At 38.1% G+C, this 72,089-nt stretch overlaps 1 pseudogene; it reads left to right on the forward strand.

The window, feature by feature from the left end:
- The first annotated feature begins 32,688 nt into the window (after nucleotides 1–32,688).
- On the forward strand, nucleotides 32,689–33,471 carry LOC141511143 (RRP15-like protein pseudogene; annotated as a pseudogene).
- Nucleotides 33,472–72,089: the final 38,618 nt, after the last annotated feature.

Here is a 72,089-nt window from a genome sequence, read left to right on the forward strand (position 1 = left end):
AAAGGGAAAGGAAGGAAATAAGCAGCTCTTAACGTGGCTCCCTTGTGCTACATTTTATCTTATTTGAACCATTGGCAATATTAACAGTGAATAGAGGCCTTGGGGCAGAGGAAAGGGAAACGTGGGGGCTGCCTCCAGGGATGTGAGGTTCCAGAGGGCTGAACCAGTAGTGATGGGTGGATGGTGTAAAGAGTCAGGTTTGGGCTTCTTGTCAAGGAAATCCTCCTAAGAAGTTCCTAGAAAAGGTGGCCTCAGGAAGAGGAGTCTCCTTTCCTGGAGATCTTCTAGTTAAGTTAGGGGGACTACTTATTGGGGGTGTTTTAGAGGCTGTTTAGGTCTAGGTTGGGGGAAAGGACAACCTTGGAAGTTCCTCCAGCTCTGAGCTGCTGGGATTCTGGGCCACCATTAGCAAAGCATTGTCCACGCTAACAATGGACTCCTTTGCCCTGGTCTAGACAAGTGGTTTACATTTTTTTGAAAGTAAGGATCCATTTCTAATATTAAAAAAAGTTGAGGATTCCATACATCCAAACAGTTGCACTAATTATGCCAAAAAAAAGATATAATGTCAATGTATACCATGGAAACAACATAAAGACTAACAGACTGCCTTCTATGAGGGGGAAGGGAAGGAAGATTGGGGGGAAAATTGTAAAACTCAAAATAAATAAAATCTTAAAGAAAAATATATGATGAACAAAAAACTTTTCCACTGGAAATTCAATAAAAATTGATGATAATTTGTATTTCCTTATAATAAATCATAGAAAAATCATTTGAAAAATAGTAAACTCTAAGAGGCAACTAGGTGGCAGAATGAAAAGTATGTTGAATCTGAAATCAAGGAAGATAGAAATTTAAATTTTGCTTCAGACACTAGCTATTTTTATGAACCCTAATAAGTCACTTAATATCTCTCAGCCCCAGTTACTTCATTTTTAAAATGAGAGTAACTATTGTACCTAGATCCTGTCATTGTTGTGAGGATAATATTAGCCATTTATAAAGTGATTTTCAAAACTTTTAACATTAAAGTGGCATCAGATGATCTGGGTTCATCTAGCTCTTATACTTACTGTGCTATCCTGGAAATTTGATTTCCCTTTTCTGGACCTTGTCATTCATAAAATAAGGTGGTTGGACCAGCTGATCTGTAAGATCCCTTTTATTTCTCCATTTCTTAGTACCTCATCCTTTTCCTCACCCCTGATCCCCCACCATGTCCACAGACTAAGCACCCGGAACCAGAGGTCTCTGGTCTAGATGCAAATATCATTGGTCAAAGAGGACACCAATTGAACTCATAGTGGTTCATCATTTTCCAGTCAGGATTCTATCTTTTCTCTCTATGTTGCTAGAGAGACTCTAACCATCCCAAACAAATCCCAATGACTAAACACAATGAGAGAAGGGGAGGATTTCTCAGATGTTGCTGTTTATACAGCATTGTACATTTTTTCTGATCACACTAAGAAACACCATATGACCACCCAGCTAGAAATGATGACTTGTATAAATCAGGGAGCTTTGATTCAAGGCACTGAACCACCAGCTTTGACAAAAAGGGCTGTTGAAAAAAACATTCTCTGCATTCTCTGCTACACTAAGGAGGGGCTCCCCACAGATCCAGAATTTTAGTAGGCAACAATCAAATATTGAAGGGAGAACAAGTTGTCTAGACCTGACTTCTTTGGAAAAGAACTCTATAGATAGAATTTTTTTTTTAAATAATTGATGATCCAGGACTGAAGTAAAGACAAAGCACTTCTCTTTCCTCAGTGTCCCACACTCATTCCTCAGGCTTAAAATAACCAAGAGGCAAAAGAACTAAAATTGAAATAACAATGATAATTCAGATAAGTCATCTTTTTTTAGTTATATCTGATTCTTTGTTATCCCATTTGGAGTTCTCTTGGCAAAGTTACTGGAGTAGTTTACCATTTCTTTCTCTAGCTTGTTTTATAAATGAGAAAGTAGAGATACATAGGGTTCAGTGACTTTCCCAGTGTCACATAGTTATAAGTGTCTGAAGTAAGATTTGAACTTAGGTCCTCCTGATTCTAGGCCCTGTAGTCTATTCACTATGCCACCTAGATGTCCAATAATGATAATGGGTTTTATATAATGCTTTAAGGTTGGCAAAAGTGCCTTACAAATATTATCTCATTTTATCTACAGAGCAATACTGTGAGAGAGGGGCTATTATTATTCCCATGTTACAATTGAGGAAACTGAGCTAGACTGAGGTTAAGTAACTTGGCCAACATTGCAGAACTAGTCAGTGTGTGAGTCTTCCTTACTCTACAATATTCTATCTGCTTTGCCACAAGCATTAATAAATATCTCAAAGTTCTCAAGATGCAGAGAGAAATGAAATAGGCCCTAATATTGAGGAACTGGTCTTCATGGTTAGCTAAATCACAGTTGCCCTCATCACCACCGAGACTCTTGGGACAGAAAGCCAAGTCCATTATGGAGTGTGCCATATTCCTCCCTTTCTCCTCTTGATCCTGAAAAGGGGTTGGCTTTAAGGAATTCGGAAATGGGTTGACTTGTGAGTGAAATAATCCAGCAGGACCAAAAGTAAATCACAGAGCACATGGTGGGATTGAGGTCAAAGAAGACTGGAAAGGTAGGAGAAGGTTGTAGGCAAGGTTTTGAATACCAGGGCACTTTAGAGTTAATCTGAAGGTAATAGAGAGCTAGTGGAGCTTATCAAATAAAGGAATACAGCATTAGACCGGTGATTTATAAAATTCATTGAGAACTGAGTGGAAAATGGATTGGAATTGAGGGAGACTTGTGGCAGAGAGACTACCCAGTGGGCTACTTCAGTAATCTGAGTATGAGCTGTTGAGAGCCTGTGCATGGTAGTGGTAGTGCTAGAGGGGAGCAGGGGTGTATCAAAAAAAGATTAGAAAGATAGAATTATCAGGACTTGATTGAGAGAGAGAGAGAGAGAGAGAGAGAAGTTAGGAAGACTTAGGTTTTGAACCTGGGCAAGTGGGAATATGTTGATGACCTTGTCATTAATAGGGAAGTTAGGAAAGGAGAAATGGCTGTGGGGGGAGAAGATAAAGAATTTGCTGGCTGAAATTTATCAGTTGCCTATGTTGTCTATAGAGCAGGAGTTACTCAAAAGGAAGTTGGAGATGTGAGTCTGAATGTTGGAAAAGAAAGAGGTTAGGGCTGGATAAGCAGATCTAAGAATCATTAGCATAGAGATGATAATTGACCCCATGAGAGCGGATGGGATCACTAAGAAAAATAGCATTGTGGAAGAAGAGAATAAATCCTAGGACACAGCCTTGGGGGTTACCCCTCAGTTAGTGGGCATGATCTGGAAAAAGATTTAGAAAGGAAATAGGAGTGCTTGAGATAGGGAGAGAGAGAATGAGGAGAGAGGAGTGTTCAAAAATCTAGAGAGAAGAAAATATTAAGGAAAGGGGGATGACTGCCAGTGTCTAAGACTGCAGGGAGGTCAAGAACAATGAGCATTGAGAAAAGTCTGTTGGAAACTCTTCAGTTGAGTTCATCAGAAGCAAAACTACAAGAGACTTGAGAGGAGAGTGGAAGTTTATTGAATGGGCAGTAGATGCTTTCTATTTGTATCTCCATTTTCCATATGAGGAAAATGAGGCAGATAGAAGTTAAATGATTTGCCCAGGGTCACTCAAACAGTTGCTTCGATGTGGCCTAATTGAGGTTAGAGAACATCAGCAGAGTTTCATGGTTGCCTCCAACACTGTTCAGCAGAAGCTGTTTTCTCCTCAGGGATGTACATACTAGCTTTTTTTTTTTTGCTATTTGTCCTATCTCTGCCTCAATCCTCAGTCTGCTACCTGTAGCCCTCAAGGACCAGATCCGCTCCATCCAGACATCCCAACTATTCATCTTGCCATCTAATTTGCTGTGCTGAGAAGGACCTTTAACCCCACCACCTCACATTTTCAACCTCTTGCTCTGGGTTCACTAATCAAATCATTATTGCCAGGTTCCCATTGTTCATGGAAAGGGCATATCCATAAACTACTAATTGAGCAACTATCTCTATGGCTCTCTAAACTCCTTCCCTGCTCAGCCACGATTCCTCCTTATGAAGGAGATACCAGTTCTGTTAGAGTAGGGCCTGTGCTTAACACAGCACCAACCCCCCCACCCCACCTCTCCATGCCCCCCAGTGCTGCTCCTGTTACTTTGATTTTCAGGAAGGACCTTAGTTCTGTCCTTGAGCATAAAGGATGATTCAGGTCTTTTCTCCTTCAGCTACAGGAGTCTCAGAGACATCTAGAGCCCTTCCAAGTTATATCCTGCTTGGACACCCACAGACATTAGGCTTTGGTTTAATAGCCTGGGGGCTATTTACTGTCACTTCCTAGGTTAGGATACAGAAACTCAGTTTTGAAGACTGATTTCCTCTGTGCTACAAAATTAGTTTATTTATCCCTGAAGGGAGAACCGTGGCTGGAGAATTAGGTTAGCAATTCTGAAGATTTCATAATAAAAATCTCCAAGCCTACCTATTCTTCTTTTTGAAAGTGAAATGTCATCTTTTTCTGATGAATCTTTTCATAAAGGGGAGAGAGAGAGAGAGAGAGAGAGAGAGAGAGATAATCAGATGCAGAGGAAGGGGGAAAAGGAAGGCTGATACTGAGAACTAGGCAGAGAAAATAATGTCTGAAGGAAAGAAGGAAATGTGATCTAAATACATGAAGAAGCAAGGAGAAGACTTTCCTGAAAGAAGATAAAACTTAAATTAAGGGAAGAATCTGAGGGAGATGGGAATAATTATGGAGGCCCCAGGAAACTGAGCAGAGAATATGAAGAAACTAGAGAAGGGACATCATATGCCAAAAGATTCAATTTAGTCAGTATTTATGGAATGTCCACAGGGGTCCTGGCAGTGTGGTAAGCTCTTAACAAGAAATAAATTCAATTTTCTTTTTTTGAAAAGTGGTTAAGTTCAGTTCCCACGATAGCATTTCCTGGGGCAAAAGTGTGATAATTATAATTGGTTGGGAGGGAAGAGATGGAGAGAGAAAGGTGAATTTTGAATAAGGAGAGTCCTGGATTTGAACCCCACTTTCTACAAATATTTTTTCACAAGATGAGAAAAAAAAGTCATGAATGGAGTTTATTTAGATTTTTTGCAAATTCTTTGATAAAGTATCCAATCTTATTCTTGTGCAGATGATGGAGAGATATAGATGAGATGATCATGCAAGTGTATTGATTTAGTGTTGGCCAAATGATGGAACTCAAAGAGGATCTTAATGATTCAGTTTCAGTTTGATCAGAGGTCTACAGTAGTGTACCCCAGAGATCTGTTTATGCTATTTAACATTTTTTATCATTAACTTGGTTAAAAACATACTTGGCATATTTGTATTTATATCTCTATTATTTAGCATCTGTATATTGTAGGTGCTTAATAAGGGCATCCTTCATTCATTTACTGGCACACTCATCATATCAACAGATGACAAAAAACTGGAATCTGGACAGTCAACACACTGAATTCCAAAAAGAGTTTTACAAGTCAGAGTAGTGTTTATCCAAGACTAGTCTAGGAACACCTTGGGGTTCTCTGAAGGACCCCTGTTAAAGGGGTCCATGATATCTAAAATATTTTTATTATAATACTATAATTTTAATTTCACATCTTGTCTTTCTAGATAGATAGAAGTCACATGAACAAAAGCTCTTAGGTAACATAAAGGACTGTGGCTAATATGGAACTATGTTTTGCATATATATGTGATATCAAATTGTTTATCAACTTAGGAAAGAGAGAGGCAAGAGAAGGGGTTAGGAACTTGGGGATTCAAATTCTTAAAAAGGAATGCTAAAATTTGTTTTCATGAGTAATTGAAAAAAATAGAATACTATTTAAAAAGAAAAAAGAATGGAAGGACTCCTGAGACCATGAGACTGAGAATTTCTAGGCAAGATCAGAATCTAATAAGATAAAATTCAATAGGGATAAATGGAAAGTCTTACACTAGGCAAGAAAAAAAATAAATTTTATAAGGTATTGTTAGATGACAGTTTCCTGAAAAAAGAACTGAGAGTCTAATATGTTGCAGTGTGATGTGATTATCAAAAGATGATAACTCAATGTGTGCTAAACATTTTTCTGAATTCAACTTCAGAAAATCTATAAATCTCCATTTTCATATCTTCAAATTTGGATTGGGACTCCTCAATGCTAATCACTTGACTAATTTCACTTCCCTAAGGCTCCATTTTCTCATATATGAAATGGAAATAACAAAACCTCTAATAACTATCTTCCGATGTTGTTATGAGAACCATATGACTAATGCCTAGAGAGGGTCTTGCAAACTCTAAAGCCCTACCTAAATTCTAGCTGTTATCACCAGGGAGAGCAGTCTGGAGAGAGGACATCTCTTCAGAAGTGATGGACGACTGGCAAAAGGTACCTGTGACACAATCCACGGGCACAAAGGATTAGACAATGGACAGAGCAGAAAGAATCATGGCTCCCCGGGAGCCCAGATCCTCTCTCTGGGGTTCAGTAATGCTGTCCTGCTTTGTCAGTCACACCTAGATCCTGCTAATTTTCCAGAAGGGAAGCTGCTAATTGTGTTGAATTGGCCAGATCACATCCTGCAGCAGATGTCCCCAGGAAACTACTTTTGCATCTAGTCGTTTTCACGGTGGCTGATAGAGAAGAAAGACCAAACAAGCATCTGCTATGAAGCAAAATGAGGCCAACCAAATGGGACTACAACAGGCTTGCTCCTGGGGAAGGTGGAAATTAATTTTTTAAAAGATCTAATTACATAGTAGAATATTTGTGCTCCATAAACTAACGCATGTTATAAAGATCAATCTATGTTTGTATATTAATTCATCATATATATTAGCTACATTGTAAGTTATATATTATATATAACTATATTAATTTATGTTACGTAGAGCAATCCAGGCAGCTATGACAACTGTGCATACGCTGGATGTGGTCCCAGGAGCTCTCTTGTGATAAAAATCATCACGTAACTCTGGCAGCCATTATTCACTACACTGTGCATAAGATGCTATATACTGTACTATGGCACTCGAGGGTTCACATAAATGAAGCTCAAACAGTCCTGGCCTCAAGGAGCCGACTTCCTCCATGGAGATATAACGCTGCAGAGATCAATAAAAGGAGATCATTTGAAAAGGGAAAGAGCATTTACAACTGAGGGGATTGGGAAAGGTTTTATGATCATAGCTTTAGACCTCTAATCAATCTTAAGGGTCATTGATTTGAATCCCTTCATTTTGCACAATTAGAAACTGAGGCCCAATATTTAACCAATGATAACTATCACTAGTATTTAGGTTGCTAAAACACTTTCCATCTGTTGTCTTTTTGATCTTCAAAACAATCTTGTAAGGTTATTTTCATCCTTATTTTACAAATGAGGACACTGAACTGGAGGAAGGCTAAGTGTCTTACCCAAGATCACAAAGCTAACAAATGTTGGGAGCAGGATTCAAATGCAGGCCTCCTCCCTACCCATTATACCATACTGCCTCAGGGTGGCACTGAAGTTGGGGGCTGTCAGCATCAGAAGTGAAGAGGGAGGGCATTTCAGGCATAAGGGATGTCTTGATTGAGAGAGACAGGAGATGTAATCAAAATGGGAGCACTGGCTTTCAAGCCAACCTATTGAGCCAGTGTGACCGAAGCAAAGTGATTATGGAGGGAAGGAAGAAGAAACACCCTTCCAAAGGGAAGCTGAAGACAGATTCTAGAGACCCAAATGTTGGGCTGTATCCTTTTGGAGGAATAAGCAGATCATCACCCTTGGTCCAACATCACCCTCCCCCCACCCCCCAGGCTGCTTGTCTTTGTCCACTTGGTTTGGAAAAACCCTTCCCAGCTCTTAGGTCAGACACAAACAGGCAGTGGGCAGAGCTGAAACCATGGAATGAGAGTTTGCCAACCCATTACAAGGTTTTGATCAGATGAGTAAGCTAGGGATGAGGAGCTCATGCTTGTTGCCAGGTCCACTTTATGAAGGGCTTCACTGCACATTTTCTTTCAATGACCCAATTGGCACCACCATTTCCTGCTCAACAGTTCCTGGAGCTACCCTCTTCCTTCCATTCCCTCAATTAAAACCTTATTTCTGCCTGGACCACTATAACCTCTAACTGAAGGCTTGCCGGGTTCATTTCTGCTCCCTGAGGTGAATCCTGAATGTTTTGGCTGAAGGGAAGCTCTGCTCAGAGCTTTCCCAGACTTGACCCCTTTCACATAAGGCTCCAGTACTTTTCCATCACATAATGTAAAGTCTCCTCATCTTTACCTTCAAAATCCTTCAGATGGCTATCCCTAGGTTGTTTCTCCTGGTGAAATGAAGGAGCCACAGAGACTTAATCTCTCTCTGATGCGATAACTCTTCAGATTCCTGAAGATCATTGTGATCCCCTTTGTGGATAGAAGTCCTCATCCATCCATGGTTTGGACTATTGCAATAACCATTCCAGTCTGCCTTCTGGTCAATTTATCTTTGCAAATCATAGATCTCAGCACTCCCTCTCCCCCTCAATTTAAGAGTCTCCAGTGACTTCCTATCACTTCCAAGATTAAATGTAAATCCTCTGTATTCAAAACATTTCATAGGCTCGCTCATGTCTGACTCTCCAGTCTTCCTTTATCTCACAGCAGATGATATAGCCTGTGATCTAGGACCACTGGGCCTCTGACTGCTCCATCTCCTGACTCAGCATCATCACTGGCTACCTGCCATGTCCGGAACATTGTCCCTCCATATCTCTGGATCCTAGCTTTCCTGGCTTCCTTTGAGACACTGCTAAAGTCCCACCTTCTCCAAGAAGCCTTTCCCTATTCCCCTTAATGTGAATTCCTGCTTTCTTGTTATTTCTCCAATGAATATACGGATATGTATATGTAAATTTATATCTGAAATCTGTTCATAATTATTTGCACCCTGTTCCCTCCCCTCTCACTAGATTGGGAGGTCCTTGACTTCAGGGACTAATTTTGCCTTTCTTGGTTACTCCCGCACTTAGCTTAATAAATGTTTATCAACTTAGCTTGCTCACTTATTCTTTACTCCAAGCTAAAGATTACTAATTCTTTCAGTTAATCTTCATGTGAGCCCAGTGCCTTTCTTTATCCTGGATGGCTTTCTCTAGATGCTCCATATGTTAGCAATGGCATTCCCTACCTGACCCCCCCCCCAGTGGCTCTTTTACCTAAACATATTGTTCATCCTTAGCTGGGTGTGGGGGGGGGGGGGGATGTGGGCTGTATCTGGAGAAGAAGACCTTGGTCTAAATTCATGCTCTGCCACTTACTAACCTGTGTGAGCTTAGGAGAGCTGCTTCAAGTCTCCAGAACATTTGGAAATCACTGGCGTATAAGCAGCATGTTCCAAAAGTCTCAGGTAGCTTTAAGCTTTTGATGTTGATGACACAAAGACTTCTGGGATATTTTTATATCCAGCTCCCCCAGATAAAGTGCTTTATGGTTTGAAAAGTGTTTTACAAATAGCTCAAATTATCCAAAGAACTCTGGGAGATGGATATTATGCTTTGTTTGGTGTTATGATTTTTATCATCCCCATTCACAGATGAGAATCTGAAGCTCAGTGATTTCCCCAGGGTCACATGTCTGAATCTGAGCCTGGATCAGAACCCAGGCCTTCCTGTCTCCAGGTCCAGCACACCAGGCCCATTGCTACCTAGGACTGAAATCAGAAGGAGGACAATCAACTAATAGAATATGGAAGAGGTTTCTTGGCATTTTAAAAAATCATGATCTACTCTCAATAATAGTAATAGAATCGCTGCTCTAACACTCAGTTGGGTACAGTATGGAGACAGCAGTCATGGAATATAAGAAAATATTATCAGAAGAAGCAACTGGATTTGTCATCTCTCCAGTCCAGGATTTTCTTTGAATAATGCAAATCATCTATGAAATAGATGCAATACAATTTAAAGGCCCTTCTAATTTGAAATCTATTCTTTTGTGATCTTCCTTCCATGGAAGCCTCTTCCCGCTATCCAAGGGGCACTGGACTTGGAATAGTTCCTTTATCCAACCTTAACAAATTCCCTGGTGTTCAGAAAGCTTCACAAATGTTAGAGAGACAGCAAAGCTTATTTATTTATCATACAAGTTGTCTAAATTTATTTGCATTTGTTCAGTCATATTTCAGTTGTGTCCAACTCTTTGTGATCCCATTTGGGGTCTTCTCGGCAAAGATACTGCAGTGGTTTGCCATTTCCTACTCCAAATCATTTTACAGATAAAACAACTGAGGCAAATAGTGTTAAATGACTTACCAGGGTCACACAGTAGTATGAAATGATGCCTGAGGATGAATTTGAACTCATGTAGATGAGTCTTTCTGACTCCAGACTCAGCATCCTATTCACTGTACCACCTAGCTGCAAATATAATGAAAATGTATATACATACAAACAAATATAGACACTCCTATTTACATGTATGTTTATGCATATATCTAATATATATGTCTATATGGAGAAAGAGTTTTTATAGCGAGTTAATTGATGTCCTCCCTAAACTGCAACGCCCAGAATGGACCATGGTACCCCAAATGTAGCATGATCAGGACAGAGTCTGGCAGGGTTTTTTCCTCTATACTCAAACAAAAGCCAGCATATCTGCTAACATGTGAAGAATATCGCCATGGTCAATGTTGGGGAGAGGGTGGAAAAGCATCACATCCCATGAGGAGGCATGGGTGGAATGCATGCATTGTTGGAAGGAACATTTGAATTGAAAAGAACACAGATTCAACCACTTTCTCCAATATTGTTTGCATTTGTATATTTAGCAGGTGATTTGATTCTTGGGTCATAGCTAGTTCTATTGTTAAATGCTACCTTATTATTATTGTGATGATGATGATGATGATGATGAAGATGATGATGATTATATGCAACATCATTGATGTCACACATATTATATACAGAAAGAAAGCTTAAATACAGTGGTCCCATTACTAATGAGTCTAGACCACTACAAGAATCTCAAAAGACTTGTTCCATCTCACATTTGCATTTCACATTCACATTTCACATTCCAGTTTTATTTACAGATGGTCTTGAGATAAACTTCTACCATTTTATAAAATAAAAATGAGTAGTTGAAGAGAAAATGAATTGGTAGACAATTTGGTTTGAGATTGAGCTGGATTAGATAAACCAACATATAGCAAATCAGATTTTGAAAGTGGCAAATTTTAGGGTTATTTCATTCCTTTGTTTATTGATTGGCTAAGGCAATGTAAAGAGAAAATGACAGGGAAGGTCCAAAGAGCTTCTGTTGACCTGAAAATATGCAATCTAAACCATATGAAACCTTTGTTATTCTTTATAATGAAAATTGATAAATTGAAGCAGAGCAATCAGGTAAATTTTTCATAGCTGAGAAAATGTTTTTAAATCTCCTGATTTTGTTCATATGTGTCTATTTCTATGTATGTATGTATGTATGTATTATGTATATCTGGGGAAAACCAACTAGAGATGAATGAATAATGCCTCTAAATAATCTTTTATTATTCATATTTTATTATTATGTTCAGTATTAAAGGCAATATTTTCAAATGAAATTATCTATAAAATATTATGTATTGAATGCATGTGGTTCTGAATAACGAGCTACATTTATATTATAATAGCTTAGTTCATAGACTATTTGTGAAATACTTTGAGAGACCATTAGGCATAAATTCTAAAAAGGACATGCTATAAACACACAGAAATTCTGTTATTTTAATGTGATATAAATAATGTGTTCCATTAGTTTTCGATTGAAAAGAAATAAATTTAATGGAAATTTTAGCAGAGAATCAGGTACACAATTTAGGGGAAACTTGATTTATAGCTTTTTCCCTCTTTGAATGCAATAAACTAATCTAGTCAGGTTTTATGTAGGGTGGCAGGAAGCAGGATAATATTTTCTATCACTCTCTGAGGAGAATTTCTGGCAAAGGGCTATAATTTATAACAACCACTTCAAAGCCTACAGAATTCAAAAGAAAGAACTGGTTCTAGGTTGAGCTCTTGTGTCAGATTTCTGTCTCTTCAAATGGATTGGTTCTATAAAAAAGAAAAGTTGAGATTCATGTCTTAGGGAGCTTTTATGCATTCTTTGCCCTTCTCTTATGCACCTTCTCATGTATTATTTTGAAGAACTATCTGTGTATAAGCTTCTTTGTTTAGTTGTAAAACCTTTCACAGTTTGACCCCAAAGTAATTTTCCAGTCTCATTAGGCATTCCTTGTCTCTTCATTCAGCCACACCAGCCTTCTCTGTATTCCTCACACTCAGCATTCTGCCTCCCACCTCCAATCCTTTGCACTGGCTGTTCCCCATACCTAGAATGCTCTCCCTGCTCACTGTCATCTGGGAGAATCCATCTCCTTGGTCAGAATGAAATCTAAGCATCACTTTCTACACAAAACTGTTCCTGATCTAAACAATTGTGTGTGTTCACACTTCTAAACTATCTGGGACTTAATTACATTTTAATATTTATATTTGTTCTTTTTAAATTTATTCAGTGTGCCTCTATACATGTATGTGCAGGCATATATATCTATATATCAATATAGAGATAGAAATAGAGAGAGAGAGAGACAGAGACAGAGACAGAGAGAGAGACAGAGACAGAGACAGAGACGGAGAGAGAGCGAGAGAGAGAGAGAGAGAGAGAGAGAGAGAGAGAGAGAGAGAGAGATCCATTCATATATAAATCTCCCCAGTATATGACAGGATGTGAGATTCTTAAGAAAAGGAATTATTTCATTCATTGTATCTCTATCCTCTGTGTCCACCACAATGTTAGACATACAGTAAGTGTTTAATAGATGTTGGTTAATTGATTGTGCTCAGATTCCTACTAGACAAGGACTTCACAACATTCATGGATCCTTCTTGCAACTAATTATATAAAATAAAATACTCAGCATTACAAAGGAAACCCATAGAAATAAAGCTGTATTTTTCTACATCCAAGTTAATGAGCTTCCAGAAGATATTCCCAAACTCCTTGGAGGTCCATGGATCCCAGGTTAAGAATTCCTAGACCAGGCTGTAAACACTATGAAAATAGTCATTTCTAAATTCTCTAGTTCTTTCACAGCTTATTCAGAACCCAGATGTTTACTTCAAAAACATCTGTTCAAATTTGGAACTATGCCCAAAGAATTATAAAATTATGCAAACCCTTTGATCCAACTAGGCTTGTGTCCCAAAGAGAAAAAAGGTGGGAGTGGAAATAACCTATGTGTACAAAACTATTTATAGTAGCTTTTTGTGGTAACAAAGAATTGAACATGAAAAGAATGCCCATTAATTGAGGAATGACTGAACCAGTTGGGACAAATGATTGTTATGGAATGCTATTGTTATTTAAAAAAATTAAATGTCATTGTTCTAAAGAAATGATTAGCAGGACAATTTCAGAAAAACCTAGAAAAATTTACATGAAATGATACAAAGGGAAGCAAATACAAACAGCAGAACATTGTACACAGTGACAGCAATATTGCACAATGATTAATTATGTATGGACTTAGACATTCACAGCAATACAAGATAATTCTGAAGGGACTGTCCATTCCCTCAGAAAGAACTAAAGGAGTCTGGATGCAGATCAAAGAATGCTATTATTCACTTTATTTTTGTGGGGGGTTTTGGCCTATGTTTTCGTTCACAACATGACTAATATGGAAATATATTTTGCATGATTGCATAAGTCTATGCATATCAATTGTTTTCCATTTCAAGAAGGAGCAAAGAGAGGCAGAAAATTTTGAACTCAACTTTTTTAAAAAATGAATGTAAAATTGAGAAATGGAATTGAGAAAAAATAATGAAATAAAAAGAATTAAAATGAAACAAAACAAAATGAAATTTTGTTCAATTAACTGAATGAAACTCCAGTATCCTTCCTTTCACTGACATCTCACTCTGATGGCAGTAGCTGAAAAAAAATATTGGCAGATTACTCAGTGTACCTATCTATAAGAAGTCCCTGCCATGGTGGATAAAGAAACTTGATTTTACTAGGAGTCTGCTAAGCCCATGGTACTGTCCTAGGTACTGAGGATACCAAGACAAAAAAAAAAAAAAAAAAACAGTCTGCCCTCAAGGAATTTGTTTTCCATTGAGGCAGAAAAACATGTACATTTACCAGAATATGGAAAACAAAACCCAAATGAATACAAGCTTAATTTAGAAAGGAGCTAGATGGCTCAGTGGATAGAGCACTCGACCTGATGTCAGGAAAATAAGAATTTAAATCAAGCCTCAAACTTTTTTTTTTGCAAGGCAATGGGGTTAAGTGGCATGCCCAAGGCCACACAGCTATGTAATTATTAAGTGTCTGAGGCCGGATTTGAACTCAGGTTCTCCTGACTCCAGGGCCGGTGCTCTATCCACTGTGCCACCTAGCCACCCAGAGCCTCAAACTTTTACTAGAAATGGGTAACTTGCTCAGCTCCTGTCTGTCTCAGTCACCTTTCCTGTAAAATGAGAAAAAAAATTAATACTTACTCCCAGGATTGCCTTAAGGATAAAATTATATATTTTAAAAACACCTTACATGGGGTGGCTTGGTGGCACAGTGGATAGAGCACCGGCCCTGGAGTCAGGAGTACCTGAATTCAAATCCAGTCTCAGACACTTAATAATTGCCTAGCTGTGTGACCTTGGGCAAGTCACTTAACCCCATTGCCTTGTAAAAATCTAAAAAAGAAACACCTTACCAACCTATATATAATTGCTAGATATTATTTTTGTTGTTAGTAATTCAGGAGGAACTGAGAGGAATCCTTTGAACCTTATGAACGCTTTTTGAGGAATTGATATAGATTTTATTATTCTCACTGTACAAATGAGAAAACAGTGATCTAGAGATATTGTCATTTGCACAATGTCAGAGAACTCAGAAGTATCAGCGGCAAAATCTAAACCCAGCTCCTTCTGATTCCAAGCCCAGCATTCCATTATACATACATATATATATATATATATATAAAATATATGGAATATATATAATAATATATATGGAAATAATATATATAATATAATATAATATAATATAATATAATATGATATGATATGATATGATATAATATAATATAATATAATATAATATAATATAATATAATATAATATAATATAATATAATATAATATAATATAATATATATGGAAAGAATGATGAAATAACCGAGGAAACCAAGATCTAATCTTCCAAGCATATCAATTTATTAAGCAATAAATGTTAATTGCCTAACCTCTAACTTCTCAACTTAGACCTGGGACTTCAAAAGAGGGAGAAGCAAACTATTATACATTAACAACAACTAATCAAATAAGGTCAATTAATTAAAAGGCAACAATACACCATTAGATTATCTGATTTCCCAAAGCAATCCAGAGTCATATGAAAAATTGCTCTAAATCACTACTTATTAGAGAAATGCAAATTAAAGCAATACCACTACTTGGTCTATACCCCGAAGAGATCATGAAAAAGGGTAAAAACATCACTTGTACAAAAATATTCATAGCAGCCCTGTTTGTGGTAGCAAAGAAATGAAAATTGAGTGAATGTCCATCAATTGGGGAATGGCTGAACAAACTGTGGTATATGTATGTCAAAGAACACTATTGTTCTATTAGCAACCAGGAGGGGCAGGAATTCAGGGAAGCCTGGAGAGATTTGCATGAACTGATGGTGAGTGAGATGAGCAGAACCAGAAGAACACTGTCCACCCTAACATCAACATGGGGGTGATGATCAACCTTGATGGACTTATTCATCCCTTCAGGGTAACAATCAAGCACAATTTTAGGGTATCTGCAATGGAGAATACCATCTATATCCAGAGAAAGAATTGTGGAGTTTGAACAAAGATCAAAGACAATTATCTTTAATTATTTTTTTTTAAAAACCATTATCTTATTATGTAATATTGCTATCTCATATTATATTTTTTACTTAAGGATATGATTTCTCTCTTATCACATTCAATTTATATCAATAGCATGTAAAGACTAACAGATTGCCTTCTGCAGGGGTGGGAGTGGGGGTGGTGGGGAAGGAAGTGAAATTTGGGGGAAAATTGTAAAATTCAAAAATAAATAAATAAATTTACCAAAAAAAAAGATTATCTGCTTTCCAACTGGAGGGATGATTGGGATTTTCCAAGTTGGGAGTGAGAGAGACCAAACAGGGTCTGAATTCAGAAAAGGAGGTGGAACAGTCCTAAATATCTGTGAATAATCAATGGAACATGAAAATAATTACAGATGGAGCAGAATGGGGTCATTTTCAGATAAGACATAGGAATTGCTTGAGAAACACAATTGTGAGAAAACTTTGGATCTGACTGAGATTCTGGTTGGCATAATTGAGGTCCTTGGTTAAGGGTCTCTAAGCAGCAGGTAGAGGTCATCCAGCTTCCCAGTCATGCAGAACTAGGTTCAAACAACAAAATAAGATTTTCTCTCAATTCCCCCAATTGAGTAAAATTTTCTCACTATACAGAATTTGGACTAAACCCATAATTGAATGGAAAGGGAATGGAGCTAGCTCCAGAATTGAGTCATGAGCTGGAGTTAGTGTGGTTCATGTAATTCCCAGAACCACTTCGTGTCTTAATCCCTTCAATTCCCTACTATACCAAATAATATACATTAAATTTTAACACTCTTTGATTTCTTATATTTTATATATCTCCAATTAAGTGTTAAAACAATTTTAACATTTGCTTTTTTATAAGTTTTGAATTCTAATCCCTCCTTTCCTTCCCACCCCCCACCCCCAAGATGGAAAGCAATCAGATATAGGTTATATATGTGCAAAACATTTCCAATTAGTCATATTGTACATACATTTTTGAAAAGAATGAAAGAAGAAACTGAAAAATATCATCCTTCACTCTGTATTCAAACAATACCAGTTTTTCCCTGGGGTCAGTATGATTCATCATAAATCCTTGGGATTCTCTTGGATCATTAGGACTTTTTGAAATAAGTTTGCTAGTCTTTTGTTTGCAAGGTTCATTTGCTTCCTTTAAATAAAATTAGAACTTGATACTTGACATGAATTATTGCTGTTCAGTCATATCGAACTTCTCAATATCTCATTTGGAGTTGACTTGGCAAAGATACTAGAGTGTTTTGTCATTTCTTTCTCCAATTCATTTTACAAATGAGAAAATTAAGGCAAACAGATTTAGGTAACTTGCCCAGGATCACACAACTAGTCAGTGTCCGAGGCCAGATTTGAATAATCTTCCTGACTCCAGAGCTGGCATTCTATCCACTGTATGACCTCTGGCATACAGTGAGAGCTTAATAAATGTCTATTGGCTTACTGATTCATTGATATGACTGTAGTTTCTCTCTTTTCCACAGTCTTTCCAAGCTCACAAACAGTAGTTTAGTAATCATATCAGCTTGTTCTTTGAGTATTCAAGGATTTAGTTCATCCCTTTTGGGTGACTAGAACTAATTAAGAAAAACTAATTGCTCACTTTACTTTTCATGGCTATCAACTTTTTATTAGTCATTTTGGTTCTGTTTATTCCATTCTCAAGATTTTGGCAGAGGAAACAGAAGCGTAATATGTGTTGAGTAGTCTTATCATCAGCTATCTTAGTGAACCATGAAGAGTAGTCCTTTCTCTTATTTGATCCCCCATTTCCCTGGGATGGTTCATAAACAGAAAAGTCAAGGACTTCCCTAGAGAGTTGTTAGCGGTGGGGAGAGGGACTTAGGTATGCCAAGGTCATACAGAAACATCAGAACTTGACCCAGGACTTGAAGCAAGCTCCACTGGTTTTCCAGCTACCATCCCACATTCAGTTCCTACTCTTAGAAGACCAGGTCACTCTTTGTATTCATCCAAAATTTCCTCATGGGGGAGTTTTGCGTGGCTTTTAAAAATCTAAGTTGATTGATTGACTTCCCTGTACATCCACATAGGTTTATGAAGACCCGAAATTCTTAACAGTTTTTTGGTGTTATGGATCCCTTCTGCAGGCTGATGAAACATGACGCCTATTTAGAAAAAACAAACAAACAAACAAAATGTTTGTTATCTACATTCTCAATTAGAGGGAAGGCTAAATTTCAACTAGAGATGAGTAAAAGAATGTCAACTGTTTTTCATTGCAGATCATGGACACTTTGAAACTGATCCCTGGATCCCTTGGGATCTGTGACCTTCAGATTCAAAATCCTTGATCTATACAGTTACCCTTGTTTTTCCTCACTAGAATCATTTTTTGTCCATAATCCAAATTTCAGACTTCTATTCCACCCTTTATCTTAAGTTGTCTCTCTCTGGAAAATTACTATCCTTGTTTTGAATTCTTTGGAGTTTGTTTTCTTAACCCTTCCTGGATTTTCTCTCCTTAATTATCATGAATTCGAAAATACAGTCATCATTTCCCTCAAAGATTCTCATAATTTAATTTTTAAATTTATTTTATTCTGAACTTTAAAAATATAACAAACATTTCTATAATATAGTAGTGAACTCTACTGTAGAGAGCACAACTCCAAAGGGTTGGCCACATTGTTTGAATGCCAAAAAAGATTACTTTAGAGAGAACTCACACAGGTCAAATGCTCCGGGAGGGGGTGCAGAAAAGTGAACAACGAACACTGTTAGGGTCTCTCAAAAACTTTGGAATTGATTGTACACTAATGGGAGACACTGGCCTGATACCAGCCAGCATGGCGTGCCCTCATCAGGGAGGGGGCTGTGCTCTATGGGCAAGGCAGAATTGAAGCGGATCAAAGGAAACACGAGAAGCATCAATTTAAAGTTCCCATCCCAGGTATTCCCATGGACTATTTGGGCCCAATCTGTGGTAAAGCATTCCAAACTCATATGGGTCTGATTAGGCACAGTCAGACTCAGTGCAAGACTCTCACATAATGATGGCATTTTTGTCCTTTGCAAGAACAAAGGGCATCAACCAACCAATACAGTAGAATAGGAAAAAAAAAGATTGCATATATGAAATTGGAAATCTATTATATACAACTTACTATTCCTTTTACATACATAATATTTTTATGTACAATAAAGTTATCCCATAACTTGCTTCCCCCCTTTTCTCTTGCCTCCCCTACCTGCCCTAGAGATGACTACCATTAGAACCAAATATGCATGTATGTGGGTGTGGATCTGTGTGCCAAGTCATTCTATCCATACTTCCATCAGTTCTTTCTCTGGATGCAGATAGTGTCTCCCTTGCTTCTTGCAAGATATTGTAGGTGACAAAGAGTAATGCTAATGATTTAGTTAGATTTACTTTATAGCCTGCTAGTTAATAAAATTAATAATTATCTTAACTGACTTTTTCAGTTAGTTTTCCATTTATTTATTTTATTCTGAACTTCAAAAATATAACAGACATTTCTATAATATAGTAGTGACCTCTACTATAGAGAGTACACCTGGGCAGCTAGGTGGTGCAGTGAATAGAGCACTGGCCCTGGAGTCAGGAGGACCTGAGTTCAAATCTGACCTCAGAGCCCTAATAATTGCCTAGCTCTGTGACCTTGGGCAAGTCACTTAATTCCATTGCCTTAAATAAAACTAAAAATTTTTAAAAGAATATACATATAGAGAGAACAATTCCAATGGCTTGGCCACAATGTTTGAATGTCAAATATATACTTGCCAAAAAAGATTACTTTAGAGAGAACTCACATAGGCCAAGTGTTCAGGGGTCAGAAAAACTCAAGGTCTCTCAAGAACTTTGGAATTGATTTGCAATATGGGAGACACTGGCACACAACCACCCAGTTGGGTGGTCCTCATTAGAGAGTGCTGTGCTCTGTTAGCAAGGAGGAATTGAAGCATGTCAAAGAAACGTGAGATGCATGTATATTTTCCAGATATATCATCATATCATTTGCCAAAAGAGATAATTTTATTGCTTCATTTCCTATTCTGCTGTTTCTTTATCTTCTCTTTTTTGCTATTGCTAGGGTTTCCAATATAATATTGGATAATATTGGTGATAGTGGGCATGGTAATTTCACATCTCATCTGATTGGGAAAGATTTCTAGCTTATCCCCATTATAAATCATGCTTACTGATGATTTTAAATACTTTTTATCAATTTAAATAAAAATACATTTATACCTATGCTTTCAAGTGTTTTAATAGAAATGAGTATTGTACTTCATCAAAAGCTTTTTCTGCCTCTACTGATGTAATTATATGATTTTGATACTTTTAATATTGATATAATCAATTACATCAAGAGTTTTCCTATGTTAAGCCATACCTATATTCCTGATGTAAAACTTGCTTCATCATAATGCATAATCTTTGCAATATATTGTTGCAATATTTTAGCTAGTATTTTATTTAGGATTTTTACATTCATATTCATTAATGAAGTTGTCTTTAATTTTCTTTCTCTGTTTTTACTCTTCCTGCTTTAGGTCTCAACATAATATTTGTTTCATAATGGGAGTTTGGTAGGATCCCTTCTTTGAATATTATTCCAAATCATTTATTCAATGTTAGAATTAGTTGATCTTTAAATATTTAATAGAATTTACTTGTAAATCTATCTGTTCCAGATGCTTTTTTCTTAAGAAGCTCATTTATGGCCTGTTCAATTACCTTTGCTAAATTAGGTCTATTTAAATACTGTATTTCTTCTTTTCTTTATCTAGGAAGTTTATATTTTTGCAAATATTCTTCCATTTCATTTGAATTGTTACATTTACTGGAATATTATTGGGTAAAATAACTCCTTATAATTGCTTTGATGTTTTCTTTAGTCACATAGTCATCCTTTTCATTTTTAATATGTTCTGGTTTTCCTCTCTCTTTTTAAAATCATTAGTCAATGATTCATCTAATTTATTGTTTTTTCATAAAACCAACTAATTTCTAGTTCTCTTTTTAATTCAATGTTTTATAACATTAATTTTATTAATCTTGCCTTTTTTAGAATTTCCAATTAATATTTAATTGGGGAGTTTTAGTTTGTTTTTGCTATTTTTAATTGCATACCCAATCCATTGTTCTGCTCTTTATTTATTGATATAAGTATGTAGAGATATAAATTTTCTTCTGATTATTGCTTTTTCTGTATCCCATAAGTTTTATTATTTCATTATTGTCATTTTCTTTAATTAAATTATTGATTGTTTCTATGATTTGTTCTTTAACATTCTCATAATTTCTGTGTTAGCAACCAGTCCCTCGTTGCTGCTCATAACCAGATCCAGATTTATAACATAGAGTTCTTTGCCTTGCTTTCTCCACTTTTAATGAACAAATTTTACATTAAAGCAAGCAAAGACTTTTTCTGTCTCCTTTATTTTAACAGACACAGGTACTCCAGACATTGTCATGAATTCCTCTCTTACTACAATCCTCTAAAGCAGATTTCGCCAACTCTTCATTCATTGTCTGGATTTGCCCAGGTGATCTCTCATGAACATGCACCACAATTATTTTCTGTTATTTTATTCAGGAATGAATAAATATATGAATAAATATGGGAAATAAGAAAACATTAAGTACTTGCCATGGGGCAAATACTCAGATTAAAATAGAAAAAAAAATGAGGCAATTCCTGCCTTCAAGGACATCTACTTACATTTTAATTGAGAGACTACACATAAATGAAAGTTCAGTGAAATATAAATGGAAAAATCCAGAAGTCCTAACTCCCTTAGTAATTAGTGTTCACACAACTGCTTTCCACCATGCTTTTTTCTCTCCATTCTATGGATTTCTTCTAATGAATATAGATTTTTTAAAAAAAACTATATTCCCATATTTTTCATCTATTCTTTTCCTTTTTCATAAGGCAGTAACTTCTGAAAAAAAATCCTCCATCTCTAAGGATCTCTGAGAGCCCTTCAGGGGTCTATGAAGTCAAGCCTATTTTCACAAAAAAAGCTAAGATGTTTTCATTTCTAATATTTATTAATAATAATCAATTGATATTCCTTCTATAAATAAACACCCTTTAAGGAGAGATCCTTGATAATTTTTAAGAATATAAATGGATAGGGGCAGCTAGATGACACAGTGGATAGAGCACTGGCCCTGGAATCAGGAAGACCTGAATTCAAATTTGACCTCAACCATTTAATAATTACCTACCTATGTGACCTTGGGCAAATCACCTAATCCCATTGCCTTGCACAAAACAAAAGAATATAAAGGAATCCCAAGAACAAAATTTTGAGAACCACTGCAAAAGGTGTCAAAAAATAAAAGCTGACATTGAAGATTATTTCTTTTATGTATATGTAGCAAGTACAGAAACTGGCACAAATTCAACACTTCATAAATGCATATTGTTTTATTGACTATTTCCATTCATCCTGCATTACAATAGGATTTGGGATTCTATTTTACCAAGTCTCAGTATGAGCCATGAGGTTGAATGCAGAATTACCTTCTTGCCTCTACTGTATTTTGTTTATCATACAAAGATGTTTCCATTGAAACATGATATGTTTTTTGTTTTCCTTTTCTTCTTGAATGTGGGTTCATTGATATTCTCCTCATTTTCTTCCTGCTCCTTTCTGGGATATCTGTTTTGGTAGATATGTGTATGTGGTTTTCCTCAGTCTCTTAATTTTCTATTTAAAGCTCTCTTGATTTGATTTACAAATCTCCATAACAAATGCATTTTGATCATTCCTCCTGACTCCAGGGCCAGTGCTCTATCCACTGTGCCACCTAACTGTCTGCCATTCTATTTTAATCTAGTTTTTAGCCCTTGGGAGTCTGTGGGATGAAAGTTTGACACCTCTAGAATAAGATTAGGTACCTGTTTGTCTATCATTTGTCTTCAGAATGCTTATGAAAACTGATTGGTCCTCGTGTATGGTAAGTTTTCAGGACCACCTCATTCACATACTGGATATAGCTTCAGGTTAATAACAGACCTTCATATTGCTCAAATGAGGTACAAATATAATAGCAACAACAAAGCAATCATCTAATTCTTCCAATTTTTCAAAGTACTTTTCATATGTTAATATAATTAAAGTTTGCAAGGTAGAAGCTATTTTTATGCCCCTTTTACAGATGAGAAAAATGAGAGATGAGTCTCCCAGAGTCACATAGCTAGCTGGTTTCTAAGGTGGGATATGAATCCAGGTATTCCTGGTTCCAAATACAGTGATTTAATTACTGTACTTTCTGTATACATCAACCAGGAATGGCCAACCTCCCCTATAAGTCTCCTTTTTCTCTGCTCAAGACTAGATGGGAGATCTGCTGGTGGTATTCATCTGGATCTACTTAGTAATATTCCTTGGGACATTAGATTTCTCTTGAGAAAGAGAAATCTTCCTCCTTCATATGTTTTACACAACCCCAAACCTTCAATATTTCTTCATATTCTTTTTCTGGCGGGGGTGGTCACATTTTTCCACTATTAACCCCCTCAGTCACAAGCAAGAGTCCTTTCTTCATTAGGGGTTTTTCTTTTTTTCCCTTTGATGTCTTTCTTCTTATTTTGAAGAATATTTCGTGTCCCATGATAGTCTGAAATACAGAGAGACATTCCTGTAGCCCTTTCATCTCTTGAAAGGAAGGTTAATCTAAATTCTGTTGACAAATGAACTAATATTTGAAAGTGTCAGACTAAAATCCATGGCTCACATTTCCTGGGCTACAGGAAAATTCTACTTGCCCTCCACACTTTTCTGGAAATGAAATCCCCAGTTTGTGTCATTGTTACTGCTAGCTCTTGTGGGCAGCTCACATGGCTAAATGCTGGATCCTTTCATTGCTGCAGAGGAGTCTCTGCTAAGTGAGGTGTTATCTGGAATGAGCCTTCTTGCCTTTAATGATCACAAGAGTTTGCTTATTCAGCTGTGTTTGAGCTAAAATTAGCAAATTTCCTGGCAAAGTCCAAATAGGTAAACATTACCTCTCTAGATTTCCATTTCCATATATCTAAGATAAAGAATAAGATTAAAAAAATGGTCTCGTTTTCCTTTATGGTCCCTTCCATAAGGGCTGGGCTGCCTTTCCCCCTTCCACTCCCCACCCCCAAACTTCAGGTTTTTCTCCTGGGTCCCTATTCTATACTTGGATTTCCACTGGATCTGCAGACCCTTCTTCTCCTGTGATATATTGAGAAGAGCACTGGATTTAGAGAACCCTAGACCCTTCACTTTCTACCTTGCTCACTTTGGGGTAGATCACTTCCCCTGCTTGGCCCCAGTTTCCTCATTATTAAAATAAGGGAGTTGCATCAGATGACCCCCATGATCCCTTCTGGCTCCCATTCTATGATCCACTAGGACTCACAGAAACTTAAAATTCTTTTATTTATTTATTCGTTTGTTTTTAGGTTTTTGCAAGGCAAATGGCTTTAAGTGGCTTTCCCAAGGTCACACAGCTAGGTCATTATTAAGTGTCTGAGGTCACATTTGAACTCAGGTCCTCCTGACTCCAGGGCCGGTGCTCTATCCACTGCACCACCTAGCTGCCCCCTAAGAGTCTTTCAGAGACCTAGGATGTCTTGTCACATGGCTGCCTCTCATATCACTAACACACAGAGCTAAGAGATTTTGGCATATTCCTTGTTCCCTCTACTATTTTAGTTCCTCGACCATAATTAATCCAAAGTCATCTTTAAAGTTCTTTCCAACCTGATAAGATCCTTGTGGCTGACATCGATGGACCTCAAGACCTTTCACCCTCATACCCTTGGCAGAGTCTTCTTTATCTCAGCCCCTCCCTCCACCATTTCAATACTCTCATTTCCTGGTTCCTCAGTCTTTTCAAGAACCATGACTTCTGTTTCCACTATGCCTCAAGCACATATAGAACAGATTCCACTTTAGACTGTGCCCACCCTCATTCTATCCACCTCAAGGTAGCTCAAATCCCACCTGATGTAAAGATCCAATCCCATCTCCATACCTCTAGTCCATTTCCTCTGAGAGTAGCTTTCATTGACACAGTTTTTTTTCTTATATATAGTATAGTTAGCTGCATGTTTTCTCGCTCAATAGACTGTAAGATCCTTGATGGCAAGGATTGTGTATTTCTCTTTCTTTGTAGCTGTAAGGTATAGCAGAGAGTCTGGCACAACGTTGACTGAATCATACCCACCTTCCATTAAATTTGTGCCAGATTCTAGAACTTCTTGTTATGTTGCTGATTTTTATTCCTCCTTTAGAATTTGTAGCCAGCCAATGCCCTAGAATTTGGGAGACTCTTAGAGTTGGAAAGAACCTCAAAGGTCACCTAGCCCTGATGCAACTACATTATTCCCCTCTGTGGTCTGGCCAGCACATTACTATGTAGCCTCTACTTGAATCTCTCCACTGACAGTTTCCCAGGAAACAGGTTCCACTGTTGGATGACTTCATTTGTGAGGAAACTTTTGTTGAACTAAAATTTCCCACTTATAATTCTCACCTGAATCAGCTTTTTGAAAATTCATTCTTCCCAAGTTGTATCATGAATATTAAATAATACTATATAGTTCATGAAATCACAGATCAAGAGCTCAAAGGGTCCCCAGAGACCATCTAACCCAACTCTCTCCATTTACAGATAAGAAAACTGAGAATAGGAGAGGTTAAACAGTTTATCCCAGGTCACACAGCAGTAAATGGCAGAGTTATAGTTATTTTAGAGACCTAGGATGTCTTGTCACATGGCTGCTCCTCTCATATCACTAACACACAGAGCTAAGAGATTTTGGCATATTCCTTGTTACCCTCTACCGTTTTAGTTCCCAGGTCCATCTGCTTAAAATGAAGTAGTCATTCAACCAGCACCAAAAAGATTTAGATCATTTGAAAAGCACTTTGAAGTCCTGAAAACAGTATTGGCCTAGGTACCAGGAGATCTGATTTCTGGTCAATCAATCAATCAATCATTAAACACCATTTACTAGGTCTAGTGTCCAAACTCCATGAAATACTTATAACTTTCACTAGTCAATTCCTTTCCCTAAATCTTAATTTCCTCATCTCTAAAATGATTGGTTTTTTACTAGATAATCTTAAAGAATTTTCCTTGCCCTAATTTCCACCTTGCTCTCCCAAATGATGATTCCATAACTATCTTTTTAAATGGAACCAGTCATTTCATTAATAATCAGTGAAAAAACTCTACCAGTACAGATTTGCAAATGTTTTGAAACTTATGATCTTACAGTAGGAAACTACTGCTTCAAGGGTCAAGTCTAATCCACCACAAGTTTTAAACCCAAAGCTAAGAATGGTTTTAACATTCTAAAAATAACAAAATCATTATTAGCCTACTGTCCCTACAAAAATAGGAGAAGTAAATAGGATTGTATTCTCTAACCATATCTTTGACTTAAGAGTGGTCTAGGGAACTAAAAGATTAAATGATTTGTCCAAGGTCATCCAGCCAGCATGTGTCAGAATGGAGACTTGAACCTAGGTCTTCCTGACCCCAAGTCCAGCTTTCTACCTACTGTGGCAATAGCCACATTATAATAACATTATAAAATAATGCTATTGTCAAGCATTCTGAATGTATAAAATAATTTTAAATGATTTAAAAGTGCTGACTCATATGACAAATAACAAAGCCAGCTTTTCGAATAGTTATAAAACCTTCCTTTGAGCTCAGATTTAATGTCTGAGAAAGAGAAATACAGAGCCCACTTGCAGAGCTGATAGGGTCCTACAGAGCATTGCCCTATTCCATTATCCTTTGACTGGTAATTACTGTGCATGGCCCATCTGGTGGGGGACAAGTACTTCTGGTTTTAGTGTTGATGATATTAGGATTTTAAAAGGGTTTTGAGCATCTGAAATATTGACACAGATTGCCACTGATGAGTCATCTTGGCTGTGTTGTGATGATAATCAACAACTTTGTTAGCAGCTTCTTCTAAAATAAAAGTCAGCTATGCTCCTCAGTAAACAAGATAAAGTTGGCAAGCATTAAATACAAGAGGAATTGCAAGTTTTCCTCTCTGTTGTAGAGTATGAAATACAAAATATGGTCATGAAAAGGGCCCTAAATATATAGCCTAGAAACCTAACAGCATTATAATAAACACTGCTTTCATTTTTTAAATTAACAAATACTTTTTTTCTTTCTTCCACCCATTGCTCCCAAACAGCAGGATAGAAACCATTACATTTCTCTACCATAATTTGGTCATTCTCCAACTGCCTTAGCTTTCAGTTCTTTGCAAAAAAAAAAAGCTGCCATAAATATTTTTGTATATTTAAGACCCTTTCCTCTTTCTTTGATCTTTCTGGATTATAGATATAATCATGGTATCACTGTGTCAAAGGGTATTCCCTGTTTAGGAACTTTCCACGTTGTTTCCCAAACATCATAACTGCCATTAAAGCTCCAAAACCTCAGCATCTCTGTGATCACAATTCATGGATATTCTCTCTGGTGATGCAGATTGAAATCAAATCATCTGATCATCAAGTGCAATTCTTGTCCTTGTCTCTCACAACAGGTAATCAAACCAATGTTCTAAAGCCCTTCCTTGAATCCTCTAATTTCATTTTTTAAATTTTTTTTAGGTGTTTGCAAGGCAATGGTGTTAAGTGACTTGCCCAAGGCCACACAGCTAGGTAAATAGTAAGGGTCTGAGGTCAGATTTGAACTCAGGTCCTTCTGACTCCAGGGTTAGTGCTCTATCCACTGCACCACCTAGCCACCCCTAAATTTTTTTAAAATGATGTATTTATTTGTTTTTCCAACTACATGCAACAATAATTTTTACCAATCATGTTTTGGCAAGGTTTTGAGTTTTATTTTATTTGAGTTTTATTTATTTGAGTTTTGATTTTTCTCCCTCCCTCCCTTTCCTCCCCACCCCCAACAGAAAGCAATCTGACATAGGCTCCACATTTATAACCATGCTAAACACAGGTCCATATTGATCATGTTTTGAGGAATCTCCTATTTTTTTAATCATGTGATAGATAATGAATTCCTTTACACTGTTAATTCCATGAAGTTTTTCATTTGCAATGACTGTAGTCCATCTATTTTCACCATGTACCTCTGATGCACCAACGTGGCACAGTGAAAAGAAAATTGGCTCAGAAGTTCAAGGACTGGGGTTCAAATCCATTATCTGATCCTAATTTGGCTTCCCCTCACTTCTCTAATCTTAGTTTTCTCTTCTGTAGAGGAAAAGAGTTGATCAGGTGACTTCTGAACTCCCTTCCAGCTTTTATTCTATGATTTTCAATATTTATTCTTTGGAACTATGGTGTTCCTCAACTTGTAAGTATATGATATCTCTGGAAGAATACAAGTGTTGAAAATAATATAGGTCTTTGTTTCAAGGAGAACCTTGGGATCACTAAAAGAACTCAAACTCTTCTCATTTGTTCAATTCTGAATCAGTTCATAGTTTAATTTAAAGGTCTCTCCAAAGATAAGTATGGATGGAGAAACTCTATAGATTATCCAAAAAATGCATATGATAGTCCAGACAATAGGCATTTTTTATTCTCTTGGTTTTTCCTGAATGGATCATCAGTCAGTTTGCATTTATTTATTAGTCACATTAAATCCTTTTGAGTGATGATGAATTTCATTTAAGAGTTTCTGCAAGGTTCCTAGACTTGATTCAGTCACAGTGAGGTCACCCACAATATTACTATGATGATTTGCTTACATTTACTTATCTAACTCTTTGAGGTTCACAAAGCTCTAAGTACATTATTTTGGTTGAACCTCACAACAGCTCTGCAAGAGAAGTAATGCAAATCCTATCCTTCTCTAGACAAATTGTTTTTTCCTCAAAAAGCCTATGCACTTATATAGAGTCTTAAACCTGGTGTCTAGTGCAGCACCGGACACTTACTAAATGTGTGACTCTTGGGCACATCACTTACTTCTATTTGCCTCAGTTTCTTCATCTGTCAAATGAAGGTAATAATAGCCCCTACTTCCTGGGGTTATTATAAAAATCAAATAAAAGAAGAACAGGTAAAATGATTTGTCAACCTTAAAATGCTGTGAATATTATCCATTATACTTGTTATTTCTTCTTTCATCCCATTTCTAGGCTATCAATCATTCCAATGAACAAATAAAAGAAGATGAGATTCAGGAAAAAGACAGTTTCATGAATAGATTATTTATAACACAACATTGAGAGTATTCTCAATATTCTACTCTGTGTCTGTTCCTAATTCATATCAGTTGATGAAAAGGACCTCAGGGCTACTGAGAAGTTTATGGTTCTGTCCAGAATGGTAACTCATAGATTATTGAACATCACATTTCATATTAAAGACCAATTTTCTCTCTAGGATGCCTGACAATTTTGTCTCTCCAGCAGAAGGGTCAGTGAAAGTTAAAATTCATGATTTTGTCAAAGCCATCAAGTCAAAGCTTTCAGTGTCTGGAAGCCTCTTATGGACAATAACATTACCAGAATGGAAGTGTTAAGGTCAACTCTTATTTCAACCTTTATTTGTCAGACATTTATGAAACACTTATTGTGTAGAAAGCCCAGTGCTGAGTACTAAAGGAGAAAGAAAGATAAAGAAGATAGAGTTCTTCCCTCTCTTAGATAAAAACTGTTGGGAAAATTGGAAGTTAGCATGGAAAAAACTTGTATTAGACCAGCACCTCACACCCTCTACCAAGACAAGATCAAAATGGATACGGGATTTAGACATTAAAAAACAAAATTATAAGCAAACTAGGAGAACAAGGAATAGTTTAGCTGTCAGATCTATGGAAAGGGAAAGAGTTTATGACCAAGGAAGAGATGGAGAACATCGCTAAAAACAAACTAGATAATGTTGATTACATTAAATTAAAAAGCTTTTGCAGAGACAAAACCATTGTAACCAAGATCAAAAGAAATGTAATATATTGGGAAACAATTTTTATGACTAGTGTTTCTGACAAAGGACTCATCTCTAAAATATACAGAGAACTGAGTCAAGTTTTTAAAGGATATGCAAAGGCAATTTACAGATGAGGAAATCAAAGCAATCCATAATCATATGAAAAACTGCTCTAAATCACTAATTATTAGAGAAATGCAAATTAAACCATCCCTGAGGTACTACCTCACACCTCTCAGACTGGCCAATATTACCAGAAAGGACAATGATCCACATTGGAAGGTATGAGGGAAATTTGGGACACTAATGAATTGTTGGTGGAGCTGTGAACTCATCCAGCCTTTCTAGAGAGCAATTTGGAATTATGTCCAAAGGGCAATAAAAATGTACAAACCCTTTGATCCAGCAATACCACTACTGGGTCTATACCCTGAAGAGATGATGAAAAAGGGTAAAAACATCACTTGTACAAAATTATTCATAGCAGCCCTGTTTGTGGTGGAAATGAATTGGAAACTGAGGAAATGTCCATCAACTGAGTAATGGCTTAACAAATTGTGGTTTATGTATGTGATGGAACACTAATGTTCTACTAGAAACCAGGAGGGATGGAAATTCAGGGAAGCCTGGAATGATTTGCATGAACTGATGCTTAGCAAGATGAACAGAACTAGAGGAACACTGGATACCCTAACAGCAACATGGGAGTGATGATCAACCTTAATGGAATTGCTCATACCAACAGGGCAACAATCAGGCACAATCCTGGGATATCTGTGATGGAGAATGCCATCTTTATCCAGAGAAAGAATTGTGGAGTTTGAACAAAGACCAAAGACTATTGCCTTTAATTTAAATGTAACCTTCTTATGCAATTCTGCTATATCTCATACTATATGTTTCTTCCCTTAGGATGTTATTTCTCTCTCATCACATTCAACTTAGATCAATGCATATTAAGACTAACAAACTGCTTTCTATGGGGGTGGGGGGGAGGGAAGCAAGATTAGGGGAAAATTGTAAAACTCAAAATAAATAAAACCTTTCTAAAATTAAAAAAAGAAGTGGCCTGCAATAGACCCATCTTCTCTCCACTATCTACCCTCCACAACAGCTGCCTAAAAGATATTTCATAAACATAGATATGACTATATCATTGACTTTTCCTTCTCCAAAATCTTCAATGATTCCTATCACTTCCAGAATAAAAGACCAAATTCTTGACCTGACATTTAAAGCCCTCCATAATCTGCATCACATTTATTTCCCAACACATCCCCTTCATATAGTCTCCATTTTAGAGTTAAATTTGTCTTTCAGCATTGCTTGTGGAAGCAAGAAATATTTCCTGTCCCACCTCTAAATTTTTTTGCACAAGGGTTTTCCCATACATCCCATCTTTACCTCTACTTCCTTCAAAGCAAAGTTGGGCACTAATTTTTTTTATCTATCATAGGTCTTTCTTGCCTTTTCTCTCTCTCCTTTCCCCTTACCGGCACTCTGCCTCTCCCTTTTCCAAATCACTTTGTATATACTTTGCATTTTAAAAGTGAAACACAGTGGAGCCAAAATGATAGAGAAAAGCCAGGACTCTCTCCCCAGTTTCCTTCAGAAACAACATTAAATCAAACCTCTAAACAGATTCTATGCCACTGAAACCACAAAAAGACAGGGCAGAATAATTTTCCTGTTTAAGATGTCTTGGAAGATATCTTTAGAAAAAGTCCGTCTACTTTGGGTGGAGGGGGTATGGAACCTAGTGCAGCTAGGATGTGGTAAAGTCAGCAGGAGGCTCTTAGCCACAGCCAAGATTAGGATTGTCCTAGGAGAAAAGGAAAGGGGGGAGGAACAATAGGTTCAATTACATCACATGAAGAGATGCAAAGGACTTATTATAGTAGAGGGAAAGAAGGGAGGGGGTGGACATTGCTTGGATCTTACTCTCATTGAATTTGACTCAGGAGGGAATAACACATACTCAGTTGGGTTTAAAATTTTATTTTACCTGACAGGGAAGAAAGAGAGGGAAGGGGGATTGATGGAAGGAGGGTAGAAATAGGAGGGGAAAGGGGAAAGAAAAAGGAAGGGAGGGCAGATTGGAGGAGGTGGTGGTCAGAAGCAGAGCAGTGGTGAGGATGGCTAGGATGGGAAAAGTTTAGATGGGGAAAATAGGATGGAGGAAAATACAGAGTTAATAATCATAACTGTGAATGTGAATATTATTAAAATGGAAGCAGATGAGGGGAAAGGAGGGATTTAGAGATCCTGAGAGGTAGAGCAAGGGAGGTAGGGTAGCCACATGACTGGGGCTCTACCTATCCACCCACCCCCACCCCCAGTAGTGGGGAGAAGAAAGGAGAAGCAGGGAGTGAGGGGAAGAGAATGGGGAGTAGGAAGAGAGGAAGATGGAGGGTTGCGGGGGGAATCCTCTGTGGTGATCTTGAGATTTAAACAATCTTGTGAGTGTCCAGGGGTCTGGAGGAAATGACCTTAAACCCACCAGTTATTTTGATTACTCAATAATCAAAGTGCTGGACCTGAGAGAGGGAAGCTCTGAATTCAAATCCAACCACAGATGCTTAATAGCTGGGTGACCCTGGGTGAGTCTCTTCACCCCTCTATCTCTACTTTCTCATCTTTAAAATGGGAACAATAATAATAGCTCCTGGACCTGGAATGTACTCTCTAGTCCCATCTCACTGAGCTCCTCTCTTTAAGGAGCAGCCTCACTAAATTTGTGGAGGTAATGAATATGATCTTTATTTAATTTTCAATTAATATTTACTACATAAATTTTCAGCCATGTCAACTCTTGAAGACCATTTCCTAAGCTGTATTGAATTTGCAATTCGTGTTGCTAAAGGGGTACTACATCGACAGAATCTTGAATTGAATATCCAGAATGTTGAAGCAAGAAGAGTTGGCAGAGGTGCTATTGGAAGTCTGGAATTTGATAAAGACTATTTCTCTTTTGATGAAGCAATTAAAGGTAAAAATAATGATGATACCATAGTTTATGACAAAGAAAATGAAAGTGCAGCAGAATCAAGTGTTGGAACTAATGCAGGGTGGGAAGATGCCATGACTAAAATGAAACAAAAAACTTCATCAAAAACAAAGAGCTGGAGAAGGGAAAAAAAGCAAGAAAAACAAGAGAGCCTGGAGAAAAGAAATTATTTGATAAGAAACGGGAGTGGGGAATGATGTGCAGAGTGAAGCCAGATGTTGACAAAGGCAAAGAAGTAGGGAGAAATCTTGAGAGAATTGCTCTGAGGGATGTTATTCAGGGCTATTTAGAAGCACCAGAAGAATGTTGATGAAAAAAATGAAAGAAGGTGGAGGTTCTGTGAAAAAATGTGCCAAGTGGATGCTGACTAGCACCAACAGAGATTTCATTAGTTTTCTCAGAAGAATGGATGAAAGCAAAGACAGCAGGAGTTCAGAGGCCAGAATCCACAAGACCAACAGGCTAAAGCAAAATCAAAACCGACCTCAAGCTGTAACATATTGTGTGATGACTTTGTGATGGGAGTAACAATGAATGACTGGGATAAGGAAAAGCATGGGCCAGACAGCACAGAATAATAATCCAGAAGTAACTGACAGAGGACATCATAGAGAAATTGGAATCCTTTATGAATTTATTTTTCTGGGTTAAAGTGTTTATCATCTAAATGAATTTTTCAATATGAAAGTGATGATGTAAATGCTTTTTAAAGAGAAAAAAAACAGACTGCCTTTATTTTCCCCCAACTTCAAAACTGTCTTTTCACTTTACTTAATTTTTTCTTAGTCTATATCAAAATCCAAAACTATCTTCCAAAACAATTACGATTTTTAGCATTTCCCAGAAACATTTTATGTATTCAAAACAAAACAGTGCCTCTTGGTATATTTGCCAAGTTCATTACAATTTTAATATTAGTAATGAGTTTTGCTCTATTCTTGCATTTCCAAGCTAGTGATATACCTAGAAATGTTATTACCAACTGGTAATGAATATGATCTTTATTTAATTTTCAATTAATATTTACTACATAAATTCTATGATTCTAAAAAATGAGAACAGATAAATTAAAAGTTAAAAGTTAAAATCCTGCAATATGTTGTTTATAAGAAACATATCTGAAGCTGAGAGATACAGAGCAAAACTAGAGAAAACATATTATGTTTTAGCATTAGTAATAAAAAAAAGCCGGGGTAGAAATTCTGATCTCAGACGAAGCAAAAGCAAAAGATGGAACTAATGTAAAAGGATAAAACAGGAAGCTAAAAGCTACCATAGACAATATTCATACTAAAAATTTATGCACCTGGTGGTATAGCATCAAATTCTTAGAGGAGAAATTAAAGGAGTTACAAGAAGACATGGAGGCAAAACTATACTAGTAGGGGATTTCAACCTTCCTCTCTCAGAATTAGGTAACATGTAACCACAAAATAAACAAAGAAGAAGTTAAGGAAATGAATAGAATTTTAGAAAAGTTAGACATGATAGACCTCTTGTAATAACTGAAAGGGGATATAAAGGAATTTATCTTTATTTCCAATGGGGCACTTATAAACTCACTATGTATTAGGTCATAAAATCCTCACAAGTAAATGTAGAAATGTAGAAAATACTAAATGAATCTTTTTTCAGATCATGATGCCAAAAAAACTACATGTAATAAAGGGTCATGGAAAGAAAGACTAAAAATTAAAAACTAAATGATATAATCATAAAGAATGAGTTGGTCAGACATCAAGTCATAGTCACAATCAAAATTTCATCCCAGAAAATGACAATAATGGTACAACATACCAAAACTTGTGGGATTCAGTCAAAGCCATTCTTAGGGAAAATTTTATGTTTCTAAACACTTAAATGAATATAATAAAGAGGAGATTAGTGAATTGGGCATGTATCTAAAAAATCTAGGGAAAAAACAAATTAAATATTCCTTATTAATGCCAAATTAGAAATGTTGAAAATCAAAGGAGAGATTAACCAAATTGAAAGTAAGACTACTGAAATAATAAATAAAATGATGAATTGGTATTATGAAAAACCCCAAAAAACCCCAAAACAGATAAATTTTTGAATTATTTGAATAAAAAAGGAAGAAGAAAACAAAATTGCCAGTATCAAAAGTGAAAAGGGTGAATCAACAGCCAATGAAGAGGAAATTAAATCCAAAATTTGGAACTGTGTTGCCCTACGGTATTCCAATAAATCTGGCGATCTAAGTGAAATGGATGAATATTTTCAAAAATATAAATTGCCCAGATTAACAGAGAAAGAAATAAAATATTTAAATAACCCCATTTTAGAAAAATAAATTTAACAAATCAATAATGAACTCCCTAAGACAAAATATCAAGTCTTAGCTGGATTTATCAAAATATCAAGCCTTAGACATTCCTAGCTGTGTGACCCTGGACAAGTCAGTCGATCTTTGTTCTATATACTAGACACTGCACTAGGGACTAATCAATCTTTGTTCTAAATTCTAGACTCTGCACTAGGGACTGGCACACAAAGACAAAAGCCAGAAGCCTGAAGAAGAATCAAAGGAAGACAAAGTTCATTTTATGGAGGAAGAGGAAAGAAGAGTCATTTGTATTCACTGAGGTGTTATTAAAACCTTCCATAAAATAGGAGTTAATGCAACTTCATTCTACCAAGCATTTAAAGAACAATTAATTTCAATTCTATATAAACTATTTGGAAATATAGATGAAGGAGTTCAACTCAAATTCTTTTTGTAACACAAATATACTGCTTATACTTAATTTAGGAAGAGTTCAAACAGAGAAGGTCATCAATCAATTTCCCTAATGAATATTGATGCAAAAATTTCAAATAAAATATTAGCAAAAGGCAATTTATCTCCAGGGTAAAATACTATGACCAGGTGGAAATTATACCAGGAATGCAGGAGTGGTACAATATTAGGAAGACAATCAACATAATTAACCATGTCAATTTATTCTACCTAGCTGCCCCACTGAATAACTTTTGATAAGTTACATCACCCATTCACCCATTCCTATTATAGACATTAGAGAGCATAGGAATAAATGAAATTTTTCTTAAAATGATAAACATTATCTATCTAAAATCATCATCAAGAATTATATGTAATATGGATAAGCTAGAAGCATTACCCAGTAAGATCAGTGGTAAATCAAGGATGCCCATTATGACCACTATTATCCAATATTAGAAGTGTTAACATTAGCAATAAAAAAAGGAAAAATAAATTGAAAAAATTAGAAGAAGCAATGAGGAAACAATACTCACACTCTTACAGATGAGATGATGTATACTTAGAGGATCTTAGAAAATCAACCAAAAACTAGACTCCGGCTTCTGGGATAAGAAATCACTATTTGACAAAAACTGCTGGGAAAACTGAAAAATAGTATGGTCAAAAATAACCATAGTCCAACATCTCAAAGCCTATACCAAAATAAAGTAAAACTAAGTACATGATTTAGACATAAAGGGTGATATTATAAACCAATCAAGAGAACAAGCAATAGTTTGCCTGTCAGTTCTACAAAGAGAAGAAATTATAACCAAACAAGAGAACATTATGAAATGGAAATTGGATAATCTTGATTTTACATCAAAAAGACTTTGCCCAAATGAAACTAATTCAATCAAGATTAGAAGGAATGCATAACAATGGGAAACATTTTTTCTAGTCAGTGTTTCTGAAAAAGGCCTCATTTCTAAAATATATGGAGAACTGAGTCAAATTTATGAGAATACAAATTATTCCCCAATTGATAAATGAGCAAAGGATATGAACAGTTTTCAGATAACAAAAAAAATTAAAGGTATCTATGGTCATGTGAAAAAATGCTCTAAATCACTATTGATTAGAGAAATTCAAATTAAAGCAACTCTGAAGGTACCACCTCACACCTCTCAAATTGGCCAATACAGCAGAAAATAAATAAGATAAATATTGGAGGGCATGTGGGAAATCTGGTACAATCATGCATTCTTCATGGAGTTGTGAACTGATCCAACCATTCTGGAGAACAGTTTGGAGCTATGCCCAAGCAATAACACTGCTAAGTCTTACCTCAAAGAGATCATTAAAAAGTGGAAAAGGACCCACATATATAAAACTACTGATAATAGCTCTTTTTTCTTGGTGGCAAAGACTGGAAATTGAAGGGATGTTCATCAATTGGGGAATGGTTGGACATGTTATGGCATATAAATGTGATGGAATGATGGTACCCATATCAATGAAATTGAAGGTTTAAAAAGAAAACCTCACTGTAGTGCATATTTTTATACAATATGTTACATCTCTTCAATGGAGTAGAAACTACCGGAGCACAGGTACAAATTTTCCTTTACTAACCAATACTAACCACGATGGGGCCTGTCACTTGACAAAGCTTATGGGATTCAATTAGAATACATTGAGCAGCTAAAGCACATAAGTAGCTATTTTAGAAAATAGAATGTGATCCATACAAAAGAGAGAGTAAAACCAGGTGACATTTGAATCAGAAGAAAGAAAGATCACTTCGGTCTGATGAATATGCAGAGGATGTCATTTGAACCATACCTTGAGTTATGGGTAATATTTCAACAGGCAGAAATGGTGGGTATCTGGAAGGGCATTGTAGACAAGTCTGTCTCTCCACTGCAAAGAATTGTAATTCTAAGATGCATAATATAATGATAAAAAAGCTATAATATATTGTGTTGTTGTTTTTGTTCAGTTCTATCTGCCTCTTCATGACTCCTTTGAGGGTTTTCTTGGCAAAGATTATAGAGTGATTTGTCATTTCCTTCTCAGTTCATTTCACAGATGAGGAACTGAGGCAAACAGGATAAAGTGACTTGCCCAGGGTCACATAGCTAGTATGAGGTGGAATTCAAACTCAGATTTTTCTGAATCCAAGTCTGGCACACTATCCACCGTGCCACTTGGCTGCCCTATAACATGGTATAACATAAAATGCTATATAGGGCTTCTGGGTGGCACAGTGGAAAGAATGCTAACTCTGAAGTCAAGAAGACTTCCTCTTCTGTGTCAAAATCTAGCCTCAGTTACTTGTGACCGTGGACAAGTCACTTAATCCTATTTGCCTCAGTTCCCTCATCTTTAAATTGAATTGGAGAAGGAAACAGCAAATCAATATCGTTGTCAAGAAAACCCCAAATGGGCTCATGAAGAGTTGGACACAACTGAAATGCCTGAATAACAAGAAAAAAAATGATATATGAATAAATCAATAAAATATTTAAATGTTGATTATAAACAAAGTATTGCATTATATATAATTATTAACAGATAACGGAACTATTTAATTGTTTGTTTCTTACCCTTAGTGACCATCTAAAGAAGCCAAATTTGGCTGCTAGGTTCCCATTAGGTTGCTTCTTTCTTGTCTTGTCTTTTCTTTTTAAACATTTCCCAGGGATCACTTTCTAAAATTTTTCTTCTTCCTATTTCTTTGCAATAATAATAATAAAGTTCAGCTGTTTGCTATGCCAGACAAGGTTGGCTGCACGGAGTGATCCATTGTGTGGAATTATGATTTCAGTGTCTAATTTATTACAATTTTATATCACTGTTGACACGTTGGCTCTCAGAAGCAGACTAAAGCTTTGACCTTTATAGACAGATGAGGTCTGTTGAAAGAAAATGACCTTATAAAAAAGTAATCCTACAAAATTAGGCAGAATTATACAAAGAAGTTTGGTAAGAGAGACATTAGGGATATGTGTGCAAATATATAAAAAAACAGTTCTACCCACTAATTATTTTTTGTTTTGGAAAGTAGTTGTTTGCATAAAAATATTACCAATATTCACATTAAATGGGTTTATTATTCTTTTGTCAAATTAATGTCCTAAAACTTTAGCAGTTTTAATTTCTAATCATGTAAATATGAGAGGATATAATCCACATTAAAAAAACCCTTTGTGATCCTTAATTTTTAAGAGTTCAGGAGCAGCTAGGTGGCACAGTGAATAGAGCACTGGCCATGGAGTCAGGAGGGCCTGAGTTCAAATCTGACCTCAGACACTTAATAATTACCTAGCTGTGTGGTCTTGGGCAAGTCACTTAACCCCATTGCTTTGCAAAAAAACCTTATAAAAAAGAGTTTAAAGGGATGCTGAGATCAAAAATATTGGGACCTGGTGCTCTAATCCAATGAAATCATGGACCTGAACATCAACCCTCCCTCCCGCCACTCCCCACACCCAAGCACCTATAAAGCAAGTAAGAAATGCTTGCTGAATTGAATTATTACTTGTACTGGTAAACAGAGGCTTCAAACTCATATCACTATACCTTGTCAGAAAAGTAATTTTTATTTGATACGAATAGTTGACATTTTTGAGTTTTTAGGCTCAAAGATTTAGTATTAGAAGGGCAGCTAACGGGGCGGCTAGGTGGTGCAGTGGATAGAGCACGTGCCCTGGGGTCAGGAATATCTGGGTTCAAATCCTACCTCAGACAATTAATAATTACCTAGCTATGTGGCCTTGGGCAAGCCACTTAACCCCATTGCCTTGCAAAAACTAAAAAAAAAATAAAATTTAGAAAACTTTTTTAAAAAGGGCATCTCAGTTGCTCAGTGGTTAGGAGGCCTGGAAGCAGGAAGACCTGGGTTTAAATCTGGCCTCAGACATTCCTAGCTGTGTGACCCCGGACGAGTCAGTCTATCTTTGTTCTATATACTGGACTCTGCACTAGGGACTGGCACACAAAGAGAAAAGCCAGAAGCCTGAAGAAGAATCAAAGGAAAACAAAGTTCATTTTATGGAGGAAGAGGAAAGATGAGTCATTTGTATTCACTGAGGTGTTGTTAAAATCTTCCATAAAATAGGAGTTAATGCACCTTCAAAAATGACACCGCTGAGGTCTCAGATCTCATAATAACTTGAACATTAGAGCAAATTACCAGATAGAAAGCTTGGTCAAATTGCCGACGGGTCAAGGTCAAATACCTTGAGTTGAGGGTGTGTGGTTGCTTGGCTCCTTGGCACCTTGGCTTCTTGACGCCTTGACTCCTTGGCACCTTGACAGAGGATGCCAATAGTGGAAACTCGTGGGAAGAAAGCAATTGCTGTTTCATTTAAACTGCAAGGGTTACAGCTTTCCTCGAAACTGTGTCCAAATTTTCTGACATTTCCAGCCAACTCTTCCCATGTTAAACTTAAAACAATTGCATTACCTTGCCAATGTCCAGAACTTGACATCAGTTTTCAATTCCTCAAATGAGAAATAAGGGTTACAAGAGCCTTGGATTCTATTTCAGATTAAATCTTTTTTTTCAAAAAGTCTCATTTCAGGGACTCATGGGATTATAGCTAAAATTTTCCAACATATAGAGTTCAACCCATTTATTTTATAAGCAGAAGTCAAGACAAATTAAATGATTTTCCCCAGGTAACACCGACCTGGAATCAGATGGGTCAGAGATGAGATTTGAACCTAAGTCATCTCACTTCAAAGTCAGTATTATCCCCTTATCTTAAAAACATAGCTCCCATTTCAATAAGACTGTTTAACATTGACAGTTTTTTTTTCTTTACAGCAACTTTGTGAGTTAGGTTGTTCAAATAGGAATGTTACTGATCCCATTTAACAGAAGATGAATCTGATCTCAGAGAAGACCAATGCTTTGCTCATGGCTGATAACTGAAAGAGCCAGCTTTTGAACTTAGGGCCATTCTACAAACTCAAGTGGATCCCTATTACCAGTGGGGTAAAATATCAAGATGGTTGGCATTTAAAGTCCTTCACCGATGAGACCCAAACAATCTCTCCAGTCTTGTTATAGAGCACTCTTGCGATTCCTTAGCTAAACTGGCCTTCTTATTGTTCTTGGCACAAAACATTCCATCTCCCATCAACATGTCTTTGCCCAGGCTGTGCCCTAAGCCTGTAATGGACCCCCCTCTTTATCTTTCCCTCTTAGAACCCATAATTTCCCTATAGGACCATCAATGATCTTTTATGATTTTGACTAGTAGCCCCCCTCGTCCCACCCCTCTGTTTGGCATTTGTTTTACATACTCTCTCTGTTGTTCTTGTAAGCTTCCTGAGGACATTTTTGACCCTGTATCTCCAACACCTCGCACAACTCCTGAGACACGATAGGTGAATGATGAAGTAACACCAACTGTACTTCAGTGGAAACTGCCAGTGGAAACAATACTTTTTTGGTAATTTTGTTATCATTTACTATAATTTCATCTGTGGTATTGCACTTTAAAAGCCAATAATTACAGGCAGATAGAATATTATTTTCGAATAAAAATATTCATCTTACTCTTTTATATGTAAAATGAATTGTATCCCTTGACACAACTTGGTCCTTTGAAGTTTTCTTTAGTTTGGGTCTTTCTAGAGCCTTAATGTTTATTGACTGACTGAATTCCATCTACAACTTTCTTGGTTGAAAAACTTCCTACATTCCTCTCAAAACAAAAGACCATCTTGTAGAAATACAGAATTTCTAAGCTGGAAGGGACCACCATGGCCATCCAGAGCAGCCCATTCCTGAAGACCACCACCTTCTTGCACATATCCAACATGTGGTTGCCTACACTTGGCTTAGAGATCTCCACTGCAAGAACCCCCTTTCACCCTTCTTCAGCATAACTCCAACTAATAGGAAGTTGGGAGGTTTTTTTTTTCCACCTGACATGGAGCATCAATTTTATTCTTGGTAATTTCTCCCCTAGATAAAAACCCTACTCCAGGGCTCTTGTTCTTGAGAAAATACAGCATTTCATTATTCATTCATGAGTTGGCAATGGTGCCATACATCTAACTGCCTCCTTTGTGGAGTTTGAGGCTTAAGAGTCAGTGATTTGTTAGCAATTAGAGATTTGAAAGTCTCGCCTCTAAGTAAATCGAGCAAATGTAGAAATGTCTGAAGGGTCTGCCATTTTCACACTCAAGTGCTCCAGCTATTTCTTATGAGGCTACTTCAGGCAAAGGGACCCTGCTGGCTTCAGAGCTACCGTCACTATCTGTCTCTCACATTGCCATTCTACGTAGAGCTCATGAGGGGAGCACTTTTCAGCTTCAAAAGCTTTATGAGTTTTAATTACACTCATGAAAAGTCCTCATCTTCTGAGCAAAGAAAGGCAATAAATTCTCCAAGGTCATTGAAAGGAGCCACAGCCTAGATATTGTCATAACCTCCAGGGTAAACCACAGTCTGAAAAGTTTGAATGCTAGCAATAATCAATAGGAGTTGGTTGGGGGAAGGTCTGGTGTCTGAAAGGGCCTGCTCCTGAGAAAAATACATTGGAGTAGAGGAGGGAAAAAGTCAGCATCTAAGGTAGGATGCCTCTGGTTCATGACTGAGGGGATGGGAAGAGTAAATAGAGATAGGATTCCAGGTCGAGGGGTGGAAGGGAGCTCAAGAGTTATCTAGACCTGTGAGGATACTATGGCCAGGCACATCATTCAATTCAGTTCAGTCCAATCTAATGTAATTTCATTTGACCATATTTATTTAATTTCTGGTACCATGCACATGGAGAATTAAAAAAAAGTGAAACGGCCCAGGCCTGCCCTGAAAGACTTCAATTCTTTGGGGGAAGGTTGTTTCATATATATGTGTGATATACATATACATATATATATATATATATATATATATATATATATATTACATATGCATGCAAATAAGACAAAATAGATTCAATATTAATGCTATTAGTGGGAGGGAACACTATCAATTGAAGGAACTGGGAAAGGTCTATTTTAGGAGAAAACCAAGCTTTCATGGGAACCTGTAAGCAGGAGATCTACTTGAACCTGCTGGATTACAGAGACCTTTTCCGTTTAATTCCACATTTACAGAGATTTGGATTAGTCAATTTGGAAGTGGCCTCTCTAAATCTGAATCAACTCTTCTCAGGAGCTGAAATAACCCCCCCACCCTCTATTCAGTTTGTGAATTTTTTTTTGCTATATCTTTGTAGTAAATTTTCTTTGCAGAATTAATTGATGTTAATTGACTAAATCATTAGTGATTGACATTAGGGACAATATACCAGAATGGGGCCCTGGCATTGACAGGAGAGAATCATCTCCCACACAAAGGTTACACCTAGAACCTTGTGGGGGGGGAACAGTATGAGAAGTAATGAGCAGAAGTTTTTGGTGTTCTTTCCACCCCCATATAATGTCTTATTTTCTTTATGTATACTTTGTCCATCTATTTAAACTATATTGCACATTATAATATATCATACTTTATTATAATATTATATATCACACACATACCCATGCATATACCACAGAATGTGAACTATTGTCTCATATTTGGCTTTGTATCTTCTCCAGCATCTCCCAAAGAGCCCTGCAAACATCAGGAGCTTAATGGATAACTTGTGAATGGAATTGAAGCTGTAAAGAGGCAGAGTTCTGTCTGACAAAAGAGAAAACTTCCCTGCAATGAGCAGCTGTTTGAACTTGGTCTCCATGTGATAAGCATTTTCTCCAGAGCCCTGGCTTGTGCCATTTCTTATCTTTGAATGGGAGGTGGCCTGAAACTGCTCATTCATGACCTTGAGCGTGACTTTGAATCCTTGCCATTTCAGCTATTTTCTGAGAAGCCTGTGAAGAGCTGTTTGTTGGACTAAAGGATTAAGCCCCTTCCAGCCTTTGCTATCTCAGTTTGACAAACCAGACCCACTTAGGATTAAAGCAGGAAGGAGCCTCCTATTATTCCTTCATTTTACAGATGAGTAAGCTGAGGCCTAGAGAGGTTAAATAGTTTGCTGAAGACGTCAAAGCTAAGAAGGAAACTATCTTCCTAAGGTTGTGAGTTGGATACTCATTTACTGCATTACATTGAGTCTTTTTCATGTACAACTGAAATGTTTAGCCATATAACCATCCAGATTCACCTCTCTTTCTCTGCCTCCATCTCTGTCCTTGTCTATCAGTCTGTCTTCCATCCCTACCTCCTTCCTTTCTTCTCTATCTTCAACTCTCTCTCTCTCTCCCCTTCCCTCTTATATTTTGTCTTATATGAGCAAACACATACACACACAAACATATATGTTTGTGTGTGTATGTATATACCTCCTTCCCAAATAGAATTGAAAGTCCTTCAGGGCTGGCAGGGGTTGTTTCATTTCAATAAAAAACACAGCTCCATATGCTCGGTGCCTAGGAACCAAGTAAATGGTGCTTGAATTGAGTTAGATTGGACTGAACTGAATTGAACTATGCACCTGGCAACAGGACACTAACAGAGTCAACGCTGTCCATTTAATAGCAGCCAGGGGCAGCTAGATGAATAGAGCACCAGACCAGGAGTCAGGAAGACTTCTCTTTCTGAGTTTCAAATCCAGCCTCCAATCCTAGCTGAGTGACTCTGGATAAATTCTTTAACTGTGTTTGCCTCAGTTTCCTTCTCTGTAACATGAGCTGGAAAAGAAAGTGGCAGACCACTTCAGTTAAGAAAAGCTCAAATAGGGTCATTAAAAGTCAGGCAAGACTGAAAAGACTCAACAATACATAGTGGATAATCTATTTCCTTCCTCCCCCTCTCAGAGAGTTTACCTGGACTTTGGGGGCTCAAGGATAATTATAACAGAATCTTGAGTTAGGAAGCCCCCAAAATCCATCCAATACAATACTTCCCTGCAAAACAAAGGATCTCTTTTATGAGATCCCAGGCTGGGATTACTGGGTTTTGGACTGAAGCCTTGCAATGAGAAGATGTCCCTGACTTCCAGAGACAGCTTCATCCACTTGGGGAGAGCCCTAATTGTGACCAAGGTTTTCCTGCCTTTGCCACAATTGCCATTCGTTCCTCTAATCTTATTCTCTGGGTCTAAGAAGAAAGAGGAGTACAATCCAATCCCTTTCAGACAGGTCAGCCCCTTTGATCCTTGAAGTCAGATGGGCAGGAGCTTTGGCAAGGAGGGATTGTTTGAGATTGAGACTGAGACTGATTTGAGGAAAAGGAGTATTCTACCTCCAGAGCCAGCCCAGAACCAGTGAGAGAGATGGGGCTCTTGCTTTGGGAATAGGGTCACTGGATCCGAGTCTGGGTCAGGGACTGAGGTGAGTGAACACTGGAAAGGTAGGAGGTCTGAATGCTAAACAAAGGATTTCACATCGAATTCTTAAGATGTTATTATCACTGCTCCTGTTGCTGTGGCAACTTTGGCTGCTTTGATCTTTTATTTTTGAAAAGGAAATGGTCTTAAGACTGTAGGAAGGTACTGGAGTTTATTGAGTAGGACAGTGATGGGGCCAGGTCTCCACTGTGAGAAAATCATTTGAGTGGCTGATTGGACAATGGACTGGAGTGGGGAGAGACTAGGGCAGTCAGCCCCTGTTGCAATAATGCAAGTGGGAGGTGAGACAGGCCTATAGCAGGCTAGGGGCAGTGTCAGAGGAGAGAAGGAAGACTATTCCACTATTCCTCTGCAAAGGTGAAACCACAGACCTTGGATTCTTGAATATGAGCAGTGAGAAATAGAGAGAAATCCAAGTTGACTCCTAGATTGTGAATCTAGGAGGAGGAGAATGCCCTCTACAGTAATAGGGGAGATGTGTGTGTCTGAGGGGAGGGAGAGCTTTAGGGAGAAATAGAATCAATTCCATTTTGGACATATTGAGGCTGAGATTCTGAAAAACATTTGAAGATGGAAGATTGAAGACCAGAAGAGAATCTGAGACAGGGTAGGTAATGGAATGGTGAGAGGGGCCCTGAGTGGAGATGTGTGGCTTCAGAAGATTGACCTAGAACCAATTGAAGGAAGGAACAAAGTAGGTTTTAGCTCAACTCAGGATATAACTTTCCACTTACTCAGTATATGCACCAATAGAATAGAATCCCCCCCCCAAAGTAATGACCTCTCTGTCACCAGATATATAAAGCAAAGCTATATAACCTCTTATCAGGGGAGTTATAGAAGGACTTCCTTCATTGAGGGAGTGAAATGCTGCTGATCTCTAGGGACTTTTTTGCCAAATACAACAGTCTAAGACTGTCTGATGCCCCAGACAAAATTAGGATCTTTGCCCATCCAGACATGATACTCCTGCCTTTCTGGAGGAACAGTATGTCCAAAGTCGAATATCAGTTCAGCCTGTCTAGCCACAAGCCAGGCAACAGTTGAACCCACTGAATAATCCAACCCTTAATATGATCTCTCTTATATAAGCTGGGGGGAGCGAAGGGGGCGGAGGATGCCCAGCATTTCCATAATGAAACAGCTTTGAAGGAAAATTAACTAAAGCTACTCAAGGGAGCATTTCACTGCAGGCACCACCCAGTCCTCAAATATTAGAAACCTCAATTCTATTTCTTCCAAATTAAATGACATGGAAATTTCATAATAATTAGCAATGGTTGACAATTATAGAGCACCTTCTATGTCCCAGGTAATTTGCTTCTCACTTTACAATTCTGATTTCATTTGAGCCTTACAACTCTGAGAAGCAAGTTAGGAAATAGGCAAACAAAAGGGAAATGATTTGCCCAGGGTGACATAGCTACTAGGTGTATGAGGCAGCTATGTGGCACAGTGGATAGTGTCAGGAGGATGAGAATTTGAATCCACCCCCCCCTTATCTAGCTGTGTGACCTTGGGCAAGTCACTTAACCCTCATTGCCTCATATCCAGGACCATCTCCAATAGTCCTGATTCATATCTGGTCACCGGACCCAGATGGTTTTGGAGGAGAAAGTGAGACTGGTAACTTAGTACAACCCCACCCCCACTCAAATTCAATTCATCACCTGCCTGATGTCATGGTCTTCTTCAAGAATGAAGGACAAGGGGTGGCTATGTGGCACAGTGGATAGAACACCAGTCCTGGAGTCAGGAGTACCTGAATTCAAACCTGGCCTCAGACACTTAATAATCACCTAGCTATGTGGCCTAGGGCAAGCCACTTAACCCCATTGCCTTACCAAAAAAAAAAAAAAAAAAAGAATGAAGGACAAGCATCATCATCATCATCATGTATGAGGACAGATTTGAACCCAGATCTTCCTGATTCCAGGACCACCACTCCATCCACTGGGATTTAACCCCTTAAGTTAAACCCTTCTCAATGCTCTTTTGCCCTAGATCTGACATCTGGCACTAAGGAACAAAATATAATTGATGCATCTTCAAGTGCCATCTTGGAGGGGTGGCTAGGTGGCACAGTGGATAAAGCACTGGCCCTGGAGTCAGGAGTACCTGGGTTCAAATCCAGTCTCAAACACTTAATAATTACCTAGCTGTGTGGCCTTGGGCAAGCCACTTAACCCCGTTTGCCTTACAAAAAACTTTAAAAAAGTGCCATCTTGGGATGAATCACAGCCATCATCATCTTCAGAATATGACAAGACTCACAGACGTCTCACAGACTCTATACCCCAAATGAAGCACATCTCTTCACTTGTGGTTTGGAGGCGTTCCAAACCAACTCCTAGGAGATAGAATTGGAATGAAAAATCCCTTCTGGCTTTTCCCCAACAGAAGCAGAAATGGGGGAGTGTTTTGAAGTTATGGTAAATTCCTGCCAACCTTTTTGGTTTCACAAGAGTCTTCACACCCTTTTCGTCCTTGACAGGTAAACAGATTGTTACTAGAAGTCTCTGCATTAGTTCTAAGGAGACATGCTGATGGGATTTCATCCAGTTGCCTTGCTCATTCTCCCTCCTTCAAAATTGCATATTTCAGTGGCTGGATCTCTCTCTCTCTCTCTGTTTCTCTCTGTCTCTCTCTGTCTCTCTCTGTCTCTCTCTGTCTCTCTCTGTCTCTCTCTGTCTGTCTCTGTCTCTGTCTCTCTCTCTCTCTCTCTCTCTCTCTCTCTCTCTCTCTCTCTCTCTCTCCAGATTTTCATGGCAGCCATTATCTGTTCTAGCCTGAGAAAAGACAGAACTAAGCGGTCCCTTCCCCTTTTCTTAGGCACTAAGATAGTTCATTCTCCCCCTTGCCTTAGGATGACTTGGGGCCAGATCACTGCCCTTCATCCATCTCATTCAGCTAACAAGCATTTATTAAACACCTACTATGAGCCAGACACTGTGGTGATCACCAGGGATGAAAGAAAAGCAAAACCTGCCCCTGCTCTCAAGGAGTTCACAGTACAGTTTAGTAATATTGCCTCTGTCCTTTTTTAATTAAATTAAAAATGGATCACAGATCTGGAGCTGGAAAGGATCCAGAAGCCATTTAGTCCATTTTATAGATGAGGAAACTGAGTTAGGATTTGGCCCAAATCATCTAGAGTGCTATCCAACTGTAAAATCATATGGTTTGACTAGTCCCAAGGAAAGCCCTAATTAAAATCTATCCTTCCACAGGAAGCCTTCCTCAACACCTCTTAATTCGTAGTTTGGTTCATTGCTTCCTATTTTCTGTAGAGAGCTTAATATATTTATTGGTGAGCTGTTTCCTACATTCAATTTTAAGCTCCTTGGAGGCAGGGACTGACCTTTGCCCTCTTCGTCTACTCCTAGATCACGGCATGGTGTCTGGTCCATAGTAGGAGCTGAATTAATATTGACTGATTGATTGATTGCTAAGTGAGATTGAGCAAGTCTGGTTGAGTAAGTTTGTGGTCTAATGAAGAGAGTTCTGAACATGGGATTGGGAAGACCTGAGTTCAGCTCTCTCCTCAGACATTGACTAAGATATGACTCTGAACAAATAATTTACCTCTCTTGGTCTTATTTTCCTCACCTGTAAAATGAGAGCATGGCCTTGAGTTCCCTTTTGGTGGGAGAGCAGTTCAACACATGAAAATAACTCAAACTATTTGTTTTGTCATGAGACGAGTAAACCCCAAGCCCATGCTCAGTTGTATATTGGAGGAGCCAAGAGTTCCTGGTCCATAATATCTGAGTCTTTAGCATGAGTGGCACATTGATGTGGGAGCCAGGGAATGACTTGTGGTGAATCAACCCTTTGCTTGTTCATAAGAGATCTTGCCTATAACGCTAATAAAGAGAACTCAATGTCTCCTAGCACATCTGCCTTTCTTGTAACCTTGAGCTGCCAGGAAACAGTCTGGGTCAGGGAGAGGAAGTGGGTGCCCAGGCAATGTTTTCTTATGCATTTTTATTACTTCTGTATTGATAGAATGACTTTATACAGCATCTAGGCACATTTAGTCTCTTCTATATATTTCTACTTAACATGTTGAAGTCCCATCATCATCAGGGACATCATGGACTACACTCCCAGATTTTGATTTTTACTTTTCATAGGAAAAGAACAGTGGCTGTCCATGGCACCTTATGGTTTAACTCAAATTCCTCATCTCTATTTGCTTATCTGTTGTGGTAGTGGTGATTTTATGTTTTACCATAGAATCTGAAAGATAGAAGATGGTCTCAGTGGCCATCTACTGCAATCTATAGGAAAAAGGAATCCCCATTATAACAGATAAAATGAGTAATCATTCTTTCTCTACTTGAAGAATCCAAAGAAGGGAACTTCCCCTTCCTTATGATGACTCAATCTACTTGTGCAGCACTCTCTTAGTTACAAAGCCCTTCCTTCCACCAAACTGAAATTAACCTTTTGACAACTTGCTCCCCTCATCCCTGGCTCTGTCTGCTGGGACAAGGTTGGATGCTTCTGCAGGTAATAATACTTCAAATACTTGAAGAGAGCCATGCTGCCTGCCTTCCATCTCCTCTTCTCTAGATTAAACACATCCAGTATCTTCAGCCAAAGCCAATTTGAGAAGGCTTCAAGACTCTTCCCCATCCTGATTGCCTGCTTTCAACTCTCTTCCTCTTATCAATGCTCAGTGGAAATTCTGGCACCTAGAACTGAACCTAATATTTCAGAGGAAATCTTCTATGAAGTCTACCATGAGATGAAGACCTCTCCATTCCCAGAAATTTTATAATAGCAATGAGAACGACAAAGGTTATTATCAAAGGAAAAGCTCACATGGCCCAATAACGTCTTAGTGTGTTTTACAAATGTTCCTTCTGAAGAGGGTGTTATACATCTAGTCTATCCATCAATAAAATGGAAAAGGAGAATGTGAGGATTTATTTACTTACACATTTACACATTCATGTATATATGCTCATAAGCATGCATATTTATATACATATACAGGATATATATATATATATATATATATATATATATATATGTACACTTGTGCCTTCCATTAGGATATAAGTTCATTGGGTAACTATTGTTTCATTCTTTATACTTATACCCCCAAAGCATAGCTCAATGACTGGCAAATACTAAGCAATATTTGTTGATTATTTGACTGATTAAACAACAAATATCCAGCTCAGGGCCTTGTCACCAATCAGTCCAGCTAAGGATAATGCCACATGTTTCTGAACAATTGAATTGGGCTCAGCCCATTGGATCACAAAAATTCTGAACCTGTAGAGTAGAACTATCCAATCTTCTAACTTTACAAAGGAGGAAATTTGACCCCAATAGAGAAAATGAGGCTCCTCAGTGTCAGAGCTCAGGTTAGAAATGAGCTCTCATGCTTTCCACTCCAATATGCTCCACTTTCTAACTCTATCTCTCAAAGAATTTACAGAGAATTATGTTGGAGATATTGTGTTTGGAACAATTATTTTCCTGTAAAAAAGAATTTCAATGAACAAACATTTTACATTATTGACACTGAAGAATGTGTGTCGGGAGTTGTATATATTGTATGTATATATGTATATATTCAAAAATCTGACCTTAAGACCAATGAACTGTGTTGAGTTCAAGATTGGCAATTCTCAATCTTTTCCTACCTACAACTATAGTTGGTTAGATTTTGTCAATTTTTTATTAAGGGCTTACCACATACCAGGCAAATTCTGACCCCAATGAAATTATTTTCTACTGGTGCTGGGGGATGGAGAGGGAAGAATATGTTCCCAGAGTATTAAATAGAAACCATATAATAGTAAATCTAATCACTGAACTCAGCAAAAGTGTCTTATGGAAGTGGCCATTTTTGACCCACTGTTATCTCTAGGATTCCATCAAATCACTGCCACTACAGGTTGCCATAAAGAGAAATGGGAAGGACCATAGACTCACAGATTTAAAAGTGGAAGGACCTTCAAGTCCATCATCTAATTTTATTGATAAGAAAACTAAGGAATGGAGGGATTAAATGACTCATCTAATGTCATACAAGTAAATGGCTGAGGTAAGATGTGAAGTAGGTTCTTCCTGACTCCATATCCAACCCTCTTCCTACTCTGGTCTGCTCCTTCACAAGAAGGAATGGCTGAGGCAAATGACCATACTAACAATCATAATGCCAGCATTTCACTCAGATATCTGAAAATGTTCACCAAGGCTACCAAGGTCTAACACAGTTCTGGTTAATTGCAATTACAATGTTTTGGAAGTCAGAAAACCCTGGGTTTAATTCCAGACTCCTACATTTATATGACTTTGAACAAGTTGAGTCAGTGTTTCGGAGCTCAACTCCATTATCTAGACAGAGCTGAAAGGATTGTGAGAGATCTGGTTCAACCCCTTCACTTTACAACTGAAAACTGATGAAGTGATTTGGTCAAAGTTGAACTAGGAGGCTCAACAGGATTTTGTGGTGGTCCAGTGAACTATATAAATGCAAATAAATGCAAAGCTTTATAAATGCAGAATACCTACTCCTAACAGCTGAAGTCAATTCCCATGGTCTCTTGAATAATCCCACACTTACAAATGTCATTTATGCAGCTGTTTAATAAATACCACTGATTTATTGACTCTATGCAGCCTTTGATTGATTCTTATTTTTAAACAATTGTAATCTTGATATAAGGTCCAAAATGGGAATGGGCTAGGGTGGAAAGTAGTGAATGTTCCCTCCATAAAAAGACCTGAGGAAGCATTCAGGTCAGAAGAATGTACATGGCAATGACAGAGAAAGGAGGAGGAAGGAAGGAGGGAGAAATTGCCATTCTTCCTAAACTTTCCTCCCAGCCCTTTGGAGTTAGTCAGAAAAATGGCCCCAGAGAGCTAGGCCTTCATGCAACCAACCTTCAGAGTTAAGAGAGAGAACCTACCTTTTCAACATTTGTCCAGCATCAGGAATTCTGGGATCCTTCAAAATCTATTGGAACATGCATGACCAGATAGGAAAGAGATGGAAATGTAGCCATCTGGGCTGATCTGCTGATCTGGCAGCCTTCTGCAGATTCCTATGAGGTTCTGTTTGCTCTCACATCTTTTCCAATGTTTTCTCTGGGGGGCTGTTTTCTGTCAAGGCCTCTGAATTCCTTCAGCAGGAAGCTGTTTTGAATCCTCTCTAATGCTAATGCATTCCCCTTGAGATGAGAAACAATTTATCTGGTATATATCTTTTTTGCACATAATTGTTTGTATATTGTCTCCCCTAACCTTTAGACCTGGAGTTCTTTGAAATCAGGGACCATCTTTGCCTTTCCTTGTGGCCCGAGGGTTTAACACTGTGCTTAGCAAACAGTAGGTGCTTAATAAATGCTTAGTGATTTGACAGGAATATTTCTATTATACTATCATGTATATAGTAAATAGTAATAATAATTAACTGCTTGCATTTCACAGTGTTTTATAGTATGTATATAAATATATCTATATATGTATATGTAGGTATACAATCATGTATTCCTTGTAAGGAATAGTGCCTGGTAAGTGCATAATAAATGTTTGATTGATGGATAGGGTCCTTGTCACTGCTCCTTCTGACTTCCATATGAACACTTTCCTTGAATAAGTTCTCTGTAAAATAATTTTTTTGGCAAACATGCGCTTGGTATCTGAACAATGTGATCAACCATTGGAGTGGCCCTCTCTGTAGTACAGTTTGGGCAATTCATCTTGAAAAAGGACCTCAGTATTTGGCACTTAATTTTACCAGATGATCTTCAGAATCATTCTAAGACAATTCACTTTTGAGTGATTCAGTTTCTTGGCATGGGACTGGCATACTATTCAGATTTTACAAGCATAAAACAATGTGGTCAGTCCAACAGTTTGGTAGGTAGCCTCTTCTCCTCCACTTTCCTTTGGAGTCTCCTAAATACTGGGCTAGCTCTGCAATGTGAGCATTCACCTCAGCATCTATCTGTACACTCCTGGGGAGAATACTGTGAAACCAAGCGAACTTGTCCACAGCATTCAACATGCCCCCATTGGCTGTAACTGGTGGTTCCACTTATGGATGGGGTGGTACTGACTGGTGGAGAACCTCTGTTTTCTTGATATGGGTTGTCATGCCAAAATTAGCACACTCAGGGGAGAGCTGATCCAAATTCTGTTGCTTTTCAGTCTCCAAGGCTGAATTGAGTGCACAATGATCTATGAATAATAACAAAAAAATCATTCCCCAATTCTCTCTCCTCTTTATTCTTGGCTTGTAACATTTTCAAATTAAATAATTTACCATCAATGTGCTAGCTGACCTTGATGAGGTTTTCATTCTTATTGAAGCAGCTGGCAACATCAACATCAACCATACTAAGGACACGGCCCTGCTATTAGTATCTGGGAAAGCACAAGAGTACCATCCATTACCTAGAACCCAGGTAAGCATTCTGTCAATGAAACTGGCTTACAAAATGGATAAATTTCTTTGGACAACCAAATTTTTGCTATGATTTTCAACAGTCAGTATCAAAACCTGGGTTAAATCAAAAGATGCTGGGGCAGCTAGGTGGCACAGTGGATAGAGCACTGGTCCTGAAGTCAGCAGTACCTGAGTCCAAATCTGGCCTCAGACACTTAATAATGACCTAGCTGTGTGGCCTTGGGCAAGCCACTTAACCCCATTGCCTTGCAAAAACCTAAAAAAATATTGCAAGATACTGTATACAGATCTTTGTGTGGCTTTTGGTATTTCTCCTGCAGTTGTTGGGCAGCCACAACACATTGACTGTTCTTCTGTCCTCTTTGAAGTCTCACTGGCTCTCAGGTAGAGGACCATCTGCCAGGTGAAGGATCAACTTATTGGCAAGAATCTTGTCAGCAAGGTCTAAGAGGGAGACCCTATATATCAAGACCCCTATATATCTCAACCATATATATATATATATATATATATATATATATATATATATATATACATACACCCCTATATATTAAGTCTGCTTCATCAACTTCTACTGTCCTCTTTGGCCAAACAAACATTGCTCATCACTCTTCAAATATTTGAAGAGAGTTAAAAGATGTAACGCTCCATTCCTCCAATCTCTTCTCATTTTCATTTCCTTCAATTTATCTCCACATGGCAGGAACTCAAAGCCATTCACCATGACTTTGGTGTCCCTCTACTGGACACTTCAGCTTATTCATGACAACAGCATGGATCAGAAAATAAACTGCTGATCTTGGTATGCTCTGGGTTCAAATCTGAGCTCCCTCCATGGTGAAAAAGGAAACAAATAGTTACTATGCTACAAGTGCCAAGAGCTTTACAACTATCTCATTTGAACTTTCTAAGTAGCTTGGGAACTAGGTGCTATTATTTCCTCAGTTGAAGAAACTGAGTCAGACAGAGGCAGAAAATGGCTCGTCTGGGATCATTCAATTAGCAATTATCTGAGATTGAATTGAACTCAGGTTTTCCAGACTCCAGGTCCAGTAATATCCACTTCACTCCCTGGCTGCCTCTAAATTAGCCTCTCTAAAACTCATCAACAAAGATTTTGTTAGGGCTTATGCTGCATGTCCTGGACTATGTTCAGGGAATACAAATAAATTCAAACAGGAATGAAAAATAGTCCCTTGTCCTCAAGGAACTTAAAATTCTAATGGGAAAAGAGAAGACATCAAAGGGAGCTGGAAAGGTGGGGGAAGGGAAGTAAGTGATAGAGATACAAAAATCTGGAGAGTCTGAGCAGAGTCTGGAGAAGAAGGAAGACATGATGCCCCTGGGCTTCCCCCTTAAATGGAATTCTGGGAGAAGCTACAGGGGCACGGGGATTTCCAATGGGGGAAATCCAAGTAGGGCAAGCTTCTAGGATGAAGAAGTTTCTAGGACAAAATAGAGAAAGACTAACAGAAAGAGGAGTGCAGCCAGGAAGGACTGGGGATAGGGGTACCATTGATCTCCCAGGATTATTGTGAGGGCCAAAGTGCTTTGCAAAGCATTATACAAATGCTAGCTGCCCTTACCATTACAATAAAAAGCAAAATGTGTCCCCCAGAACTGACCAGAACATTCCAGATGTTGTCAGGTCAGGGCAGAATACCTTCAGGGCATTGAAAGGTTTTTCTCCCTATTCCTGGGTACTGGGACCCTCAATCCAAGCCAGGAGGTTATATAAACTACATAGTAAATAACTTGAAAATTAGATTGAATTTCATTGAATCGAATTGAAAGCAGAATCCATTTCTAGCAGCCCAGGTCCTTTGGATGAAATCTTCACAAGGGGCAGGATATAAATTAAATAACCATCTGTAAAACTATAACCATGGGAAGCAGTTCAATGTAGTGGAAAGGACATTGGAGTTTGATTCAATAGAACTAGATCTCAATCCTGGCTCTCCCATTTTTTTCTGTTTAGCAGGTCAATTCACCTTTCTGTGACTCAGTTTCCCCATCTGTATAATAAGAAGGCTGGACTGGGTTAAATATGAACTGAGGCTGGACTCTCAGTTTCCTTTTAACACTAACATGCTTGGTTCATTGATTATTTCATTTATTGGGGGAGTCTTTCCTATTCTATATTTATATATGTGTGTGTGTGTGTGTGTGTGTATGAATGTACATATTCTCTCCCCTTTTTAATCAGAGAATCATCCCCCTGTAACAAAGAATAATAAAAGGGGGAGGGAAGAATAATTAAGCAAAATGAACCAGAACATGAAAATGAGACAGTTTCATAGCCATAGCCCTACTCTGCAAAGGAAGCAGAAAACATCATCATAATTGACATGTTCTACATAGATCTCCAAATAGGGCAACTTTAACTCCACTGAGCCTCAAAGAGCCCTGTGACATAAGTCCTGCCGATATGAGGGTGCTCTCCATTTTATGGCTGAAATGGAAGCTAGGAGATACTAAATATTGTTTCCTTGATCACTCAGCTAGGATATGTTCTGATTGCATTATATTCCATTACAAACCTGATTTTGCCTGACTCCAACCCCACATTCTATAGGCTACACCAACCTGCCTCACCATGCATTTCCAAGATAAGCCCTTAATACATGTTTTGGAGTCAATGAACAGATAGCAGTGTGGATATTCCTCCTAAGAACCCTCCCAGCTCTAGGTGTTTCAGTTCTGTTGTCCTCTATTTTCAACATAAGATCCTTCTATGGATATGAATTTGAATAGATCCATTTCAGTTATAAAACTTGCAGTCTCCATTTTTAGGAGGTATGGGTGACTTGGAGACCCTCTATCCTGTCGCATTTTGGGAGAGTTGGAATGCTTTCCCTTTCCTAGAGCAACCTTCTCATCTAGCTTTCAATTCCACACAAAGTTCATCGAAGGAGCTTGGCTTCTGGCAGACCTGTCATTTTAAGAGGCAAAGGCAGGGCATTATTTGTAGAAATGAATTGAATAAAAATATTTTCTAATTGTTTGAACTATATCACTTTATTTTCCTGAGTATCAATAGAGAAAGCAATGAATTTGGAATCAGAGAAGTCAGGTTCAAATCCCTTCCCTGTCTCTTAATTATCACACTTACCACTTTCTGCTTATCCCTATGCAGCAGAGAGAGATCTTACTTAGCATCCCTTTGCCTCAGTTTCCTCATCTGTAAAATGAAAGGCAGCATAGTCTAATGGATACGGGACAGCACTTGATCAGATTCTGCCTCAGAATCTTAAATATGTGACCCTGAGAAAGTCACAACCTTTCTGTGCCTTAGTTTCCTCATCTGTAAAGTGAGGGACTGAAGTTTAAAGCTTCTCCAATCCCTTCCAAGTTCTAAATATAGGATGATTTGACGAGGGAGAATGCAAAGTTCCTTCCAGTTCTGAGCGTCTGCTCCTCATTTTTCCACCCTAAATTCAATGAGGCTAGGAAGACAGCAATAACCAGTTTCAGCCCTAAACTCACTTAATTGCTTACCCCAAGATGCATTGCTACAAACAGTGTCCAGATGCACTGAATGATGAGACATAAAGAAAAATCCCTTTGCATTCAGAGAAACCAAAATCATTTTCCCAGTTGTTGCTTCAAGCATTTCCAACCTCCTGCTCTGGAACCCAGCAAATTCAAAAGTAAGAACTCAGTGAACTAGTAATCCGGCCTTGTTGTCCCAGAGGTCTCTGTCACCAGAACCAAATGACTTGGATCTGTTTCCCCAATAAAGGGTAAATGTCTACCGGATAGCTCAGGAGCTGGAAACCTGAGAGGGTTACTCTGACCATGGTGCTAATAGCTTCATCAATAACATGGCCTTTGTGAAGAAAAGGTCTGGGGGCGGCTAGGTGGTGCAGTGGATAAAGCACCGGCCTTGGAGTCAGGAGGGTTCAAATCCGATCTCAAACACTTAATAATTACCTAGCTGCGTGGCCTTGGGCAAGCCACTTAACCCCATTTGCCTTGCAAAAACCTAAAAAAAAAAAAAAAGGTCTGAAGGCTTCATAAAATAAATAAATAGCATAGCAAGATGTTCTGTTTAATTACCAAGCTTCATAATGCAATGTCATTAAACACAGTGACACAGGAAGAGGAATAAATGCTAAAATACAATTAGGGAAGTCTTCATTGGAGCACGGATAATCCAATTCAAATGAACACTTACTAGGCATTGACCATGCAAAAAGCACTGAGGTGTGGCAGACAGTGAGTTGGCCTTTGAATTAAGATGATCTGGGTTCATGCCCTGCTTCTGTATGATTTCATATGGGTAGTGGCACTCAAATCCTCAGTACCAGGGCAGCTCTGTAAGTTTCTGTACCCATTAAGTTTCAGATGGAAAGTGAGAGAGTTTTCTCTCCAAGATTTCTCTGCAGAGCCAAATCATAAATTTGGAGCAAAACAATATGAAAATTTCCATTCCAGGGTATACAGAAAAAAGAAGAAATCTTTCTTGCTTTCAAAAAATTTAAATTTTTTACAATAGTAAGATTTATTAACAACAAAGGGAAAAGGTTGCCCAGAAAGAACACTATTAATTATAACAAATGTAGCTTATGCATAACCAACATTTACATAGATCTTTAAATTTGCAAAGAATTTTCCAGATGGCATCATAGTTTAAACTCACAACAACTCCATGAGGCTGGCATTGTAAGTAATAGTGTCCCTATTTTAAAGAGGAAGAAACACTTCCGGAAACCAAATGCCAGAATAAGCAGTAAATCACCATAACTCTCCCATATTCACTGCCAAACAACAATCAAGGGGTAGCTAGGTGGCATCATGAGTACCTGAGTTCAAATCTAGCCTCAGACACTTAATAATTACCTAGTTGTGTGACCTTGGGCAAGTCACTTAATCCCATTGCCTTGCAAAAAAACCCTAAAAAAACAAAAAATAACTGTTGTACAAATAAATAAATGAAGCAAAAATTAGGTTGCCATAAAAAGATTTTTAAAGAGTTCACAAGGAAATAATAACATTAAAAAGCTAGAGACTGGGCCTGTGATTTCATTGATGTAGAGAACTATAGGATGAATTGATTTCCATTAGGAATTGCAGGCTAGTAGCTTCTCTGCAATGTATAATCTTAAAGAATTGCCTATAGCATTGCCAGTAAGCACAAAAGTGCAGAAGCTTCAGAGGTGGGAGCCAACGATGGGTCTGCTCAGCTCCACAGTTGAAATTCTATGTCTGTGTCATGCTGCCTTGCATCAACAGAGTAGATCAAACATCATTATAATGGCTAAAATGAGAATTTCATCTGATTATAAGCAAATTGTGTTGTTATATTATTCTTACCATAATATTTATGAAGTTAGATCTTCAAATCCCAATTTCCCCCAATGCTAAAGTCAAAGTTCTAAGCTACTACCAGTTAGACAGCAGTTTCTGATATTTATTCATTCATTTATTTATTTATTTATTTGGTTTATTTAATTTTTATTTATTTAATTCAAGGATGTTATGGATTTGGAAGAGCACAGAAAATATGGCACAGTTTTCTACTCAGTGATAGGATTTTTAAAAAAATAGCTATAACTATTAAGACATAGTAATGAGAGAGAGAGAGAGAGAGAGAGAGAGAGAGAGAGAGAGAGAGAGAGAGAGAGAATGACTTATTAAGGATCAGATTTTTTAGACATTCAAACACTTAAGTACAATTAAGTAGTTTTTTTTTTTTGCTCAAATTCACTGAATCTTTCCTTCCTTGCCAGGCTCCTGAGCTTTGGCAGGCATCAGAAACCCTACAGCCTGCCTCCTCTGCAAGTTTCCATCTACCCTCATCTTTCAATAAACATAGATAATAGCAGAGACCTAGAACTGCAGAGCTGGGAGAGATCATGAGATGATCTATGCCAGTATCATCCTTTTAAACATTTCCAGGTTCTTCACATTAGGCTCACTTGAGTCCTCTCACCAACCAAAGGTTTCTTTCTTTGGACACTCATCAGATGTGGCAAGGCCAAGCATAATAGAACTATTAACTCTCTCTCCATCCTTCACTCTGCCTCCCTTGGTGCCCCCTCATTTCTTGTTAGCTTTTATTGTCATACTATTATAATGATTACTCATTTTGAGCTGATGGTTCACATACCTTTTTCATAGAAACTTGTTCTAAGCTTCCTCTTTGCCATCAGGCATTTTGTCATTTGCTTTCACTTTTCCTCTTACCCCAAATTACTCTAATGAGCTTCTAAATACATTGAGCAAGTCACTTAACCCTGAATGTCTCACATCCAGCTCTGTCTTTATCCTGATTCATATCTGGCCCCTGACCCTCAAAGAGAAAGTGAGGCTGTTGACTTAGTACAGCATCCGCTCACTCAAATACAACCTGTGTGTGTGTTAGAGCATCACCTCTGATATGATCTCTGAGAATGAAGGACAAATAACACCATTATCACATTCTGGTTACTAATTGTCACATTTTAAAAGGATTTTCCAGATTATTCACTTTTTAAAAAAAGACATCTCAACAGAAAGGAAAATGATTTCTTTTACAGAAATATAAATGTACTTCTCTCCTCTATGTAGATTAGGAGGATTAGCACCTTGAATGATAATATTTAGGTACTATAAAGTATGAGCAAGAACACTGGGTAATGACTGAACCTCCTGCCAAACCACCGTCAGCCACAGTGTTTCTCAGGAGGCTGACCCAGTTCACTGTTTAAAATACAATTCCTAGAGGCAGTGCTCAGTAAATTCAGGGAAGACATAAAGATTGCAAAAGATACAAATGCCAGTGAAGATTTAAGTCTGTCCATTACCTATCTGTCTTTTCTATATTTTAGGATTAGGAAACCATTCTTGCCTGGAGCTGCTCCTAGACCTCTTCCTCTGGCAGCAGCTCTCTGGGTCCTTCCATTCTGGCTTTCCTATGTCTCTTCCTTTGCCCTGGAGATCCATACCTCCCTTTTCCATGTCTTTCTCACATCACCCTAGCACTTCCCTAGAGCACACTATAAAAATTAAGGGACAACTAAAGATTTTATTTCAAATTCCCTAAATCTGTTGGGGAAAACCACTAGACTAAAAGTTCTGAGCTCAGAAGTTAGATCTCAGACTAGTGAATGTTAGATCTAGAAAAGATCTCAGAAGACACTGATTCCAACTGCACCCTTAAGGAGTGGTGACCAATCCTCTGCTTGAAGACCCAGGACAGAGGACGCTCCCAATCCCTAAATATTCCTTTCTCTTTGTAGACAACTGTAACCCCTACAGCTCCTAGATCTTCCCTCCTGGTCAAACAGAGCAAACCTGATCCCCCCTGCCACTCGATTGTCCTTTGAGTACTTGCCGATGCTTACCACAGTGTCTGATATATGGTAGATGCTTATGAAATGCTGGTTGATTAACCAATCATGCCATCTCATTCCTATCATGGTCCCTCCAGCATCTCGGTTGCCTTCCTCTGAATACATTATCAAGGTCCTTTCCAAACCAAAAGGACTTTAGAGGTTGCCATTTTCCAGATGATTGAGGCAATTATCCGAGTTTGGTTGGATAGGAGCAAAGGGGAAGAACCTTTTCTGGAGAAAGAAGGATAACGTCCAAATCGAAATCCAAGTAAACCTGATTCGAAGACATTTTCTCTGGGTTTCTATTGACTTCATTTCAGTAATTAAGATGAAATTAAGATGAAAAGTTGATGTAAGAGCAGAGGTTCAAGTTGTAAAGTTAGCTACAGAAAACAGGACTCAATCTGGAAGCTAACTGTCTAATTCCTCATAGATTTATCTTTTTTTAACAAGGCAGAATTTCCTAACTCATCATGTCCAAATGCACCATCGGTATGGGTCACATCAGTCACACTCCTTCCTGATCTAACCATGTTAGGAAGGCCATAGGTTCAGACACTATACAAAATGTCTTATGTACATTTCTCATTTGTTCTTGTAATCATAGGGTAAGGGTAAGTCTCCTAGCTATCATCAACTCTATTATATTGATGAGAAAACAGAGAATTCAATAAGTTAAGCAACTTACCACAAACATAGAGTGTTTTAGAAATTGGACCAGGATTGAACCCCAAGTCTCCTGATTCGAAAATTAATTCTCTACCCACTGAGCAACCTCTTGCAATATCCAATTTCATGTATTTCATGACTGTCATTTAGAAAGGAATTAGGCTTGGGGTCTCTCAAGGAGGTGGTGGGTCTCCTATCACTGGAAGTCTTCCAACAAAGGCTGTTTGACCTCTCATTAATAATCCTGTGTTTCTGGGTTGAAGTTTCAAAATGAACTAATCCAATGTCTTCATTTGCAAATAAGGAAACTGAGGTTCAGGGAGGTGATGATCCAAGTTACATAGCTAATCAATGGAAGCCCTCTGACTCCAGCTCCAAGGTTCTTCCCACATCACTATGTAACTGCCTCTTTTAAGTAGCAATTTTGTTAGTTCAGATATGAATTAGCCTCTGGAAGGATCTCTGTAATCTTTTCCTACTCTCAGAATCTTTTTTTCTATACAATCCTGGTTTGAAAGGTATAGTTGAAGATGATCTGCTTAAGGCAGGATCAGTCAAAACATGAGAGGGGGGAATTGGGAGAGACCCCCTAACAGATGTCACAGCACAGTTGAAGGCTGCCATAACAAATATGAATGAACCATGCAGCAGGACAGACATAGAGGGAGATCTAATCTTAATCCACAGCAATTATAATACAAATGATAAAGGAAAGGGCTGCCACCCATTCTGCTAGGTGGCATCCTTTAAATGAATGTTCCTTAAGTTTCCCTTCAGCTTAAAAGTCCTATGAGTCCTTGGTTCCAAATTCTTGCTGCCAGAGTTTAGCACCTCTTTAATGTATTTTGGCATTTGTAATGCTAAATAGGATTGATTTTTAAGACATTAAATTTTTCTCCTAGAAATCTCAGAGATCATAAACTTCTATTCCACTCACATTCATTCACAAAAATTACAATGTCTGTGCTCCCCAAGGATCCAGATGGAGCTGAAATTGCTGATCATCCAAATTGCTGACCATTGCTCCATGATCTCTCTCTGGAAGACTTAACATCTCCTAGGCATCTGTTTCCATCTTCCTTTTGCAGAGGAGATTTTACTTTTTATTGGTTTATTCTCTGTGGCTTTCTCTCTTGCTTCCTATTTGTTACATCATATCACAGGATGCAAAGTGGTCATAAGAAATGTATGAAAACATGCGGAAGGCTGCCTTGGAGAAAAAGGTTAAAGATTTGTTCTGATTGGCCCTGAATGGCAAAAATTGATACTCTAAGTGAAAGTTGCAAAGAAGTACCTTGAGGCTTGGTGTATCAGAAAGCACCTGCCAACAATGGCAATTCTTCTGAGGTGGAATGAGGTGGTGGTTCACCCTATTTGAAGATTTTCAAGCAAAGTTGGGCTGAGCCCTTGAATGAGATGTTGCAAAGTGTCTTTTTTTCTTAGGTGTGGTTAGAACTAATTGCCATAGATCCCTGCCATCTTTAAAATTCTATGACTATTTAAGAGGAGTATAGATTTAGAGATGAGACATCAATGAGTTCTAGCTGAGCCTTCTCATTTTACAGATAAGGACACTGCAGCACAGAGAGGTTGCAGTATACACAGCTTGAAAATATGGGAGGACCAGCTCTAAATGGTCAGATCTAAATCCTGACTCCAACTCTACCATTTTGTCCTCTTTGTCATGCTTCCTCTTTGCTTTCTAATTTCTTCATTGTGGTCAATTCCTCAACCAGTAAAGATCATAAACTTTAGTGTCCTCAGAATCAAATATCTTAGAGTTTCTTCAAGAGACACTTTATACAAATAATTCATCTTGTGGTCAACCTTCTGCTGCTAAGACATCAACCTCAGTGAAAACAGTCCTTGAACAGCAATTCTTCCAGAGTCTATTGTGGGTCCACACTGAAGATAATCTAGTTTGGTAATGGGCATGATTCTGAAAGGGAGGGTTGAAGGGGGACAGCATCCTAGACATGAAGGATGGTTCACAGGAATACATGAAAGAAGGAAATGGAGTGTTGAGCTTTGAGAACATCTGGTGGTTTGGGGAATCACTATAGGAAGCAATGAAATATGGCTAGAAAGGTAGGGAGCCAAACTGAAGATTAAATGCCAGTTTCGAGTTTGTTCTAAAGCAGTGAGGAACCACTGAAAGTTGGGTTGTTCACTTTTAAAACTGACGAGAACCAGGGTCTGAATTGTGCCTTAGGAAGATCATTTTGGCAACTGTACGAGAATGAGTTGCAATGGGGGGAGACTGGAAATCAAGTGGAGCAAGGAGGAGGCCACAGTCTAGGTCTGGAGTGATGAAGGACTGACCTAGGATGGTGTTTTTGTGAGTGGAATCAACAGGATAAATATGGAAGCAAAAATAGACAAGATTTGACAACTCATTGGTGATAGGGTAAAAGAAAGGAAAGAGTCAAAAATTACTTTGAGGTAGTAAACCTGGAATATTAGAAGAATGGTACAAAATACAACACAAAAAGGAAGAAAGTCAAGTTTCTAGGAGATGATGAGTTCCATTATGGATACATTGATTTTAAGACAATGAGGGCTATTCACAGGGAGGTAGTAGATAGTTGGTACTGTGGGATTGAATTTTAAGAAAAAAGATTAGAGATGGATGCAAAGATTTGCACATTTCTGCATAGAGATAAGTAATTAAAGACCTGTGGAGAGAATGGCAATTTTAGCCAAAGAGAAGAGTACAAAAAGAGAAGAGAAGAAATCTTAGGACAGATTCTTGAGAAATATCTATGCTTTACTGATGAAGAGTAGTAAAGGGAACTTGGCCATGGTCAAACATGAGGGAAAGAATTAAAGTTGCAGAAATTAAGGGAAAATAGAGAATTCAAGGAAAGGGATGCTTAGCTTTTCAAAAGATACAGAAGTTTCAAGAAAAATGAAGACTGAAAAAAGACTATCTGTTTTACCAGTTAATGTAACATTGGTAATCTTAGAAAAAGTTTCAGTAGAATGATGGAGTCAGTAGAGATACTACTGTGAAACATAAAGGCTCTAAGGAAATCATGGCTAGAATGAAAGTGCACACACACACACACACACACACACACACACACAGAGTACTTTCTGTGGCAGTAAGAAACATAGATGACCATTGATTGGGGAGTAAACTGCGAGTCTAAAAACTAGGGACTATTTTTGGACTGTAAGAAAATGAATATGCAGAATGAAGGGAAGGATGAAAAAAATGTAATGAACTGGTAGAAAAATGAGGTATCAGAAACAAACAATAAATACAGTGACTACAAAAATAATAAAATGCTATGTAATATATAGCAAACTTAGATACAAATAAAAACCATACGCATGTATCTTCCTCCCTTCTTTGCAGAGCCTGGAGACTAGAGATGTTTTTGTTATTTAGTTGTTTCAGTTGTGTTTGACTCTTTCTGGCCCCCTTGAGATATTCTTGACAAAGACCCTGGAGTGATTTCCCTTTTCCTTCTACAGCTCATTTTAAAAATATATTTAATTCATTTTTAACTTAAGTGCAAAAAGACAAAAAAATTTTCATGTACATAACACAAAAAAGAGAATTCAATATAAAACTACAAATTTCCATTTCACACTATTTTCTTTTTTGAAAAGCTGGGGGGTGGAGCCAAGATGGCAACAGGAAGGGATCAAGTATTAGGTGCTCTCTGATAAAACTTGAAACTAAGGACGCTAACTAAACTTTCGAGAGACAGAACCCACAAAGGGACCCAGTGAGGCAGTTCTCCTACTCAAGGTAACCTGGAAAAGAGCAGAAAGGCTCTGCTCCCCGGGATCGGAGGGGCAGCCCACCAGAGGCGTGGCCTGCCAGAGTGTAAGAACTTCAGCCTCCCGGAGGCAGCCCCAGGGTGCTGGGAGCTGTGGCTCACAGCAGCAAGGGAGTCTCCTGAGCTGCACCCTGCGGAGCACCGGGAACAGCGGGGGACCTCTGCCAGAGCGAGCACGTGGAGCCCAGCCCTCAGGGCACACAGTGAGCAGCTTGGTCTTTCTGCTGCCCAGATCCCAGGGCATGGGCCCATTGAGCTGAGGGAGGAGAGTGAAGAGAGAGATTGCTGAGCTCTGTCCTCTGCCCCTGGAACAGGACTCTGGGGCTCTGAACACATTCAGATCCTGATCGCAGTCTAGGCCCCCCAATAGAAAAACAGGGCCCCCCCCACTTCAGCCCTGTGGCAGAGGGGGGTGCTTATGGTCATTCACAGACCAGGAGGGAGGACAGAGCCTCACACACTGAGACCCTTGTAGGAGTGTCCCAAAAGCTCAGGAAGCACCCCAAAACCAGGCCCAGGCTGGGAAAAATGAGCAAGCAGAGAAACAAGAGGAAGACCATTGAGAAATATTTTGTAAATGAGCCCAAGAAGGATCAAAATACTCAGTCTGAAGATGAGGAAGCACAAGCTCCTGCATCTAAAGACTCCAAGAAAAAAACAGAAATTGGGCTCAGGCTATGACAGAGTTCAAAAAAGACTTTGAAAATCAAATGAGGGAGTTGGAAGAAAAACTGGGAAAAGAAAGGAGAGAGATGCAGGAAAAACATGAAAATGAAGTCAGCAGCCTAGTCAAGGAAATCCAAAAAATGCTGAAGAAAATAGCATGCTAAAAACCAGCTTAGGTCAAATGGATAAAACAGTTCAAAGAGTTATTGAGGAGAAGAATGCCTTAAAGAGAAAAACTGGCCAGATGGAAAAAGAGATAAGAAAACTCTTTGAGGAGAACAAATCCTTCAGACAAAGAATAGAATTCAGGGAGATCGATGAATTTACCAGAAATCAGGGATCAATACTTCAAAACCAAAAAAATGAAAAATTAGAAGAAAATGTGAAATATCTCATTGAAAAAACAACTGATATGGAAAACAGACTTAGGAAAGATAATTTAAAAATTGTTGGAATACCTGAAAGTCATGATCAGGAAAAGAGCCTTGACATCATTTTCAAAGAATTGCTACAGGAAAATTGCCCTGATATTCTAGAAGCAGAGGGCAAAATAGAAATGGAGAGAATCCACCGATCCCCCCAAGAAAGAGATCCCAAAAAACCAACCCCTAGGAATATTATAGCCAAGTTCCAGAACTCCCAAGTCAAGGAGAAAATATTACAAGCAGCCAGAAGGACACAGTTCAAATATCATGGAGCTGCAGTCAGGATCACACAGGACTTAGCAGCAACTACATTGGAAGTTCATAGGGCTTGGAATATAATATACCGGAAGGCAAAAGAGCTTAGAATGCAGCCAAGAATGAACTACCCAGCAAGGCTGAATGTCTTCTTCCAGGGAAAAAAGATGGATTTTCAATGAACCAGGGGAATTTCAAATGTTCCTTTTGGAATGGCCAGAGCTGAACAGAAGGTTTGATCTTCAGATACAGGACTCAGGTGAAGCATGGAGTTTGGAGGAGAGGGGGAAAATATGAGGGACTTAATGGTGATGAACTGCATGTATTCCAGTATAGAAAAATGACACTGATAATACTCATATGAACCTTCTCAGTTAATAGAGCAGGTAGAGGGAGCTTTTATAGTTGAAGCACAGGAGAAAGCTGAATTTGAAGATAAAATATGATGTAAAAATGGAGGTCAATTAAAAAAAGGGAAATGTAATGGGAGAAAGAAAAAGGAAAGGGGGAATAGACCAAGATATTTCATATAATAAGGATTTTTTTTATTACAATGAGCTATTGCAATGATATGGAAGGGGGGAGGCAAGGGAGAATGAGGGAACCTTTGCTCTCATCAGAAGTGGCTAGGAGAGGAAAAAGCATATATACTCAATGGGGTATAGGCATCTGGAGTAAGAAGGAGGGGGGAGCAGGGGGAAGGGGTGGGGATGTGAATAAAGGAAGAGAGGATGGACCATGCGGGGGAGTGGTCAGATATAACACATTTTCTTTCTTACTTCTTGCAAGGGGCTGGGATTGGAAGGCCTGCCCAGGACCATGGGGCCAGGTGGATTCTGGGCCTAAGGGGTGGTATGGGGGCTCAGGGCTTCTTGGCCCCAGGACCAGGGATCTGTCTGCTGCACCACTCAGTGACCCTACAGCAGAGCCAGAGTGAAAGGAAAGAGAAAATATAGTACATGGTAGTGGAGAAATAAGAAAGGAGGGAGTTGCGATCAGCAATGGCAACGTTGGAAAAATATGGAAGTAACTTCTGTTATGGACTTACCATAAAGAATGAGATCCACCCATGACAGAGTTGTTGGTGTTGGAACAAAGACTGAAGCACATTTTTTATTATTATTATTTGGGGGAGGGTGCAGGGCAAGTGGGGCTGGGTGGCCCGCCTGGGGCCACATAGCAGGGTGATCTTTGGGTGTCTGGGGCCAGATAAATAAATAGATAGAATAGAATAGAATAAATAGAATAAAATAAATACATAGAATAAAAAAAGAAAAGCTATGTAATAAATGCTACTCATCATTTTGAAAGGTGCCATGTTTTTCTGTGCTTCCTTCTAAGTTTTCTTGTATTCTCTGCTGAGCACTTTTACTTTTTTCCCTTCCTCCCCATCCCACCCTACAGAAGGCTACCATTAGGCAAATATCTATCTATAGATGTAGATATCAAATATATAAAACTGTACTATACATATATATATATATATATTTCTATATAACAGTTTTTATAATGAGTTTGGATAGCATCTTCTTTTATAGGTTTTTTTTGTGACTAATTTGAGAATAATACTCAGAATAACTTATTTGCTCTAAGTTGTTCTTAGATAAATATTGCTGTCATTGTGTCTAAAAGTTCTACTCATTTCAATCTTCCTTATTTCTTGCATTTCCATGTTTTTTCTAACATTTTTCTCATAGTGCAGTAATAGTCTATCCCAATCACATACCACAACTTGTTTAGCCATTCCCCAATTGACAGGTATTCCTGCAAATTCCAGTTCTTTGTAACCACAAAGGGAGCTGCTATAAACATTTTAAAACATATAAATTATTTTCCTTTATTTCCTCTAATCATCTTGGGAAACAACTAATAGTGGTATCACTGGGTCAAAGGCAGTTTAATAACTCTTCAAAGATGCCTTCATTGTCCATCTCTCTAAAGGTAAAAGGAATAGATTGACCTGTGACAATCACAGGAGTATTTCTCTTTTAGTCATTCCTGGTAAGATTCTTGCCAGAGTCCTTCACAATAGACTGATCCTTAACCTGGAAGTTGGAAATCTTTCTGAGAGTCAATGTGACTTCACAAAGGGTAGAGGAACAGTCAATATGGTGTTTGCTGCCAGACAACTCCAGGAAAAATGCCAGGAACAGAACAGATGTTTGAAGTTCTGATCAAAGCTTTTGATACCATCAGTCATGGAAAATTATGTCAAAATTTGGTTGTTGGGAGAAGTTCATCAATATTGTATGACGATTTCATGACTCCATGCTTGCCCGGGTTCTGGACAGTGGACAATGCTCTCAAGATTTCACCATATTTTTCATCTCTATTATCCTTCTCACCCTCTCTTTCTGCTATCCCTTTTCACTTCTAACCACTACCTCCCTAATCTGTTCTCTTTTAAAGAATTCCTTCTCCTATTCCTTAATGGACTCACCCTTCTAAGAATCCTGTTATCCTCTCCCCACAAACTCCTAAAAGTCTCTTTCTTATTCTATCCACTTGCCCCTTTATTTCTTTCTAAATTTAAAGATTTTTATATCCTTCTAGATGTAGGTGCTATTCCCTCTTAAATCCATGTACAATGCAAATAAAGTTCTAGTGCTCCCAGCTCTCTATCCCACCTGCTTCCATTGATACCTTATAAGATAATTGCTCCAATTTTACTTCTCTCTATTCAATTTTATTTTAAGGTCATCCCATCATACCTAAATCTCAAGCTTTCTATCTGTGTGTGTTCTTTCAAGCAAGTAACGTAACATACTTAAGAATGCAGATACTATTTCTCATATAAGAAACAAGTAGTTTGATGTCATTGACTCCCTTATAATTGATCTTTTACTTTTTCCTTATGTTTTTCCTGGATCCTTTATGTTAGACTCCATTGTGTTCTGATTTTTTTGTCACAAATACCTGAAAGTCTTTTAATTCATTAAATGTTCAAAACTGTTCATTCAGAATTATACTCACCTTTGCTGGGAAAATTATTCTTGGTTGCAAACCCAGCTCCATTGTTCTTTAAATATATAATATTTCAAATTCTTCAGTCTTTTAATAGATAAACTGATAGATCTTGTGAAATCCTGACTATATTTCTATATTTAAGTTGTTTTTCTCTTGTTACTTGTGTTAACCTGGGGCTGATGAGGAAACAGTGGGTTTTGAATTGTCCATGGACACCCAACTAGTGTCTTTCTGACTCCAGACCTGGTGCTCTGTCCATTGCACCACCCTATCATGTGATGTCATACAACATATGAGAGCTGTAGTATGCTTCATATACCACTGGACTTGACTGACTTGTTAGATCTGTTAAATTATGATTTTTCTCTTCCTTTTTATTCCTTGATATTAGGGAAGACTTCCTGGTGGAGAACTGGAGGTAATGTAAAAAAGAAAGATATCAATGAAAAAATTTACAAAAAAAAATGATATATGGAGATTCCACATGGTTGAGCAGAATCATAAGTAAAGAAGGTGTCTATGAAGTGGTTTTCTTTGATTGTAGATCAAACGCTTGAAAAGATGATCTGGTTTGTCCCCTCATTTTAGATGAGTTCATGCAGGAAGGTTAAATGATTCATCCAAAATCATACAGGAAATCAGTGTTAGAGGTGGGATTCACACTCCAGTGGCCTTTCTATATGTTTCCACATCCCTTCCAGTAAAAGATACAAGAAATGTATGATATTATCTTGAAGAGAAGGGAGAGAAGTGATGTTTGTTTGCTTGTTTTTTTAAGAAATAGAAATCAACAGATCATGTATATGGGCAATGGGGAAGAATAAGTGAAAAAGAAGAAACTACAGGAGAAGGGAAAGTGAGAAAGAGGGAGGAGGGCATCAAAAGGAAAAGAGAAAAGAAGAGTGGGAGAGAAGAGGAAGAGGGAGCAGGAGAAGAGAAGGGGAAAGGGTAAGAAGAGACAGGGAGAGACAGGGAGACAGATGAGGAGAGATTCCCATGGCAAGCCCCATCAACAAACTTAAAAGTTTCTCAACAATAGCACCAATTAAATGTTTTTAAATAGATCTAGAAGAGATCTTGCCTACTCTGAATAAGACAAAAACAAATTGTGCAACACCCCCAGAGTGTCTCTAATCATCTCCAAAGACTGTTGTCAGAGAAGTCTAACCAATTCCTTCCTCTTATAAGACCCTGAAAAAAGAGCAGCTCATTCAAAACTACACAGTAGCAAAGTTAAGTCTAGACTGCAAGTCTCCAAATTCCAGACTTATGCTCTTTCCAGTGAACATCAGTCCATCAGCATTTTTGTGGCTGCTCTCTCTGGCTGCAGAAAAGAGAGTTACCATTACTGTCTCTCTCCCCACCCCAGTCTTAATTTTTATTTTTCAGAAACAATTTGGTTTCTTTATTACTAAAACCACCCTCTAAGTCAGACGACATGGCATATAAAACAATACAAAATCCCATTGTTTAATTTTTCTGAGAACTGACAAAATGTTCTCTATTTCCCAATGGAGTCCAAACTATAGTGAGCTCTTTTCAAACTTTACTTTCTTTTTTTTAACAAGGCAATGGGGTTAAGTGGCTTGCCCAAGGCCACATAGCTAAGTAATTATTAAGTGTCTGAGGCCAGATTTGAACCCAGGTACTCCCAACTCCAGGGCCAGTGCTCTATCCACTGCGCCACCTAGCCACCCCCAAACTTTACTTTCTTTTCTTATCAGTCTTTTACCATCCTTCTAGAACTTCCTTTGTGGATAGATTATGTAATTATTTATCTGAATTCATGGTGATCTCCACTCCCGGTACACTGTTAGCTTCTCGAGGGCAAGAACTAGTTGGCTTTTGTCTGTGTATTCCTATAAACCAGCACAGTAATGGGTATCCAGCATATACTTAATAAAAACGTGTTGAGTTGAATTGGAAGCAAGCTGAAGGGGGAGCTTCCCTTCAAAATGCTGAACGAACTCATTGGGAAGAAGGTAAATATGAAATTCTTCATCTCCCAAATTCATTCTCTTCCTCCAAAAAGGAAGTTGCAGGTTCCTCTCGCTGAAGGTCTTGAGAAAGAGGCAGGTTGATCATTTGCTAATGACCTGGAGAAGAGGTGGGATTCAGACATGGGTTAAACTTGATGGCCGCTGAAGTTCATTGAGACTCAGAAATTTGGCAAGTCTAAGAATAAACCTCCTGGCCATCAAGGCTGAAGGCGTCAGCAATAACCAAGGTGCCATATAGCATGGTTCCAAGACTGAATGGGACCTGAGTCAACATCAAAAAACATCATTTTCCTACTCTGTCAGCAAAATACTGTAGATCCTGGGGATACTCAAAGAAAAGAAAACAAACAAAAAAAATCCCTGCTCCAAAGAATATTATCTCACACTCAAATGCGGTTTCTTATAGGGCTTTGTATTGAAAAGAGAACTAGATTCCAGGGCAGAGCAGTTGAGTTCAAACACAGTGCTACTTATAACTCAAAAAATAGTTAATAACTATTTTAGGAACTACTTTTTTTACCAGCACTGTGTTAAGCACTGGGGATAAAAAAAAAAAGATAAAAGGCAGCCCCTGTCCTCAAGGAGC

The sequence above is a fragment of the Macrotis lagotis genome, chromosome 2 (assembly GCF_037893015.1).
Source record: "Macrotis lagotis isolate mMagLag1 chromosome 2, bilby.v1.9.chrom.fasta, whole genome shotgun sequence".
In the NCBI taxonomy this organism is placed as follows: Eukaryota; Metazoa; Chordata; class Mammalia; order Peramelemorphia; family Peramelidae; genus Macrotis; species Macrotis lagotis.